This window comes from Hyperolius riggenbachi, chromosome 12 (genome assembly GCF_040937935.1).
Source record: "Hyperolius riggenbachi isolate aHypRig1 chromosome 12, aHypRig1.pri, whole genome shotgun sequence".
In the NCBI taxonomy this organism is placed as follows: domain Eukaryota; kingdom Metazoa; phylum Chordata; class Amphibia; order Anura; family Hyperoliidae; genus Hyperolius; species Hyperolius riggenbachi.
In genome coordinates, this window is record NC_090657.1 from 7,886,426 (window position 1) to 7,951,230 (window position 64,805).

At 46.2% G+C, this 64,805-nt stretch overlaps 1 protein-coding gene across 2 annotated transcripts; it reads left to right on the forward strand.

Moving 5' to 3' along the window:
* Positions 1-2,285: 2,285 nt before the first annotated feature.
* Positions 2,286-60,444, forward strand: LOC137541304 (progranulin-like). 2 transcript variants are annotated; one of them, XM_068262547.1, is made up of 17 exons: positions 2,286-2,372; positions 24,238-24,382; positions 24,464-24,589; positions 28,873-28,951; positions 29,033-29,142; positions 33,356-33,494; positions 34,118-34,236; positions 35,384-35,513; positions 36,869-36,963; positions 37,155-37,275; positions 47,261-47,355; positions 47,426-47,552; positions 48,934-49,028; positions 49,099-49,225; positions 50,779-50,876; positions 55,294-55,581; positions 60,161-60,444. In XM_068262547.1, the coding sequence occupies exons 2-17, from the start codon at positions 24,242-24,244 to the stop codon at positions 60,293-60,295; spliced, it is 2,025 nt and encodes a 674-aa protein (XP_068118648.1). In that variant the 5' UTR covers positions 2,286-2,372; positions 24,238-24,241; the 3' UTR covers positions 60,296-60,444. The 2 variants fall into 2 exon arrangements, with proteins under 2 accessions (XP_068118648.1, XP_068118649.1); XM_068262548.1 differs by having other exon boundaries at positions 2,295-2,372; positions 24,241-24,382.
* The last annotated feature ends 4,361 nt before the right edge of the window (positions 60,445-64,805 follow it).

Below are 64,805 nucleotides of genomic sequence, written 5' to 3' on the forward strand. Positions count from 1 at the left end.
GACGTTGCGTTTTAGGGGACGTTATGGTCGCATAACGTGCCCCTAACGCAACGCCTTGTGCTCTTGGATGTGGACGTCAGAGTGAGCCGCATTGTGCAGCTCACACTGGCGTCCGTGATGCCGTGATGCATACTCTTGGACGCATGCGGCATCACGTGGTCCCGCCAGCCAATCGCCGCACAGAGCGGCGCTCCAGGAAGTAAACACTGCACGTCACACCATGCAGTGAATATTAATTAGCCATGTGCCTGGCCGAGGAGGGAAGACCTCCTCCTCCAACACTACTGAGCATGTGCGCACAGTCTAACGCGGCTTAGCCGCGCATAACGCTGTAGCATGCAGCACATTCAACTGACGTCCTGCGTTACAATGTAACGCAACGTGGGCACTGTGAACAGCCCATTGATTTTTCATTACTGTGTGATGGGCTGCGTTACAGGCTGCACTAACGTGCGCCTGTAGCGTCTCACTGTGAAAGCAGCCTAAACCATCACCAAGAAAAAAAAAAGCTCAAAATAATTTTGACAGTACTTTTTGAAAGTTTTTCCATTGCAAAGTTCTAAAATGTTATTTCAAATAGCAGACGAAAATTTTTCTCGTAGGAGAAAACTTAGGTGAAAAAAGTGAATTGCATACGGCCCCTTATAGATCAGTTATCATTTAACCTTCCTGGCGGTAACCTCGAATGTAGTTCGGGGTAAGCCGCGGAGGAGGTTTTCTCAGGCCCTGCTCGGCCGATTTTCTTATTTTTTTTTTTGCTGGACGCAGCTAGCACTTTGCTAGCTGCGCCAGCACACCGATCGCCGCCGCCCGCGCCCGATCCCCGCTATCTGTCGCGGCGCGCCCCCCCCCCCCCAGACCCCGTGCGCTGCCTGGCCAATCAGTGCCAGGCAGCGCCGAGGGGTGGATCGGGACTCCCAATGATGTCACGACGTCGCTGACATCATCCCGCCCCGTCGCCATGGCGACGGGGGAAGCCCTCCAGGAAATCCCGTTCTTTGAACGGGATTTTCTGATCGAAGCGGGCGGGGGGATGCCGCTGGGTTCGCTACATGATTTAACAAAAAACAAACAAACTGCTGCGCTGCCTCCTGGCGGAATTTTTCATACCGCCAGGAGGGTTAATCCACAATTATGCAATTCCATTAAGAAAATGAAGTCTGAAATGACATTTTTTCTCTCTAATTGAATCAGTGTAAAAACCCCTCCAGTGTGTCAGATTGTATGAGGAGGAAATAACCCCTCCAGTGGTGAGACTGTCAGGGTGTAAAAGGAGGAAATACTCTCATTGCAAAACCAGTTCCAGCTCTGGAAATTCCCCCCACTGCTCAGGGTCTTTGTTTTGTAGTGTTGTCCGGATCATGAACGATTCGGATCTTTGATCCGAATCTATTTTATGAGTCGATCATCCGAATCATCAAAATGAACGATTCGGATCGGAAAAGGGGCGGGGCCAGGAGCGGCACGCCCCCTCTCAGCGGGCAGCGGGGTCCTGGAAGCAGGGATCGCTCTGTTGGATGGGAGGCAGCCTTGCAGGGAGACAGGTAGATGAGAGAGAGCAGACATCGGTGCCACTGCCAGATATGTGTAGAGCACACATACTGCCTGGCTATAACGTGCTGCTGATTATAGGCTGGCTGTTCCGTAGTTGTGCTCAGTGAACACATGGGAAGCTTTTGGCTCAGCTCAGCACAGCTCAGTAACTTTGCAGACAGTGTGATTGAAAGGCAATATAATCCTCCTGCACTCGGCACTAAACAGCTGCACTTATCTTTGGGGAATGCTTTCTGTCACTGTGAGACGTTTCCATTCAGAGTATACAGATGACCATATAGGTGAAATACATGTAAAGCATATGATTGCAGCATGTGGGTATTGTGTGCAAACATTTCTGCTCTCTGCTTGTCCCTTCTCTGTCCACTCCCTGCCCTCTGTCCAACTTCTCCCCTTCTCTGTGTGTCCACCCCCTCCCCTTCTCCTGCCCACAGACCTGTCCTGCTGTTTATTTCACCCCCGAATGCTTCGGTAGTAAAATGATCCGAGATTCGGATCAAAGATCCGGATCTCTTCAATGATCCGATTCGAATCATCCGGATCATTGAAAAGATCCGAACTTCCCATCTCTATTGTTTTGTAGTTTACTGATAACCCTGGTCACGTGTATGGTCATGTGACACAGAGCGAGTCAGGCGTCACGTGATTCCCCCCGAGCCTCGCGTCACGTGACCACGCCCTTCGTGTTGCCGTTGGATTAGAGGGAATGCGAGGGGCGGGCGCGGCAGCCAATGAGAGCCCGGGAGGGGCGGGGCTTGGCTGATATACGGCAGCGCTGCGCTGGGGGCTGGGAGAGGCTGAGGTGCGGCGGCGGACAGGTGAGCTCGGGGGGCGCGCATGGTGTGTGTCGGGGGCGCGCATGGTGTCTATTGGGGGCTCCTGCAGTCCCTTCCTAATGTGTGTGTATGAGAGGGAGGCTCTGTGTGTTTCTCTATCTCCGCAGAGAGTGGGGGAAGCCTTCCCCACCAACTTCCTCTCTGCCCTGCAAGATAAGCACCAGCATAATGACCTGTAAAGGAAAGCATTTCTTTGTTACACATCCTGCAATAAATCTGCAGTGTGTCTACTTCCTGCTTTCATGGACGCCGACATGGGGTTAATATCCTGTTTTTACAAATGAACTGCTCTGCAGAGGCAGCAGTAAGGGCCCGTTTCCTCTTGTGCTGCATACGTCTGTGAGACGCGCGGCGGCACTTCCGGGTCTGCAGGTACGCAGACTGATCCGGAATTCGCAGCCTCCCGCGCGACTTTGGAAGGAAAAGCCGTCCGACAGGAGTTTGGCCGGTGTTGCTATTACTCCCTATGGCAGAGTTTCCCCCATGCAATTTGCCTGAAGGGAAACTCTGCGTATTCAGCGCAGGAACCGCACAAGTGGAAACGGGCCCTAATTCCTGAGCTGACTCAGAGATCAAATTGTGATTAGTCGCAGATGAGGCGTTAGACCGGCTATAGTCTCTAAATCAGGGGTCTCAAACTCAATTTACCTGGGGGCCGCTGGAGGCAAAGTCAGGATGAGGCCGGGCCGCATAAAGAATTTCACAATCGCGGCGCATCGCCGCCTCTGCCCGCCCCTCTCACTCTTCCTTCACAGAGAGGGGTGGAGAGAGGCGGCGATCCGTGCGGCGATTGACGTCAGGAGGGGCAGAGCTGAAGCTGAAAGCTCTGCCCCTTCCAGGAAATGCCGGCGGTATGCCCCCCGGGCGATTTGGGGGCTCTGCAGCCCTCGTTTATCGACGGGGATGTGGCGGATTACTTGGGCGCACTGAAGCGAACTATAAGGAAGCTTTTGCCGGCGAGGGCCACAAAATATTGTATCAAGGGCCGCAAATGGGCTGCGAGTTTGAGACCCCTGCTCTAAATACACACAGCCTGCGTTTCTGTTTTCCTTTTTGTTCTGTGCAAGAGTTCAGGTTCACATTAACGGCCTTGCACTTGTTTTAGGGCCCGTTTCCACTAGCGCGAATCCGCATGCAGACAACGCATGCGGATTCGCATAAGCAATACAAGTGGATGGGACTGTTTCCACTTGTCAGTTTTCATTTGTGTTTTTATGTGCAGGATTTTTCTGCACGGTAGACCCTGCAGAATTCGCCTGCGTGTGGAATGCAGGCGAATCGCAGGCAATGTATTTAATAGGGAAATCGCATGCGGTTTTTCCCGCGATTTCGCGTGCGATTTCGCATTGAAAGTAATGTAAATTGACACAGGCAGTGACATGGTTAAAATCGCATATACCCTGCCTATGCGAAATCGCGGCAAAAAACGCATGCGGAATCGCATCCGCATGCGATTTTGTCAGCGGTGATATGCGGCGATTCCGCACCGCACTAGTGGAAACGGGCCCTTATGAATAACAGGTGCACTTGTCACAATACATATGAGTTAGGGCTGATGCACACCAAGAGCGCTTTTAAAAATGCCATCACTGTGAAAAGCACTTGGCAAATGTATTTGAATGGGACGCAGCACACCAGAGCGATGCGCTTTTTTCCCCCAAACACAAATGCAGGGTTTAGGGCCTTTTTCCACTACACAGCTAAATCTCTAGGGCTGCTACTTTATCATAGAAATCATGAGAAGTATTTTCCACTATAGTGATTCGATTTGCATAGCGCAATCGCTTTCTGGAGTTTTTTTTTTTTTTTGTGATAATGCAATGCAAATTAAAAATCGCATAACCAAATTAATGAAAAATCGCAATCGCTGGCATTTTATTACAATTGCTGGTGGAAAAGAGCTCGCTGATTTCTGAGGCAATTCAGACTAAGTGTTAAGTATAGGAAAGTGGAAAATCGCTCTGAAAAGCGCTAGACCAGAGCGTTTTTTTGTTTTTTTTTTCCAAGTGTTTTTGTTACAGAAGCTGTTCAGTTCCAGCTCTACTGTAACAAAACCTAACAAACCCTACACCAAAACACTCTGAAAACTGCTAGGCACATGCTTAGAATCAATCCACAAGAGGTTAGCACTCAGCATACAAGTACAAATGCAAGTTTGCAGACCCAAACCAGTTCGCCTCTATAGATAAAAAAACACATAAGACTTGTTTATAATCGTGCAAAAATTTATGTTTGATAAAATTAACTTTATTCCAGGACCATGTATTGTGTGTGTGTGTGTGTGTGTGTGTGTGTGTGTGTGTGTGTGTGTACACCTGTGACTGATGATCCCTCATGTGACATTGCTGGGCCAGCAATGTACGGACATAACGTCAGCTGTATAGCTGATAATGCGTTCTGTTGGTATGCAGAGGGCTGGCAGGACATTGTAGGCGTACGAGAGAGAACGGCGCCGGAGACTTGGGCGCAGGATACAGCCGGTATATAGCTGATCCTGCTGCCGCACAAGTCCGGGCCGTGTTAATTACTATTCCCCCTCCAGGCCGACATGGATAGTGGGGGAATGAAATAATTCGGCTTCCAGCAATCGCTGGAATCCGAATTATTGTTTTAAAAGCAACTTCAGGTCCGTCTTCTGACGGCGCTGAAGTTACTTCCTGTGTCTGCGATAGCCGTAGTTCCTATTACGGCCTATGGTGGCGCCGGCTGCGCCCAAGTCTCCTGCGCTGCTGCGCCCAAGTCTCCAGCGCTGGATTTACCGTGTTCGCATTGTAGGCGGGAAAGCAACTTGCACAAAGGAATCTGCCATCATTCGGCCAAACTGATCCGCATGGCGGATGGCTTGCAGAGTGCTGGTTTAAGGAGCGCCTGTTTACATGCCATGTTACCGGCTGAGGTGGTCGATATTGGCCTCGATTGACTCTATAATCAAGTATGTGTATATGTAGGGTTTCTGAGGTGAAGTAGATACAGCTTTACTTGCCTGTCCCTCGCCACAGTTCTGCTGTCTTCCAGGGTCCCGCCGTCAGCCCTGCAGTGGATTGCCGTGTTAATGGCTATGGTGCAGGTATGTGCCTCTAGTGCTCCTGCTGCTGAGTGTTCTGCGCAGGGGCAGGGTGCTCCCTGGGTTGCGCAGGGGCAGGGTGCTCCCTGGGTTGCGCAGGGGCAGGGTGCTCCCTGGGTTGCGCAGGGGCAGGGTGCTCCCTGGGTTGCGCAGGGGCAGGGTGCTCCCTGGGTTGCGCAGGGGCAGGGTGCTCCCTGGGTTGCGCAGGGGCAGAAGCTGCGAACGCACTATGGTGCTGATAGCGGAACCCTGGAGCACAGTGTTGCTGCGGTGAGGGGCACACAGCCTTCTAGGAGCTGGAGGAAGCCCCAGGTAAGTATAGCTGTATATGCTTTTTTCACCTCAGAATCACTTTGCAATTTGTCTGTAGAGTGAATTGCATTATGCATTACTTTTTACATGTTGATGACTTACAGTAGGTATTTGACAGCTGGCAGGTTTTGGGGTAGTACATCTCTTAATGGTATCCTGACACAATAAAATGCATCAAATGAGGTTTGTAAATGGTGTGGGCTATGGCGGGGGGGGGGGGGGGTAGGGGGTAGCAAGCATTTGTAATTGCCTTCATGGAGCTGTTCCAGAGCCCCTGTGTAAACACAGGCATTGGATACTTATTGGGGGGGGGGGGGGGGAGGGTTGCCCAATTTAGCGTTGGCTTTTTAAAAAAAATCTAATCTCAATATCTATATGCTGGTGCATCCATGGTGAAGGGGCATCTTCTGGATTATTCCCCTCTTGTACCTCGTGTCCTCTACATGGGCACAGTACAGGAAGTCCCGACATTGCGGCAGGTTGGAGGCTGGTATTGCTGCCATGCACTAGTCAGGAACTCCCTGCATTTGGACTATAAGACCTTGTGTTTTTTTGTTTTGTTTTTTTCTCCTCCCTATTTTTGGGAGAGCAAAAGTGAGTCTTATAGTCCAAAAATACAGCACTTCTAATCTTCTGTTGATCTGTTTGTATTGTTTAATATGGTTTGGTAGGCCCAGAATAAAACTGTATAGAAAGATATGAAATTTACAGATACAGAAAGCAAGGAGTGAATGCTCACAGATCTGGGGAAAGTCCAGAGTTCATTGTTCAGGCTGTGTAAAAAAAAAAAACCAAAAAACTGAGAATAACAACCTGGAAGAATGCAGATAGTGTGTAAGGCATGTGACTGTTTATAACACTGACGTTGAGATGTTGGGCTGGTCAGGGTGGGCGGTATAGAGGGTAGGTAGAAGCAGGCAGCCAGAATGCAGTACTGTCTAGATTTAGAATCTGAAGCTGCTCCAGTTGGGGGACTCTTGTCTTAGTAAGGCCCTAACATGTTGGGGTACAATGGATACAACTAGAATGAGGAACTGTGTAGAATTTGGAAACTTTGGTCTAAGGGCCCGTTTCCACTAGAGCAAATCTGCATGGGAATTTGCATAACCAATACAAGTGGTTGGCCCTGTTTCCACTTGTCGTTTTTTTCCTGTATTTTTCTGCACGGTAGAGCCTGCAGAATTCGCCTGCGTGTGGAATGCAATCGATTCGCAGGTTATGTATTTGATAGGGGAAAACACACATGCGTGTTTTGCTGCGATTTTGCGCGCAAATTCGCATAAAAAGTAATGTAAATTGAACCAGGCAGTGACATGGGTTAAATTCTGCCTATGCGAAATCGCGGCAAAAACCGCATGCGGAATCTCATCCGCATGCGATTTCGGCATCGGTGGAATCATGGCGATTTGCACCGCACTAGTGGAAACGAGCCCTAAGAGATTTGGTGATAAGCTGTGTGTGTAGGGGAAAGCCAGTCCAAAAACTCATAATTGGGGATTCTTAAATTTTTGTTTTTAAAAGGATTTGGGGCTGGTTCACAAGGGTGTTGAACCAGCATTCATTTTGCCACTTGGTGTTTGTTGCTCAAGCGCTGCCCAATAAAATGAATGGACAACTCTTTGGACAACTCTTCATTTACCAATAACTTAATCACTACTAATCACAAAGAAATGATCTATATCGGGTTTTTTCACCACCAATTGGGCTTTTTCTGGTTATTTGCTTTCAGTAATTACTTTATTTTCTATGCATTTTAAAGAGAAACCAGGAAAAAAGAGAAAATACACTATTTCTCCAATTTCATCCCCTATAGTTTTAATATAAACACTGCTACTGTGCATAAAACACATACATTTTATCTGCCCATCTGTCCTGGTTCTCACAAGATTTGAATTATGTCCCTAGTAAAAGTATGATGACAATATAGTATTTGGAAATGGGTTTTTTGTTTTCAATTTTCACATGCACAGGCATGCAGGAGTGTGCAGGAGCGCGCATGCGCACAGAGGCAGCAGCGCTGTCTGACTTATAAAAACGTCCTGGAGCCATTACGAGGCTCTAGCAGGACGTTTTTAGAAGTCAGCTTGTCATTAAGTGGTTAAATGCAGGCACCGGCTTTTTCCCTCCACAAATGCTGTTCTCAGTCTTGTCTCCCGTCATCTAGTTTATCCTGGATGCTTTTGGCTAAAGTGTAGCGCTTCCATGTCTCCCTGCAGGGCTGAAAATGTGACATGTTTACCGAATGCCGGGGTCTGATGCCAAACACTAATCTGCTCATATTGTAGAGACAAGTTTAGTGTTGATTAAACACAACGTGCCTGTCTGAACCGGCTGTTTCTCAGCCCAACTACCAGAATTGGGTGCAAACGCGCTAGCTAGCATTTTTCGTGGGTGACTTTACTGTGATAAGCGCAGTAATATCACAGTACACTCTTATGATTCTCAAGCTACCAGCTGATGAACCGCGGGGGCCTTATGATGATTTGCTGTAGCCTATGGATTTGTGGCAGAGTTGTTGCTCACAATAAATCAGACTGGAGCGCTGGCTACAAATTCAATCAGCAGTTAAGGGATACCTGAAGCAAAAAAGAGAAATTGAATACTTACTGCGTAGAAATCCAGAGGCTTTTAATCTCCTCCACCACCAGTTCTTTTGCTGGGACCCCATTCGAGTGACTTGTGCTACTATGCAGGCACAGGCTGTACTTGTGCCTGCGCAGTATGGCTGTGCTTGTACACAGGCGGGAGGTGAGGGTGTGGGCTGTGCTTGTGCAGTATGGCCACGCTTGTACACAGGCGGGAGGTTAGGGCATGGACTGTACTTGTGCCTGAGCAGTATGGCTGTGCTTGTACACAGGCAGGAGGCTAGGGTGTGGGCTGTGCTTGTGCCTGCGCAGTATGGCTGTGCTTGTACACAGGTGGGAGGCTAGCGTGTGGGCTGTACTTGTGCCTGCGCAGTATGGCTGTGCTTGTACAGGTGGGAGGCTAGCGTGTGGGCTGTACTTGTGCCTGCGCAGTATGGCTGTGCTTGTACAGGTGGGAGGCTAGCGTGTGGGCTGTACTTGTGCCTGCGCAGTATGGCTGTGCTTGTACAGGTGGGAGGCTAGCGTGTGGGCTGTACTTGTGCCTGCGCAGTATGGCTGTGCTTGTACACAGGTGGGAGGCTAGCGTGTGGGCTGTACTTGTGCCTGCGCAGTATGGCTGTGCTTGTACACAGGTGGGAGGTGAGGGTGTGGGCTGTGCTTGTGCAGTATGGCCACGCTTGTACACAGGCGGGAGGTTAGGGCATGGACTGTACTTGTGCCTGAGCAGTATGGCTGTGCTTGTACACAGGCAGGAGGCTAGGGTGTGGGCTGTGCTTGTGCCTGCGCAGTATGGCTGTGCTTGTACACAGGTGGGAGGCTAGCGTGTGGGCTGTACTTGTGCCTGCGCAGTATGGCTGTGCTTGTACAGGTGGGAGGCTAGCGTGTGGGCTGTACTTGTGCCTGTGCAGTATGGCTGTGCTTGTACACAGGCAGGAGGCTAGCGTGTGGGCTGTACTTGTGCTTATGGCTGTGCTTGTACACAGGCGGGAGGTTGGTGCACAGGCTGTACTTGTGCCTGCGCAGTATGGCTGTGCTTGTACACAGGCGGGAGGTTAGCGTGTGGGCTGTAGTTGTGCAGTATGGCTGTGCTTGTACACAGGCAGAAGGCTAGGGTGTGGGCTGTCCTTGTGCCTGCATGCTATGACCACACTTGTACATAGGCGGGAGGTGAGGGTGTGGGCTGTGCCTGTGCAGTATGGCTGTGCTTGTAAACCGGTGAAAGGCTAGGTTGTGAGCTGTACTTGTGCCTGCATGCTATGGCCACGCTTGTACACAGGCGGGAGGCTAGGGCATAGGCTGTGCTTGTCTGAGCAGTATGGCTGCGCTTGTACACAGGCTGGAGGTTAGGGCGTGGGCTGTGCTTGTGCAGTATGGCTGTGCTTGTACACCGTTTGCAGGCTAGGGAGTGGGCTTTGCTTGTCTGAGCAGTATGGCTGCGCTTGTACACAGGTGGGAGGCTAGGGTGTGGGCTGTACTGGTGCCTGCTCTGTATGGCTGTGCTTGTACACAGGCGGGAGACTAGGGAGTGGGCTGTGCCTGCGCAGTATGGCTGTGCTTGTACACAGGTGGGAGGCTAGGGTGTGGGCTGTACTGGTGCCTGCTCTGTATGGCTGTGCTTGTACACAGGCGGGAGACTAGGGAGTGGGCTGTGCCTGCGCAGTATGGCTGCGCTTGTACACAGGCGGGAGGCTGGGGCATGGGCTGTACTTGTGCCTGTGCAGTATGGCTGCGCTTGTACACAGGCGAGAGGTTGGGGCTGTAGTTGTCTGCGCAGTACAGCTGCACTTGTACACAGGCGGTAGGCTCCTCCCCTATAAGAACTTGGACTGTTTGAAAAACATCAACACACAAATATTGACAACTCCTATCAAAATACCTGAGATTATATTAATAGGTAGTATTTTGCTAACTCCATCTTTCATAATGGGGTATATTGAACACTGGTTTTAAGCAATTAACGATGTTCTGGGGGTTTTACCTTGCACATCAATAGTCTAGGGGTGCATAGACACACATCCAATTTTGATTGGGACATGGCTGGCCAATTTTTTTATCACCTTTATGTAGTTTGAGGGCCAAAAGATTTTAAATACCATGAACAGAATGTATAGGTGAACTCCTATGTGGTGGTGGTAAGGTTGGACAAACCTAATTAGGTGTGTACCAGGCTTCAGGCTGCTTACATCCATGCTCTAGAAAATATCTTCAGTAATCACTTGTTCACACTTGAGCGAGAATCCTGCGCTTCCCGCTCCGCAAAAACTCTAGCGTTTTTTTTAAAAACTGCTAGCCCATGTAAGCCTATGGCAGTGTACTTACTGCCGCGTTTGCGGTTAGTGTTAACCGCAAACACGTGACATGCAGCGCTTTGCCAGTGATTCGTGATTAGCATGCATAGCACCGCTAATCGCAATCTCTCCCAAAACTCTGCAGTGTCCAGTGATTGCATTTTTCTGCGTTTTTAAGGCTAGTGCAAACACCTGAAGCGATTTTACTAAGTATTCCCGGCTTTTTGCCTAGTGATTATGATTTGATGTCAAGCAATTTATGGAGCGATTGAGTTGAGCAGAAGTACTTTGAGCTGGGAGCGAACAGCTTTTAAAATGAGAAAAAATCGCTCTGTTCAGCACTTTTTAGAGCGATTCATTTCCCCCCCACTTTTCCTATACTTTACATTGTAGCGTAATGGCCTCAAATGCTGCAGGACCCATGTTTGGGGGGGGGGGGGGGGGATCCCATTGCTCTGGTGTGATCAATCTTATACAAACACATTAGCCACACGCTTTTTGAAGTGCAGGCCATTTTTTAATTTTTAGAGTCCCTCTTGGTGTGTAGCAGCCTTAAGGTGCGTACACACATGCGACTATAGTCATTTGAAACGATCGTTCCCCGATCGTTTCAAATGACTATCGTTTAAAAAAAAAAAGCAGCCAGTCTAACGATGGACGAGCTAGATCGTTAAAAACGAACTATCTAACTTGTCTGATTTTTTTTTTCCCAACGACGATCATTTGCAAAAGTAGTACATCGTTGGAAACGGTCGTTCGTACTACGCTTGACATGCGCATTTCGCTATTTCTCCATGGAACTTCTCATTTTTATGCGCAATAGTTGCTTTACGTGATGTAATGTTCAATCTAACGATCAGATCGTTACGCACCTTTTAAAACTAACTTTACTCAGGTCGTTCTTTCATCAATTAAAAGTTTGTTCGTCGTTGACAACGAGCGATCGTTGTCGCATGTGTGTATGTAGCTTAAGGCCTAGAGCCCACTACAATACTCTTATCTCTAATAGCAATAGCTAGCGGTTTGTAAGCAATTTCATGAGTTTTCGGTAGTGATTTCAAAAGTGTAATCAATTTGCCAGAACATGTGTAGCGATTAGATTTTAATTCTAATTGGTCCTTTCAATTTTAATTTTGTTAGTGTGCATTAATGTTAAAACGCTAGCAAAATCGCTCTGTGTAGGTTTTAACAAGCGATTATGCCAGTGTTTTATATACTTTACATTGCAGAAACGCTAACGCTAAAAATGCTGCATGTCCTGCATTTGTGATTTTGGCAATCGCTGCAGTGGAATTTGGCCCATCCATTTACATTAGCTGAGTGTTTAGGGAAATGTACCGCTCACAAACTTGCTCTAGTGGGTTCCAGCCCACAGATGGGAATGGAGCCATGTTTTATGTGGACAGAGGACAAGTCTGACCTGCTCTGCACTGAGCACCAGTCGTTACCGGTAATCTGGAATACTACAGGGCTGATTTCACACAGGAAAAAAACTTGTGAATGTTGTAAAATCACATCTGAGAATGGAGTAATAATTGCTGCCTTGCATTGAGTGGGTGGTGCGTTTCCTGCACAGGTTGGGCTGCTTCCCTAGTCTGACTTCCTGATTCTGCCGCAGATCAGTCATATGACCTTGGCTGACATGACATCAGGTAGTCACAAGATCTTTAGTTGCTGATGTCTGTTTTTTTGTCTGTTTGCACACTGCCACACCTGCAGTACAATATGAGGCTGTTTCCTGTACAGTATGTTTAAGGCAGGGAAAACACTTGACAGTTTTTGTACACTTTTTTTCTACACAGAAAAACTGCACTTGGGCCTCGTTCATATACACGCTGCCGTGTGCATTTGGAAGTGCGTATGATGTGCTGAAGCGCAAGAATGGCTGAAGGACATAGACAGTCCTTGTACCGTTCACTCGTTGCGCTGAGCAGCAGAACAATGTGCTGGGAAGCACTTGCTTACTGCTGCTTGCATTTTGCCTGAACTGATCCCATCACTGTCAGTGGATGGGATCAGCGGCACAGATGGCGTGCGATCGTACACGTTGTGCTCCAATCACACGGCAATCTGCGCTGCATAGATGTGAACGAGACCTTAATGTGTTTTTTTTGCGCACTGAAAAAACCTGACATTCTGCACAGTTTTCTGTATCCATTACATTAGCTGCGGTGAAAAGAACGTACGTGTTTTTCTGCATAGAAACACTGTGTGCAGAAAAATGCGCACAGAAAACTGAATAACAAGTGTGTTCCGTGCCAGAGGGGGAAAACTGAGGTGTTATGTTTTAGGCACGGGGAGCATAATGCAAACGCAAGGCTGTCACCAAACGACACTCACAACTGCCTTAAAACAAACCAGCCAGTTCAGCTACCGTTCTTTAATGCAGACATGTATGAAGCTGCCCACTATTGGTACAATACAGCAACCGATCGCTTGTTTCCAAACGCCACAGTAATCAATCAGAAACGATCGGTCGTGCTCATTAACTGTTGCATTCCTGCTACCCAGTTCTGTTAGGTTAATGGAATTGTTTTTTTGTTTGTTGTTGAGCCCATGATTGGATCACGGTCTTTAATGCCACCTTTATGCTTGGTTCCCAGTGGTGGTGCGTAACATGTATGTATGTCTGCCACTGGTAGGTTAAGTGCTCAGTGTGGGGTTTGGCTGGCTGGAGAACAGCACCTGGCTGGCAGTAGGACACTACCATCCCTCCTCCTCTGCCTCATCTGTCCTCCTGTTAGTGGTGGGATGGGTGGATAAGTCATCTTCATTCCTGGGCTGCGTCCTCCTCCCTTCTGCTGTCTGTGCACCACCCAGTCTCTGCTTCCCATGCTTGCGCTGCACTGCTGCTCTCCTGGCCGGGTGCCACTTCACAGGTAGCTGGATGGTCTCCTGTGGTGGCCCCTCATAGTTGTAGCTTCTGCTGCACGCAGCATGCTTTAAGTCTCTCAATGACCTGTCAATTTCCATCGGACCCTTGCTGTCCCCTCTGAGTAGCTGCTTTGAATTGCATGAGTAAGCCTGCTTCAATGCAGAGCCGGCCCTGACTCTATAGCATACATGTCAAACTCCAGCCATGGGCCAAGTCTGGCCCTTGGAACCATCAGATTTGGCCCTCAGATTTCCCCACTTTGCATTATATTTGGCCCACTTAGGACCACCAGGTAAGGTGTGTGTGTGTGTGTGTGTGTGTGTGTGTGTGTGTACCATATGGGGAGGGGGGGAAAAGCACTAGCTACCAGAGAATTGTGTGGAGGAGGACCACTAGACACCAGGAAACTGAATAGGGGAAGGAGGGGGGGCACGTGACACAAGGGAACTGCATAGTGGGTGGATGGGGGGGGCTATTATACACCAGGGAACTTTATAAGGGTTAGGCCCCGTTCACACTGCACGCGTTTCCAGCCGCGTTTTGGAAACGCGTGCAGGTGGCCGACACGCACGACATCAGACATTGCATGCAGTGCAATGTCTGATGTTCACACTGCATGCGTTCCGGACCTGTGCGGTCCGGGAACGCATGCTGCACGCATTTTTTGTAAAAACGCGTGGCTGTCCCATTCACTTTTCAGTGATGGGATCAGCCACGCAACGCATACGAACGCGGATGGCGTGCGTTCGTACGCGTTGCGGTCCGCGTTCTGCAGTCTGAACGGGGCCTTAGAGGTGGCCACTAGACATTGAGGTTGGCCCATGACCTGGTCCCAGAGCTCAATTTTGGCCCACTTTGTATTTGATTGACACCCCTGCCCTATAGCAAAACAAGGCTTAGTCCATTAGATTTTTTTTTTCCTGAGACAGCTGTTGCTTTTATGGCAGGCAATCAGTAAAGTGCTAGGTAAATATGTACTGTACAGTGTTGTCCCCAGGCTCTTTTTTTAGCCGGGTGCTGCACCCGGCTAATTTTGGTGAGCACCCGGCTGTCATCAGCTCGCCTCCTATGCTATAAGCAGAGTTGTGCAGAAAAGTGCTGGCCCTGCATTCTCTAATATTGCCCCACCCAGCTACTATTTCATGTCACCCAGCTGGAAGAAAAATTCTGGGAGAACACTGGTGTACTTGGCACACCAGCTGAAGACATGTGCTTTCTTAAATAAAGCAAAGGGTTTACATGACATGAAGTCAATTTGCACACAACATGGAGAGTCTGGCGGAGCAGCACTTTGTCTTCTGGAAGCTGAATTGGTCTGCAATGTGCAATATAATTATACTAAGTGTAGGTTGTCACCTTTCCTCTTGTCAATGCCGATGGCAGCCATTGTATGTATACTTCATATCCAGCTCACAGAGGGGGGGAGCCATATACTTCTTGGGAGCACTGTAGCTTTCACATAATCACACAGATGAGATTGGTTATGAAACCAAGGGACTTGTGCGAGATTACAGGAAGGCATCATTGCACAAGCCTTGGACTTATTTTTCAAGAACTTGCAATTTAAACTACAGTATGTACACGCCTTACATTTACCATCCCAAAATAGTGCTTCATTTTGAAATCTAGCATGTGTAGAAACACTTCCTGGCAGAAACCTTCTCTCCAGTGGTTTGTCAAGCTGCCAAATGCTGGGCTGATGTTGTCTTCTGCTTGCCTTCCCCTTTCCATAGAGCAGCAGGCGCACAACCTACACCCAGAACAAAGGTGTCCTTTGTCAGTACAATCTCTGATCTGCATTGTGACCACTGCTGGGACTAACCGCTTATGTGTGTTAGTAGATCTTATTAATCATTTGCACATATAAACACACACCTGCTATTGGCTGGTTTTTTATAAATTCTAGATTTAAATTGCATTCAGGTTTCTAAATTGACATCTCATTGTCAGGGCCGGATCTGTACCCTCTACCCCCCAAGGCCACTGTCAGCAGCCGCCCCTTCAGTATAGCGAGATGACCCCCCCCCCCTCCCCATCCCTCCAGTATAGGTAGCCTGAGGCCCCCCCAATATAGGCAGCGAGATGACTCCTCCCCTTCCCTCCAGTATAGGTAGCCTGATGCCCCCCCCCCCAATATAGGCAGCGAGATGACTCCTCCCTTTTCCCTCCAGTATAGGTAGCCAGATGACCCCCTTAATCCCTCCTTCCCACCCCTGCACCTTTCAGTATAGGTAGCCAGCTTGCCTTCACACCGCAGCAGCCATCAGTGTTACTCATTTCTCCGCTCGTCTCCAGTGCAGAAGCTTCCTCTTCCTTTCCGTCTCCAATGCTGCCCAAGTCCATAGCCACCGGCCACAATGCAAACGTGCACAGAGAGCAGGGCGGCCGCTGTACAGGCGGCTAGCAGCAGAGTACCGCGGTCAGGTGCTCGCCTGATCTCCCTGCATTGCAGCATTTGCAAGCTTTCTAATGCTGCACCAGTTTAGCCTGCTGCTTTGGTGCCCTTCCTCCTGTGGTGCCATGGCCTAGGGGCCTCGGCCTAAATCCGGCCCTGCACATTGTACCTATAACAGACAAGACAAATAACATTGGGGGCTTGTTCACACTATGAGCGCTTTGAAATTATTTTAAGCGCTAGTTTTTAAAAAAGTGCTTTAAAAGCGCTTGTGCAATGAAAGTCGATGTGAGTGTTCTCACATGAGTGATGAGCTTTCTTTCCAATCACAAACGTGGGTCCTGCACCATTTTCAGAACGTTCGCACTTTAGTGGAAGGTATAGGAAAATCGCTAAGCAATCGGATGAGCTTTTTTGAGTGCGCTTTTCAGCACAAAGTACATTTAAAGAGATTCAGTTCCAGGTCAAATTAACTTCCTGCTTGCAGAAAATGTGGGTATGTGGGGGGACACATACCTGCCTAATCTACACTAGGGACATAAATATCTCTTGGTTGAATCTGCCAATCACTAGATTTTGGATAGTAATTTTAAAATTTTTAGTTTTGATTTTATTTATTTTGGTTTCAAGCTTTCATTAAACTCTAGACCTTTGCTTGACACATTTTGGTAAGTAACAGGAAAAAGGTTATAAATTGCTTTTTGCACAGAAATCCTGGGAAAATTGACTGTCAGGAAGGCTACCCACGTATTCTAAACAAATATTTGGGTAGGCTACCCTGAGCGGGATCAAACTCTGCTTGAAGAAAGCTGGGCCTTGCATGAGCACAGCACTTGCCTGAAACTCTTCATAACTTTACAGCGAGATGTGATTAAAGCTAGGATTCTGCAGTTAACATTTGTTCCTACATAACTTTATCTTGGGTGTACTTTGGTAAAGTCCAAACCTATAAATACTTAGTTGTAAATATAACCGTGCCAAGTTTTGGGGAGTATGCCTATAAATGGCAAATCCATCACCAAGGTAAAGTCTGCCTGCGGACCTATAAAACGAACTGGCCAAACTGTTATCTTGGCCTACAATTGCCTGGAAAAATTCACTTAGGATGGATTCAGCTGAGCATTGGGCAAGATTTATGGCAAGATTTCCCAGTGGTGACTGGGAGGGTTTTTCATTCATCCCTTGGCATGAAAACCTTCAACCCCTGTGGCTGCTGAATCTGAGCAACAGTCATTGGATTCAGACCAGCAGATGATGATGTTGATCTGAATCATCTCTGCATATGTCTGTTATATGCAAGTTTCTTGTGTAAGGGAACTGCCTTGTATTGCTGCTAGAGCACTTTTTGAAAATGTGGTTCCCGTGAATCTTTCTACTGATCTATAGTTCTCACCCAGTCATATCGTCTCGTACATCGGTTAGTGCTGAGATTGGAGGCGCTTGGTAGAACTTGCAGATAAAAGGCAGTGATAAGCTGTGAATGTGACCTGATCTGCAGATTATGGTCTGTGGTTTTTGCAGTGTGGCTGCAGGAAGTGAAAGTGGAAGTAGCAGCTGCTGTTAACTTCCTATGCACAGCTGTACTTAACCCTAACCTGCTAGGTGTGACATCTTCACCAGGGTGCCCGCCACTCCTGCAGTTATAGTGGTCTTCCTATGCACAGCTGTACTGCACCCTAACCTGCTAGGTGTGACCTCTTTACCAGGGCGCCCGCCACTCCTGCAGTTATAGTAGTCTTCCTATGCACAGCTGTACTGAACCCTAACCTGCTAGGTGTGTCCTCTTTACCAGGGCGCCCGCCACTCCTGCAGTTATAGTGGTCTTCCTATGCACAGCTGTACTGAACCTAACCTGCAAGGTGTGACCTGTTTACCAGGGTGCCTGCCACTACTGCAGTTATAGTGGTCTTCCTGTAGAATAGCGCTGGTCTACACATCATGGAAATCCATTTTGTCTATTAAATAGCCCCCCGATTTCCCCCCCTGCATACATTACCTGATCCGGCCGGCGCGACTCCCCCTGACTCCCCCGGTCTCCGCTGTCTCTTCTCCACTCTGGGATCCAACTTTACTTCCTGCCGGGGGAAGTTTAAACAGTAGGGGGCGCTCTACTGTTTAAACTTCCTGCTGGGACAGGAAGTGAAGCCGGTCCGGAACCCAGCGGAGACCAGGGGACTCGCGCCGGCTGGAGCAGGTAATGTATTGCGTTGGGCATTCCATCGACGCACTCCCGACCTGCTGGTGATCGAGCAAAATCTTCCACACGGATTGATCGATGAACTATCTATTTAGGGTGGAAATCGCTCGTTCTGTCAGCATTTGCGCAACAATTTCACAGCAGATTCAATCAGTGATCGAATGTGCTGTATATCGGCGGGAAAATCCTTCGGTGTATGGGCCCCTATAGTGTGTACCCAGCATAATGCCTAGTATACACCATACAATTTTCTGTAAGATTTCCTGTTAGATTATTTTCTGTAGAGACTGGTCATTATCTCTGCTGCATTGTCTTCTGGTCATCTCCTGCTGAATAGAGCAATGCCTAATTGCTCGGTAGATGGTTAGATAATTTCCAACATGTTGAAAATGTATCTATCTGGCAGGTAAATCTAATGCTGGATACACACGGTGCGTTCACGCACTCTATTTCCCGCTCGATTCCGTCGATTCGTTTATTTCCAACATGTCCGACTTGGATTTCGATGGATCGTTAGGTCGATTCGGCATACTTTGCATGTGAATCGACCTAACGATCCATCGAAATCCAAATCGGACATGTTGGAAATAAACGAATCGAGCGGGAAATCGAGTGCGGGAACGCACAGTGTGGATCCAGCATAATGCTGGGCATACACGGCTCGATTCCCTGCTCAATTCTTTTATCTACCGTTTGTTTTTCTTATCTTTTACCATTGTCCTCCATGCAGAATCGAGCGCGGAAACAATTGACGTGTCGGAAATTATGTATTGAGCCATCTAAATGGATTAGAATCGAGCCATGTATTCCCAGCATAACAGAAAATCACAGAAAATGTAACAAATTGTATGGTGTACTAGCATAAAACAAAAAGTAAAAAAAAAAAAAAAAAACTTGCCTGGGAGGGATTTGACTTGTGCAGGGCAGTGAGATCTGCTATAGTTGTGTAATCGGCCTTCAGGCTCTAACACCAAAAATCGCAACGCAGTCTCATTTTGCATTTCACATTTTGCTGTTTTTGTTTTTTTTGTCTTTTTGTTTTTCTCCTATTTTGCTGTCAAAGTAGGTAGTAGAAATCTAACAGAATCAACAGGTTTTGGACTAACCTATCTCCTCATGGGGGTTCTCGGGGGTTTTCTTCATTTTCAAAAGCACTTTGTGAATGGCAGTTGCTCAGTCTAACTGCTAAAGTGAGCAGGGAGGCTGGCCAGCATCTTTGTAGAAATCCTCTTCAACGAGTGTCTTTATGAAGAATGGAGGCCATGCTGAGTATCCACATGAAGAGATGGACTAGACCAAAACCTGTCAGTAATGTCAGATTCTACTACCTACTGTAAGTGACAACGAGATGGGAGGAAAATCGTTTATGGCACGTTTTTTAATCTGGAAGAAACATACGAATGTGTTTACATTTTAAATTTTACCATTTTTGGTGATTTAGTTGTCCTTTTAAATGTTTCTTTACATGTGCCTAACAGAAATCTGTTTGCCACCCTGACTGCTTGCATTGTATACATTGCTGCATGTAAAGTCAGTGGTATAGCAATGGTGGATGCAACGTTTGACTGCTCCATGGCCTCTGGACCAGAGGGGCCCTCCCTTAACCACTGTATCGGCTTTTCGGTGGTGCTGTGCTGGCAATGATCACATCTATGCTTTGAATAGTGGTAATCCTTAAAGTGAACCGGAGACGAAGCCCCCTCATGTATTTTACCATATATATCAGTGGGAACATTAGAGAAAACACCTACCCTGCTCTCTGTTTCATCCTTCACTGCTCAGCCTGCTTGTTATCAGCCCTGATAAAATCCCCCACTGAGCATTCAGTCTGGCTTTGCTCAGGAATCATTATAGCAGAGCCAGAAGGGGGCAGGCTTGGGCTTGAAAAGACATCAGAGAAGACAGACTCAGCTAGAATTCCTGAGCAAAGCCAGACTGAATGCTCAGTCAGGGATTTTATCAGGGCTGATAACAAGCAGGCTGAGCAGTGAATCCTCTGGTTCCCTTTAAACTGTATCCCTCCTCTGCTTATACCTCTCATACTGTGGATGTCCTTGGCAGGTTTTGTTGCAACATATGATGTATAGATTTGGGTGTAGGGGGGAGTGCAGGCAAGCAATGTAAAACTTGTACTGGGGTCCAAAGCTCCTTGGCTACACCACTGACACCAAGCATGTCGGACTGCAATCAATGTAGATGGGAGTATCCTAAACTGAGCAGGGGAAGAGATTGCCTTTTAGCTGTCTGTTGATCGGTGGCATAGCAGTAGATGTGGTTTGTGTGCACTGGGGCCCACCAGGAGACTTCTTTCAACCAGCTGTATTAGCTTTTCATGCTAGTGATCGCCTCGGTTTTGAACAGTCCCCCCCCCCCCCCCCCCCAATTATAAATTAAGCACATAGGTTCTGCCCACTGGTGCACAACAGTACTTCTGTGCACTGTCCATTGTCTTATGCTCTGTTCCCAGTCCCTGTGATCCCTGGTAGAAAAGTGTCTTTTGGAGAACCATCAAACAAGAGGGTTATGGAGGCTGCCATGTTTCCTTTTTTAAAGCCGATGGGTACCGATTTAAAAATAAAAGTCAGATACTCACGGAGAGGGAAGACTCTGTCCTATAGAGACTTCCCTCTCCTCTCCCGGTGCCCGCTCAGGATCCCCGTAGCAGTATTCGACCAGTTCGGTCAAATACTGCCACGTCCACCGCCGAAGGGAGGTTTCGGGTGCTCTCGGACTACCGAAGACGGGCCGCTCCATACTGCGCGAGCGCCCTCTATGACGTGCGTAGTATGGAGCGGCCCGTCTTCGGGGGCCAGAGTGCTCCCGAAGACTTCCGAAGTCCCCCGCGGCGGGGGATTTGAACGGAGGATCCTGAGGGCACCGAGAGAGGAGAGGGAAGGCTCATTAGGACCGAGCCTTCCCTCTCCTTAGGTGAGTAAAAAAATAAGATAATCGGTACCCATTCACTTTTATACAATACCAGTTGCCTGGCTATCCTGCTGAGCCTCTGCCTCTAATACTTTTAGCTACAAACCCTGAACAAGCAGATCAGGTGTTCTTTGGGCTGGTGCACACCCGAGCGGTTCTGGAGCGTTTTTAAAAATGCCTGCAGGGGGAAAACCGCTTGGCTAATGACAGTGAATGGGCTGGTGCACACCAGAGCGGCTCGTTTTCCAAACGCAAACTGCATCATTTATTAGATTTCTGAGGCGTTTCTGCCTCAATGTTAATGTATAGGAAAGTGGAGAATCGCTCTGAAGAACGCTACATCAGAGAGCGGTTTTCCAGGCGTTTTTGTTACAATAAAGCTGTTACTGAACAGCTTCTGTAACAATATATGAAATCTGCTACCAAACGCTCCAAAACTGCTAGGTATGTTTAGAAAACCTCTATAAACATGCCTAGAATCGCTCTGAAATCTGCTTCAAAAACCTCCAGAGTTTTCCAGATCTGCTGGCGGTTTTTGGTGTGCACTGGGCCTTTCTGACATTCTCCTCAGATCTGAGAAGATTACCTGCATGGTTGTGGTTTCTGAAGATTCAGGCACTACTGCAGCCAAGTAGACCAGCAGGGCTGCCAGGAAACTGGTATTGTTTTTAAAAGGAAATAAATATGGCAGCCTCTAATCTTCTCACTTCAGATGCCTTTTAAATAGGAAGAAAAACAAGTTTGCTTTCCTAAAACAGAAAGAATTTGCGATAATTCAGGTTGGAGTGAGCTCGAGATGTCTCCCAGGCACCACTGCTGAATATATGCAAATTAACCATTGTTACCCTTAGAAGCTAAACACACCTCCAGAACCGCTGGAATGCAATGATGTGTCAGCTTGTTAATATGTACAGAGCCATAATAATCCAACATGCATACAGACTGTTTCGGATTGTTTGATCCTCATCAGTGCATGGCATGGATTAATTTGGCTCTATGGAGTAGGGCTTGTAAGCTGACACATCATTGCATTCCAGCGGTTCTGGAGGTGTGTTTAGCTTCTAAGGGTACAATGGTTAATTTGCATATATTCAGCAGTGATGCACTGGGAGACATCTCAAGCTCACTCCAACCTGAATCATCGCAAATTCTTTGTTTTAGGAAAGCAAACTTTTGTTGTTCTTAACATCTTAGTAAGGGGGCTTTTAGGACCATTGTAGTCCCTTACACACCCAAATGAGTTCTGGGTCACCATGAGCTGGCTGGTTAGTCTGTGCCTAAATAGGAAGAGACAGGCTTTTGGTGTCTGCCCCACTCATGCCCCTTTCCTTCCCTGTTCAAATCTCGATCTGCCCCACTAAGCTCACTCCCAAGTGTTACAAGCAGGCATTTTGCTACTGAAGCGCTGACTCTAGAAGCTCTTCTGGGGTCAGCACCATTTTTGATATGGAGATGCTGTGTTTTGAAAAGTAGCAGCAGCCTATCGGCACAATCGAAGGACATCAAAAGTTGGTAGTCTGCAGGGGGTGAGTATTGTGTAAATGGCTTTATTTTACATGTAATGTTTGGTTTCCTTTAAAGGGGAGCTTCAGCCTAAACAAACATACTGTCATTAAGTTACATTAGTTATGTTAATTAAAATGGGTAATATAATCTCTCACCCACCCTGTTTTTAAAAGAACAGGCAAATGGTGGTGGTTTCATGGGGGCAGCCATCTTTTTTTTTGGTTGAAAGGAGGTGACAGTAAGCATGAGACACAGTTCCAACTATCCTGTGTCCTAATCACTCCTCCCAGCTACACACACTAGGCTTCACATCTCCAATTCAAAATTTGAAAATTTGCACCAAAACAGAGTGAGAACATCAGAAATCCCATCATGCTTTGCACAGCCTCAGAGAAAAAATGCCTGGGCAGATTTCTTTGATGGGGTGGAGCTTGGCTTCTGTGCAGCTAAAAATGAGGCTTGGGTGAGAAAAAAAAGTTCTGATGCTGTGAAACTGATAAAGACTCACCAAGCTTTCTCAGTGCTGCTGAGTAGATTTTTAGTCTGGATAATTGAAGGTAAAGAGGTGCCCTGGTTGAAATAAAAGCATCTAAAAACAGCTTAAAATCGAGGAAATAATGAGGTGGCTTACCTCAATAACGAAATCCTTGTATATGACAAAAGATTTTTATTTAGCACAGGCAACGCGTTTCGCGGGTCCAAGCCCACTTCATCAGGCCAATAAAAGTGCCAAATGAACAAGTAGATATGGCAAAGGGAGCCTCTCTATTTTTTTTTTTTTCCTGCCAGGTGCTGAGACACCCCCACTACACTATATATATTTAAGTCTGGATGTTCACTTAAGCCTGATTCTGCACATTTGTTGTAAAGCAGCGATCACTGCTGAGATACTAATTACAGAGCTACTCAACTCTGGTTCTGCGAATAATTGGATAGAAGCCGTTACATTTTTGGAAAGAATCGAATTTCCAGTCTTAAGTTGCGTTTTAATTGTAACAGCTGAGGCAGCTGCTATGTTTTATTTGCAATGCAATCAGAAAAAGGAGTCATTGAATATGTTGAAACTTGTGGCACTGACTAGAATGCTGGCCATGCATGTGGGATCCCTTATCAGACGCTTGTAACAGCGGGGAGGATGTCACAACTTGTACGTCTAAAGTGTCTGGAAATAAACTTTTACTTATTAGAGATGAATAACTTGGAAGCTGTAAAAGGGAAAAAAACGCAGGAGTACTTAGAGGAAAAAAAGAACCAACAAAGCTGTGATTTGTGACAAAGGAAGCAGACAAGTGCCTCCCAGCACCAAGATTTTCCACCTTTGCTGCAAATCACGGCTTTTGCAATGGCTGCGATAAGCAAGGAAGCTAAACCAAGGCGCCTGATTAGTGGCGGTGACCGCATCGCAGGTGCCAGGCCTTTCAGAAATGCTAACTGCAGCGGAATCCTGCAGTAGAATATCACTAACTGTAGCGGCAGTCCCCTGTGCCTTCTATGTATGCAAATAACTTTATCTTGGACTAAAACCTCTTAGTATACTATACAGGGGAGCAGTGTGTATGTACTGTCTACTACTTTCACTGGGGCGGTGGTGTTGGTCATTGTGTGTGTGTGTGTGTGTGTGTGTGTGTGTGTGTGTGTGTGTCTGTCCCTGCTATTGAATGTTCTGGATTAATAAGTGTTGATGTCATGGTATCTTTCAGCAGGATGGCTCCCCCCTGGTATCTTATGCTCTTGGTGACCCTCGTCGGGGCATGGGAATGTCCTGATGGGACGGTTTGTGGTGAGCATACGGTCTGTTGCATGCTGCCAAATGGTGAGGTCTATGGCTGCTGTCCCCAGGATGAGGTAAGAATGTTACATAGCTATGTATGGTGTTGTAGTAACAGCTTTACAATAGCATTCATGTCATTCTCCTGTCCCTTCCAGGTTCTGTCTCGCCCTCTTCCCATGATTACCTTAGACCTCCCATGCACTGTGCATGCCGGCTGTCCAGACGAGTATTCCTGTGTGAGCACTCCGGAGGGGACGTCTGCATGCTGCCCTCTGGACCAGGTACAGCACAGCTTGGCAACTCTGACGGGACTGGGATGAGAAATACTGGGCTGTATTCTGTAACCAATAGATATTCAGCATGCCTCAGTAGTACTCAGAGAGCTCAAACATGCAAATAGGCCCAGTGCACACCAAAACCGCTAGTAGATCCCCAAATGCTAGCGGTTTTTGAAGCAGATTCAGAGCGATTCTAGGCATTTATAGAGGTTTTCTAAACATGCTTAGCGTTTTTGGAGCATTTTTGTGTAGTAGATTTCATATATTGTTACAGTAAAGCTGTTACTGAGCAGCTTCTGTAACAAACGCCTGGAAAACCGCTCTGATCTAGCGTTTTCCAGTGCAGTTCACGTTTTTCCAATACTTAGAGGCAGAAACGCTTCTGCAAACCTCAAACCGCTGGTGTGCACCATCCCATTGAAATACATTAGACAAGTGTTTTCACAGGCGGATGCGGTTGGCGGATCGCTGCTAAAACCGCTCGGTGTGCACTGCGCCATACAGATGGTCCAACAGCTGCAAATAATTGAATTGATGCAAATATAAAGTTATATAAAACTATCAACTCTGACTTATCGAATTGACCTCCATAAATGGTTAATTTAGAAATCGTTACTAATCGGACAGTAATAAAGCGTTGACCGTGTTACAAGTTTCTTATAAGTTGTATTACAGGCAGAATTCCCTCTTCTCAAGCAGATTGTCCACACTGTTAAAAGTTCTAAGAACAAACTTATTTTTTTCTTTTTTTTGGGGGGGGGGAGGGGGTGTTAAAGGGACCCACAGGTGAGATGGATATGCTGTCATATTTAAATTGCCTGGCAGTCCTGTTGATCGTTTGGCATAAGTAGTGTCTGAGGTTTTACTGGATTAACCATATGCTTGTTCCAGGGTTTAGACGGGAGTCAGACCAAATGTTCTGCTCAATGCTTGTTCAGGGTCTGTGGCTAATGGTATTAGAGACACAGGATCAGGGCGTCTACCAGGCAACTGGAATTGTTTAAAAGGAAATATGGCAGCCTCCATATCTGTCACCTTGGCTTCCCTCTAATGGATGTAGCATGTCCTCTCATGCAGCTGTCAGCCCCTGTGCAGTTAATGCTACTGAAACTATTTCTGAATGTAGAGGACTGTGCAGCGAAAGCTTGAACTGGACATTACATTGCTATGCAAGATGCCTCCTCCAAATACCCCATACCGATGGCGTAATGTTGGGCCAGTAGGCGACTATACTGTCAAATCAGGACTTGGGAGGCGGGGTTTTTGTGTGCTAGTGTAGCTACTTGTATACAGGTGATTAGCCATATAACTCATGCCAGACTCTAGTTCCACTTACTAAAAACTACTTTTTCAGGCTTGCATAAATCCTGTAATTAGAGCGGACCTGAACTCAGAACTTCCTCACTGCTCTAAAAATGCACAACAGCATAACTTTTAAAAGGAAAACCTTTTTGTTACAACTTATACAAATCCTAAAATCTGCACTTTCTACTTCCTGCTTTCACGGAAGCAGACATATTAAAGGGAACCAGAGAGGAACCTTCATTAAAAATACAAAAAGCTTTTATACATACCTGGGGCTTCTTCCAGCCCCAGAAGCCTGGATCGCTCCCACGCCGCCATCTTCCGCCTCCTCTATTGCCGGTACCGGGTCCTGTCACTTCCGGCAGATGCGGCCAATTGTCCGCATCACAGGGGGCTCCCTCCATACCCGTACGCATGAGGCTGCGCAGTATGCAGCCTCACGCGTACCTATATAGAGGGAGCCCCCTGTGATGCGGACAATTGGCCGCATCTGCCGGCCGACTGGCGGTAATGACGGGACCCGGAAGCGGCGGATCCAGGCAGCGGAGGATGGCGACGTGGGAGCGATCCGTGCACAGGAGGAAGCCTCAGGTATGTATAACAGCTTTCCCCCAACGTCTCTGGTTCCCTTTAACATCCTGTGCTTTCAAATGAGCTTATCTGCCGTGGCAGTCAGGTGACACGGAGAGATCAAATTACAGTTTGATTAGACACAAATGAGGAGGAATTAGACAGGCTAAACTCTTTAAATGCATACAGGGTGCTTTTATTTGTCTTCCATCAGTCCTGTGCAAGAGTTCGGGTCCACTTCAGACCTGAATTGTAAACTCACCAGCTCTTGAAGTAAATGAGACAAGTCCTGTAGTGGAACAAAGTAGGTCAGAGCCACTTCACTTACTGACACGCTACTGGCAGCAGCACCTACTCATTCTAGACAGAATAACCGGATTAACCACTTGTGCCTATCTTTCCTCTGTGCCAACAGTTCTGGCAAAAGGACATAGACCTGCCGGCACTACAAGTGAGCACAACTCAGCCAGTGGATTAGCACAAAACCTCAACAAATCAGTTTGTTTCCACATATTCGCAGGCATGTGGGTAAGCCCCTCTGCCAGTGGCAAGCCTACTCTCACTGGTCTCCATTCATAAAACTTTTTTTTTTTTATTCATGGACGTTAAAAATAATGCTTTTGATATTTTAGACTCCATGTTCAAACGGGAACCTAGAGGGGGTGGGGGAGGGGTGGGGAGGGGGGTTTAGTTGAACAGCTGCAGGGGAAGCCTTTTTTTTTTTTTTTTTTTTTTTGTCTCACAGCCTGGGGGGTTAGAAAAGCTGGCACCTCCCAAGAAGCCTGTTCAACCTATCAAAACCTGATAATCAGGACTTTCAGGAGGCAATGTTTTATTGGCTCTGCTCCTGCCAGTCATAGCTCATCCCTCTGCTTGTTTGAGTCACCGCTGGCCTCCCACAGTCTCCGCTCTGATTTCACCACACCAGAGCTGCCGGTAATGTTTCTGGGCATTACTGCATGTTGTAGTCTTCATGAATTGACATTTACTGACGTGTGAGGTAGTTGCCCCACAAGTCAGTAATTTACCTCACTGTTTGGGAATTTCAGCTTTTCATGCAGTAGCGGTCTTCATGAATTGACATTTTCCTAAGTGGTTGGTAAAGTCAGCTGTTGTCTGCATTTCCGTATGCGGTAATGCTTTATAAATCGAGGCCATAGTGGGTAATATATGAATAGTTCCTCCAGTTGCAGTGAATGGGGAAAACATCAAGTTAGTCTCAACCAGACTCTGCAAAGGCATCTGACAACCAGAGCCTTTATTTTAAAATTAGACTTTTGCCAAATGCAGAATGTCTGTGCACAATGTTGCTTGTATGTTGAGGGAATGCTTGTGCATACCTATGAAGTTGCAGCTGGGAGACTTGGGCGCAGGATACAGCCAATATACGGCTTATCCTGCTCCTGCATAAGTCCTGGCGGAGTTATTTACTATTCCCCCTCCAGGTTCATGTGGATAGTGCAGTGGTCTCCCCAGAATTTTTTTTCCAGCTGGGTGGCATGAAATAGTAGCCGGGTGATATGAGAGAATGCAGGGCCTGTGCTCCTGTGTGCAACTCTGTTTAGAACAGAGTAGGAGATGAGCTGATGACAGCCGGGTGCTCACCAAAACTAGCTGGGTGGAGCACCCGGCTAAAAGAGCCTGGGGGAGAACACTGTAGTGGGGAATGATGTAATTCAGCTTCCAGCTATTGCTGGCGGCCAAATTAGTGTTTTCAAAGTAACTTAAAGAGGAACTCCACTTAATAATTGTAAAAATGAAGCACTTATTACATTTTATGTATAAATGATTTAGTCAGTGTTTGCCCATTGTAAAATCTTTTAAATCCCTGATTTACATTCTGACATTTATCACGTGGTGACATTTTTACTGCTGGCAGGTGATGTAGCTGCTGCTTGCTTTTTTGGCATTTGGAGACAGCTGTAAACAGCTATTTCCCACAATGCAACAAGGTTCACAGACAGGAAACTGCCAGGAGTACTGCGGTCCTCAGTTTCTTGTGGGAGGGGTTTCACCACAATACCAGGCATACAGCGCCCCCTGATGGTCTGTTTGTGAAAAGTAATAGATTTCTCATGTAAAAGGGGGTATCAGCTACTGGTTGGGATAAAGTTCAATTCTTGGTCGGAGTTTTCTCTTTAAGCTTCATCTTCTGACACCAAAGTTACTCCCTGTGTGCCGCTGAAGCCGTAATTCCTATTAGTCTATGGTGGTGCCGGCTGCGCCCAAATCTCCTGCGCTGTTACAGCGCCCAATGCATGTGTGTAATGGGAAGAAAGCTTTTTACTAACCTTCCTTGGTGTGTAAGTGTTGTCCATAGGAGCCCTTCCAGTGACTACCACAGAAGTATGCTTGTTGGCATTGTCGGCCTGAAGCCGCAGATTCTGACTCTTGTCTCTAACACCCCTTAGGGAATATCCTGCCAAGATGGCCATCACTGCTGCCCCACCGGCTCTCAGTGTTCTGAGGACGGCCACTCCTGCCTCCCAGGTGAGATGTCCTACTTGTGTGCTGGCAGGTGAGTGTTTTATCTCCCCATGCAATATTCATTCATGCAAATCTGTCTTACAGCCATCAATCAGTCAGCAGTAATCTGCCCGGATGGATCCTCAGAATGCCCAAATGATGCCACCTGCTGCCAAATGTCTGATCAGAGCTGGGGATGCTGCCCACTCCAGCAGGTAAGGCCCTCTGGAATGTTACCTCCAATTCCAACATTATTCATTCTAAAATGGAACATTTTATGTTCAGACATTTTTAGGTTTCCTTTTGGGTTCTCTCAACTCTGATTTTACTTGTAAGAAAACCAACTGAATGGCAAGGTGTGATAATGAAACTGTTCACTTGACCAAAGAAAACTAAACTACTGCATATGATTCCAATGGGTTCAGTCTGTAATTGTACATGAAAGCCACTCTTCTGTACCTTCTTGGAATGGCTCAGAACATGAGTAATTCATTACTACCCCTTCCCCTCACCTGTATCTCCAGATAGGTTAATTTTTGTTTTTTAATATTCCGTTGCCTCGCCAACAGTGATCAGTGAGAATATCTAAACCAACCCAATGCCAAGCATGTGATTTTATAGCCCTAGTATGGATTTTGCATTGCACACCTGCTCTGCTTGCTAAAATAAAAATACCTGGCTGGCCCCTCCAAGCTTATTAGAGAAACAGCCACCCAACCTGCTTTACAGTTCCCATCACCAACTTTAAGTGACCATAAAGAGGCAGCAGAAGAATCTCCTCTGAGACAATCTCCTCTTTGTGACCAGCACTGCAGCTAAGGCCTCTTCCGCAGGAGCTGAAGGTGGTGAATCCAGCCTGTCAGCTGCTCCTGTCTATGGGCCGGGCACTTGCTCATGCTTGGCATTGGTGGGTGAGGCACCAACCCCATGTAGTTGCATCTGAGTATGGTGGTTGCTGTACTCAACACACAAGTGTTTGCATTACACTTGTGTGGACCTTATTTGTTGACTTTCATTTGATGTGCGGCAAATACATTTTCAGACATTTAGGCCTCGTTCACATCATGTGTGCATTTCGGCAGCTCGTATAGTATGTGACATGTAAGAGCGGTGGATATGCATAGACTGCACTTCTGTCGTTGCATGATGCGCTATCACACTGCTGCAGGCTCTTTTTCCCCCTTCTGTTGGCCATGCACAGCGCTGACCCCTTTACTCTAGTGAATGGCATCAGCGGTGTGCAATGTTCTCATCGCATGGCCACTTTACTTTAATGTGAATAAGCCCTAAGACGACTTGCACACGATTGTAAACCCTGCCTTTATGGGAAATGGCTTATTTCAGGGTGAGGAGGGATACGCGTAACTGAACGCACTAGAAAGGGTTTCTGCATGGAGTGGCGCTGCTTTTCGCACGTAAATACATGCAGCAGTGATTTGTTACACATTATGCAGCAGTACGTTCTATCTATATCCATCAGTCGGAGCTCTCTGTAATGGTGTATCGCACACTGCCCTGCAATGCTGTAATCCTTTCAGCACCGCCAGTGTGCGCAAGCTCTTAACCTGCATATTTACAAGGATTAGATGGAGTTCTTGAAATAACTGGCTGAAGGGAGGTGTTAGAATGGTGGCCTGCTGCAGTGTCTGTGTGCTCACCCTGAGCAAGGGCCATTTCTTGTATGATCTATTGTTTGTACAATACCAAAAATCAGTAACCCTTCGCACACTCGCATGCAAATGTGCAAACAAATGCATTCACAGATTCACTCATCTAGGCACCACTGTTATCCCTGCAGCTAAATTAAGGCCTGGTGCACACCAAAAACCGCTAGCAGATCCGCAAAATGCTAGCAGATTTTGAAACGCTTTCTTTCATTTTTCTATGGCGTTTTGCGGATTGCTGCTGCGGTTTTCAGTATAGTAGATTTCATATATTGTTACAGTAAAGCTGTTACTGAACAGCTTCTGTAACAAAACCGCTCTGAACAGCCGTTTTTCAGAGCGGTTTGCGTTTTTCCTATACTTTGAGGCAGAAACGCATCCGAAATCCCAAAAATGCCTCACCCAGGCATTTTTCGTTTCTGCAAAACGCCTCCCGCTCTGCTGTGCACCACCCCATTGAGATCCATTGACCAAGCGTATCCACAGCCGCAAGCGGCTGCAGAAACGCTGAAAAAGCCGCTCGGTGTGCACCAGCCCTAAAAGCTGGGGTCTTAGTTCACAAAGGAATGCATTCTTTTGCTTGGTCACCTACACTGTGCAGATGTACCCAGGTAAATGTAGGTTTTTTTTGTTACTGACCCCTGTGGCTAGGGTTTTAATTCGGTGCACTCCCCCCTTCCCCTGTATGTGTTTGTCAGCAAGCAGACAGCTTATGCTGGTGTATGTGCATGGTGCACATGGACACATAACGTTAGCTCCCTTGTGCGATTGGTAAGATGCACTATCTGTCCCAGGAGAGGACGTCAGGATGTGTGCTCCTAATTCATTGATAGGTTTGATGCAATGAATGTGTTTGCATGTTTGCACTATGCATGTTACAGAGCTAGAGTTAGGACACCTATGTTTACCTGGGTACTTCTGCGCAGTATAGGTGACTAAGCATAAGAATGCATTCTTCTGTGAACTAAAACCCCGGCTTGTAACTTAGCTGTAGGGATAACAGTTGTGCCTGGATGAGTGAATCTGTGAATGCATTTGTTTGAACATTTGCATGTGAGCAAAGGGTTACTTTTTTTTTTGCTATTCTGGCCACACCCCCTTTAGCACCTCCCTTTCCTTAACCCTCCTGGCGGTTTGTCAAAATCCGCCAGGGGGCAGCAAATGCGTGTTTTTGTTTTTTTTTAATTTTTTTTCTTCATGTAGCGAGACGAGGTCTCGCTACATGATAGCCGCTTCTCAGCGGCTTCCCCCCAGCCCCTCCGATCGCCGCCGGCGATCGGAGATCAAGTGATCCCGTTCAAAGAACGTGATCTCCTGGAGGGCTTCCCCCGTCGCCATGGCGGGATGACGTCACCGACATCGTGACGTCAAAGGGGACTCCGATCCACCCCACAGCGCTGCCTGGCACTGATTGGCCAGGCAGCGCACGGGGTCTGGGGGGGTTTGCGGCGACGCGTGTAGCAGCAGCGATCGGGCACTGCACGCAGCTAGCAAAAAAAAAATTATGCAAATCGGCCCAGCGGGGCCTGAGCGGTGCCTCCCGGCAGCATAGCCCATGCTCAGCACGGGCTTACCGCCAGGGAGGTTAAAGGGGTTCTTTCGCGAAAAGTAGGCAGTTAAAAAATGTGACAGATGACAGGTTTTGGGCCAGTCCATCTTTTTAAGGGGGATTCTCAGGGCTTTCTTTTAAACAGCATTTCCTGAACAGTTGCAAAATCTAACTGACCTAATAGTGTGCAAGTGATTAGGGAGGCCGGCTGGTATCTTGCTATTTTGGCAGTTAAACTGCTGTTCAGGAAATGCTGTTAAAAACAAAAGGCCCGAGAATCCCCCTTAAAAAGATGGGACTGGCCCAAAACCTGTCATCTGTCACATTTTTTTTTTTTTTAACTGCCTACTTTTTTCGCGAAATAACCCCTTTAAATGACTTCAAGGGAACCTTAACTGAACGGGGGGTAAAGAGTTTTACTTACCTGGGGCTATTACCAGCCCCCTGCAGCAGTCCTGTGCCCTCGGCACCGCTCTGGAATCCTCTGGTCCCCCGCTGTCACTTAGTTTCGTTTTTGACGACTCACCAGTCGCCGGCCGCCATGCGTATTATTGGACGCATTCACCAATGCAATTAGCGCTATTGCGGACCGCCAACGCGTACAAAAATACGCATTGCCGCATTCCGCACGCGTAGATATGCGGCAACGCGTATTTTTGGACGCGTTGCGGTCCGCAATAGCGCTAATTGCATTGGTGAATGCGTCCAATAATACGCATGGCGGCTGGCGACTGGTGAGTCGTCAAAAACTAAACTAAGTGACAGCGGGGGACCAGAGGATTCCAGAGCGGTGCCGAGGGCACAGGACTGCTGCAGGGGGCTGGTAATAGCCCCAGGTAAGTAAAACTTGTTACCCCCCGTTCAGTTAAGGTTCCCTTTAAGGCCTCCTTTCTACAGACCGCTGATGGGCAGTGAAATGCCTCTCAAACTCTCTACTGCTCACTGCTGCCTAGTGACTGCTTGTTACTGCATGATAACTGCTTACTTCTGCCTGGTAACTGCTTGCTGAGCACACAGCTCAACAGTTCATGGAAAGGAGGCCTAAATGTCCTAACTAGAGGCCATGTGCCTGGATTTTTTTTTCTTTGTACAATAGTCACATTTCATTATAACCCCCACTTGAAGGATAGTCACTGAAGTCTGTTAATTGCTGCTGCATAAAAATGGAAGAATCCGATGTAGCTGTTGTATGTTGACTTGTTGCTGTGGTTTTAGGCTATATGCTGTAGTGATCACGCTCACTGCTGCCCACATGACACAAAGTGTGACTTGGAACATGGAAGCTGCGTCTCTGGTAACAGCAGAGTTCCTATGTCCAAGAAGTTTCCTGCCAAAACCAAGCTGCTTGTTTCTGGTAAGTGCTGTGCCGCCTTAAGTCTATTAATATCTGCCTTAAAGTGGACCCAAATTAAAAATACAAGATTTCAGAAATAAAATCTATTTTCTAACTTATAATAATAATAATAAATAGCAGCCTTTTTTCAGCTGCATGATGAGAAATATAAAATATTTTACATTTATTGGAGGAACCCCTCCCTTCCATTCATATTGCTGGGACAGAATCCGGCAGACTGGTGGAGGAGATAAAAAACAAAACACAGGCTGCTACTGATGTCACAGGGGAGGTGATCTCAGCTTGTGTGAGATTTCACAAAGACCACGCCCCTGTGAGGGAGGGTAGCTGATGACAGACACACCCATGATCTAAAACCTTCTACTAAGCTCAGAAGTAATGGCTGCCACCTGTATAACCCTAGTTATGGAAAGGGAAGGGTGAAAAGCATGCACTGAAATGCTCATAGGCATGAAGGAGTGTTTATTTATCTTTGTATGTGTCAGAGCGGTGCAACTAAATATTTTCAATTAAAGTTTGGTTTGGGTCCCGCTTTAAATTGTATTGTGAGCATTCTTTGCCTGAAGTGGATGCATTGCCATGAAACGCACAACAAGTAATTTCTGTAACTCTCAATCCCACAGTTCTCCTGACTGCAGAGAAGCTCCACCGAACAAACTGCAGTGATGGCTCCACCTGTCCTGATGGCAGCACCTGCTGTGACCTGGGTGATCGCACGTTCGGATGCTGCCCAATGATAGCTGTAAGTAGCCTCTCAACTTCAAAGCCTGCAAATGTAATGACCTGAAAAGTCATTCTGTGTAATATTTGGGGCCTGAGCCCACTAACGCAGTTGTGTTCACTTTTCAGCATCTGTAACATTGATATGTGTTTCTGAAAAGCAGATACCACTGCGTTCGTGGGCTCAGGCCCTCATAAATCTGTTGGTGCACACAAGGGACTTGCAGCTTCTCCATAGCCCTGAGCTATGGGCTGAGGTGTGCCTGTGCACCCTATTAATCAGTCTGTATTCCCCATAGTGGTAACGAGCTCGTATGGGAAAACTGTCAGGTTTCACAGGATTATGCAAGGCACCGCGTCTGTTGGACAAGGGGACAAGTACTTTCTAAGTGGGCATGTTTAGCAACCAGACTGCTAGTTAATCTGCTCCAGTTTACATCTTGTATTAAATTAGAACTTTTTTTACATGGGTTTTGTAGAGGACCTTTTGGTCTGTTCATGCATTTGCTTTCAATAGAAAACTTTTTTTTTTTTTTTTTTTTATAGATTTGGAGTCTAGAAATTGGACAATACCAGGGCTGTGGAGTCGGGGCAATTTTGGGTGCCTGGAGTCAGTGAAAAAAATACTCAGACTCCTAATTTAAACTGTAATTAAAATAGAAAATGTGATGTATTTCTCAGAATAGTCATCATAAAAAATGTATACATACAGTAATAGCTGTGCTTAGTCCACAAAAATAAACCAATCAAAATTAGTTACTTGTGCTGCTTCAATTAAGCATTTTTCCCCTGATGCTGTGCAAAGCATGATGGGATTGCTGATCTCCTGTTTTGGGTTTTTTTTTTGGGGGGGGGGGTTGTTTTTTTATACTTGAGATTTGAAGCCTAGGGCATGCAGCTGGGAGGGATGATCAGGACACAGGCCAGTTGGAACTGTCTCATGCTCCTCGTCACCACCTTTCAACCAAAAAGATGGCTGCCCCATGAAATCACAAAGGCAAATGCCTGTTCTTTTAAAACTGAGGGATAAGAATTAAAATGGATAGATAATAATCTAACATAACTTAATGAGTATGTTTAGGCTGAAGTTCCCCTTTAAACAAAGTTACTTGCAATCCACGTTTTTACTGTACTAGCCCTCTAGAAAAATAACTTTTTCTGTACTGTAGGCTGTCTGCTGTGGAGACCACATCCACTGCTGCCCTGCTGGGACCAATTGTGATCTTACTGAACAGAAGTGTGTTTCCGGGGATTCCAAGATCAACATGTTCACAAAGACTCCAGCTTTACGAGAGGAAGGTAACAGATGGGCCTGGACCATTCCTGCTTCTGTGTATGAGCAGATGTTTCCCACTAATGGCTTTCAGGAGAACCTATGTCTGTGGCAGGTGCTATAGTACCATGACCTGGCAATGGGTTGCTTGGACATGGAATGGCAGGAGCATACCATCTTGCACATAGCATGTGACCTGATTGCAGTAGATTCCTGGGCTGCCAGCTGCTGCTTAGGGAATGTTTTCTTATCTGAGCAGTCGGTCACCAGTCCTAGCCATAGGGGCCAGGAGTATACCAGTCTGCTGCAGCCAAGCTGGAAATGTTTGCACATGCTTGGTGGTGTGTGAGACTTTGCACTTAGGTTTATGTACAGCGCTGCATACTTATGGATAGTTTATAAGGGGTTTCTGGGGCGTACCTGAGAAAGGGCACCTGGAAAAGAGCGCAGGGGATTGCCGCTAGTAGAATATTGCTAAAATTTGCTACTGTATTCCAATAGTCAAATATCAGTTAAGATTACCAATATTTTGCTATGGCTAAACATAACACTCCACTACTGATAACCTACCTTCACTACCAATGAATCCTGGGGACATCTTGCTGTACAGAGGGCAATAAATTCTGATGGAGTTTTTAGGGACCAGATCAAGTTCTTTAAACAGCATTATATTTAAGGCGTGTGCACATGCAGTACTTTAGCAAATGACAGTTCCGTCAGACCCTCCCGCTGGGCGGACGTTCTGCCAACAGTAGCACAGGTGTACAGTCTGTCGGCAGACTAATAAGACTGAGCAGATCTATCAACAGTCTTATCAGTCTGCCGACAGCTTGTACACCTGTGCTACTGTCAGCAGATCGTCCGCACAGCAGGAGGGTCTGACGGACCCGTCGTTTACTAAAGTACAGCGTGTGTATGCGCCTTTACAGGGATTCACTGTTCAGCAGGGGCATGGAAGTCTCCAGTTCGGGGGGGCAGGTTTTGGTGGGCAGAAAATGGCCTTTTTTTTTTTTTTTTTTTTTTTTTTTTTTTCTGCAGCTGCCTAATGCCTGACAAAATGGTTAATTGGTTTGGTTACCTTGTGGCCTTTAACCAATCTTGTGTACTCTCCCTGTCATTAGTACTGTAAAGTGCTCTATATGAAAGGTTCTTCTTATATTGAGATCTATGTATGCAATTGCTTTCATGCTATTGTGTATGCTTAGTCACAAGATAACACTATTCCTTGTTATGTATTGTTACTATTCTATGGATTTTTCCTGGTTTTGTTCTCTAGCCATGTAAAATGTGGTGATGCACAACTAAAGCCCTTCTTATGGTTTGCTGACCAGTGCAGTGTAGCTCACATCTGCCTACAATATTGTCATAATTTCCTCTCCAGCCACAGTGCAATGTGATGCGACTTCAGAATGTCCTGGATCAGAAACCTGCTGCCGCTTGGCCTCTGGAGAGTGGGGATGCTGTCCATTTGCAAGTGTACGTGAGTTTTTTACGAGATGTGGATCTGTCCCTAGTGCATGGGAGCTGTACGAGATGTGGATCTGTCCCTAGTGCATGGGAGCTGTACGAGATGTGGGTCTGTCCCTAGTGCATGGGAGTTGTACGAGATGTGGGTCTGTCCCTATTGTATAGGTGTGATCTGGCTAACCTGTAGTTTGCCCTTGCAGGCCATGTGCTGCGCTGATAAGGAACACTGCTGTCCTTCTGGAACTACTTGTACAGCAAGTGGAAGCTGCCATACTGGCTCTGCCTCTATTCCTTGGCTTCAGAAAACACCAGCTCTGAAGGGTAAGCTGCCGTCTACATTTCCACATACAGTATTTACCCTTTACCTTCTGTGTGAGAGTACATAATCTTTACTGCTGCAGTCCTGATGTCTGCCTGGAAGCCGTGTACCTTGTACTCTAGGGTCCTTTCACAGCACAACCGTCCTAGAATACCGCATGCCAACTCACTAGCCATACAATTCTTTTGGCCTGTTCACACTCATGTTGTAATGGATCATGTCATTCTAACTCTGCATGCAGGCTTTGACTAAAGGTGCATACACACATCAGACTATAGTCTTTGGAAAATGAAAGATCACAGATCAATGTAGTATGAGAGCCATACCTACAGTCTATTCTATGGAGCTGAACTCCACATCAGACAGAAATCTTTGCAAGATGCTGCACACACAGATGCTGTACAGACACAAAAGATCAGTATCTGCAAAAGATCTGTTCCTGCCAAAAATCTGTTCCTGCAAATTGCATTCATAGTCTATAAGATCTGCAGATCCTCATACACACCTTGTTTAACTGACATTCATCTGCAGATCTGAAAATCCATCCTGGTGGATCTGATCTGCAGATGAATGTCAGTTAAATCTTGTGTGTACGATGATCTGCAGATCTCAGACTCATTGCAATTTGCAGGAACGGATCTTTTGCAGGAACAGATCTTTTGCAATGAGTCTGAGATCTGCAGATCATCGTACACACAAGATTTAACTGACATTCATCTGCAGATCAGATCCACCAGGATGGATTTTCAGATCTGCAGATGAATGTCAGTTAAACAAGGTGTGTATGAGGATCTGCAGATCTCATAGACTATGAATGCAATTTGCAGGAACGGATTTTTGGCAGGAACAGATCTTTTGCAGATACTGATCTTTTGTGTCTGTACAGCATCTGTGTGTGCAGCATCTTGCAAAGATTTCTGTCTGATGGGGAGTTCAGCTCCATAGAATAGACTGTGTAGGTGTGGCTCTCATACTACATGGAGGGGGTAAGATTTCTGTCTGATGGGGAGCTCAGCTCCATAGAATAGACTGTGTAGGTGTGGCTCTCATACTACATGGAAGGGGGTAAGATTTCTGTCTGATGGGGAGTGCAGCTCCATAGAATAGACTGTGTAGGTATGACTCTCATACTACATGGAAGGGGGTAAGATTTCTGTCTGATGGGGAGTGCAGCTCCATAGAATAGACTGTGTAGGTATGGCTCTTATACTACATGGAAGGGGGTAAGATTTCTGTCTGATGGGGAGTTCAGCTCCATAGAATAGACTGTGTAGGTGTGGCTCTCATACTACATGGAAGGGGGTAAGATTTCTGTCTGATGGGGAGTGCAGCTCCATAGAATAGACTGTGTAGGTGTGGCTCTCATACTACATGGAAGGGGGTAAGATTTCTGTCTGATGGGGAGTGCAGCTCCATAGAATAGACTGTGTAGGTATGGCTCTCATACTACATGGAAGGGGGTAAGATCTCTGTCTGATGGGGAGTGTAGCTCCATAGAATAGACTGTGTAGGTATGGCTCTCATACTACATGGAAGGGGGTAACATTGGTCTGTGATCATAGTCTTTGGAAAATGAAAGGTCTGATGTGTGTATGAGCCTTTAGTCTCTGTCCAGTCTCCACTGCAGTTCACTCTCATAACTTGTGCATTAGGATTATGCCAATGCGGTGCTGGAATCTGCTAGAATTAGCTTTGTCTGTATATAACTTGTTCGGTAACTGCAGAGCAGTGTGGAGAATTCTGACGAGCCTGAAATCAAAGTAACGAGTGCAAATTCTGCGAGGAGCTACAGGTGCCCATTCATCTCTTTGCTGACATACATATGCTAACAGATTTCCTATGCAGCTTAGTAGAAATCTCACATCTGTAAAGTCTCGGTGTGTGCAGAGCCAGATTTACCATTAGGCACTGTAGGCATGTGCCTACAGACTCCGCCTGATGGAGGCTCACTTCCTTCCTAGAGTGTCTCCCTCCCTCCTTCACTTTGCAGAGTCCTGATGAGTGTAAATGTGAGGTTACTCACCCTGCTCTCTGCATTCCACTGACTTCAGTTTGGCACCACTAGCTACTTAATACTGAGGGTGCTTCTGGCTACCTAATGGTAAGGGACACCTGTAACTACCTGTAAGAGAGAAGTGACAGCTAGGCCAGCACACTTGCGGTGGGGCTTTGTAGGTTGATGAAGGGTACCATTTCATCTGTGCTTATGGGCTCCTGTGAGGTAAATTTGGGCCTGATGTATTTAGACAAATGAGGGGGAATTAGACAGGCTAAACTCTAATCACAAGTTGTAATTTGATCTCTCAACTGACTGCCAAGGCAGATGAGTCAGGTAAGCTCATTTGAAAGCAAAGCACTGGATAACTGTCTTTTTCTTTTAAAAGCAGGAAGTAGAAGTGCTGCAGACTTATTGCAGTATTTGTATGGCCTTTAACAAAAAAAAAAAAATTCTTAAAATCTGTACTGTAAATTTTTTACAATAAAAAGCATACCATTCTCTTCATTATGTTCTCCTGGGCCCCTCTGTGCTGTTTCTGCCACTCCCTGCTGCAATCCCGGCTTGTAATTGCCAGTTTTATGCAGTGTTTACAAACAAAAGACATAGCAAGTGATACACTCAGTGTGTGACTCGTACAGAGCCTGCAGGGGGCCTGGAGAGGGTGTGTATAGCTTCTATCCAATCACAGCAGAGCAGCACAGCACATTCCTGACTGCCTCAGCCCAACAGACCCGACAGAGAAGAGAAGATTAGATCATATAACAGCAACTGTGCAACTAGTTAAGGCTGCAGTAAAACAGACCACATTAGAACAGGTATAGGAACTTATAGGATAGAAGAAATAAGGCTGAAGATTTTTAGTCTCTTTAACCTTTTCCCTGAAAGCCAATTTACACACATCCACTGCCAAGCAGTTAGACATTTTGCACTCATTAGGTTTACTTAGGCTTTTTGACAAGAAAACCTTGGACTATATTTCCTGTAATGTGTTGGGCTTGAACACATACATAATTTTGTTTTTGGTTTTATCTAGATTTTTTTGAGTGAAATATGTAAAAGTGACGAATTTTTTTTTTTTTTTTTTTTTTTTTTTTTTTTCCCCCTCTAAGAACTAAGTTTACTGACAAATGTAACTGTTTGATTCAGCAGAATCAGGGCTTTTACAGATACCACATTATCCCACTTTTCCTGTCCTGGAATAGGTGTAGCCAGGAATAGATGCCTGCAATATGGTTGCGATGCTATGAATTTCCACAGTATGGCCTGGTGCACACCAAAAACCGCTAGCAGATCCGCAAAATGCTAGCAGATTTTGAAACGCTTTTTCTTATTTTTCTGTAGCGTTTCAGCTAGCATTTTGCGGTTTTGTAAAGCGTTTTTGGTGTAGTAGATTTCATGTATTGTTACAGTAAAGCTGTTACTGAACAGCTTCTGTAACCAAAACGCCTGCAAAACCGCTCTGAAGTGCAGTTTTTCAGAGCGGTTTGCGTTTTTCCTATACTTTACATTGGAGGCAGAAACGCTTCCGCAATCCAAAATCTGCAGCAGCCCGGGAGTATGCGTTTCTGCAAAACGCCTCCCGCTCTGGTGTGCACCAGCCCATTGAGATACATTACCCAAGCGTTTCCACATCCGCAAGCGGATCGCAAAACGCTGCCGAACCGCTCTGGTGTGCACTAGGCCTATGAGAACTTCTTAAAAAAAACAAACAGTATATGGTGGTATTTTGTCTAGAAGATTATAAAAGTAACAGATTTCATTAATCATTCCCCTCAGATTCACTCCTGATGTGACAAAACATAATAATTGAGCATGAAGGATAGTTACTACTTTATGTTTGTGTCTTTGTAGATTGACAAGTGTATGTGTAGTAAATATAAGGAAAGGATAAAACGGTCTATTGAGAAATCTGTAACAGTGCTGATTTGTGAGGTTGATGGACCCCCCCCCCATGAACAGCACCCCGGTTTTCAGGGTATCCCTCTAAGGCCCCGTTCACACTTGCGTTTTTGGAAAGACCGGACCCGTACGGTTCCGATCCGGTACGCTTGCATACGTTTTTCATCCGGTATGAATATGGCTGCGATCCGGATCCGTTTTTTTCCGCTGTGTAGGGCCTCACCTCCATGTCTGACATACTCCCAAACCGCTCCAGCACAAACTCACTGCTACTCCACTCCAGAAATGCTGGGCCCATGTGTCCCCATCTAAAATGGCCACCATAGAAAACGCATAGGAAGTGGGGTAGAACGTCCGGTTTTTATAGCCAGTGTGTTCTGTGCTTTCCGTTTCCCATTGGTTTCTATTGCCGGATGGTGCAGTCAGGCTCCGGTCCGGGTGCGTCAGCCGGATGATCCGGACCAAATAGAGCATGTTGGAAAAGTGTCCGGCTCCGGTCTGTACGGAACGGACGCGTGTGAACGTCTGCATAGACTTTGCATTGCTATGCCAAACGTCCGTTCCGTTTGTACAGTATACGGTCCGGATCCGACCCAGCGAATCCGGACAGCGAACGCTAATGTGACCGGGCCTTAATCAGGGTTGGTTGTTGGGTGGGCTGTCCTACTCGTCGCCTGTCTCTTTGAGGATTCTTGATGTGGGGCCTTTCACACATTTATATGTAAAGAGAGAACAGAGCCAAATATAGTGTAGTAAGTACTGGTAATGGATATTATGAATATAGTACAACGATATACTCACAAACCAGGGTTACCTCCAGGCAACCACTGTAAAGGCAGGTGAGGAGATTTAACCTGTGCTCACTCAGGGTTAAGAAGTCGCTCTCTGTAGATGGGGGAAAAACAAGGGGTATCCCCCTCCAGCATGGGTGGATATTTAGGTATAGCGTAAACTAGGACAGGGACACCAAAAGAATAAAAGCGATTTATTAAAATGTTTAAAAGTGCTTAGGAGGCAGTGGTGGACTTGCCTACTACAAGCAAACAGGAAGTAAGTCCACTATTGCCTCCTAAGCACTTTTTTAAACATTTTAATAATGGCTTTTATTCTTTTGGCGCCTCTTTCACACATTTGACTGAGGTGGAGTGGATGCAGGTGGCCAGGGGACTGTTCAGCGTTGGCGTGCCAAGAAGCTGACGCATTAGCCGCCACATTCCATCACGTCTGGGACCTTGCGTTACCAACTCGATGAATGCAATTTGCACACTAATGGTGATGAACGCTGTGACCTCAATGCCTATGGATGCTTAAAGGGGAACTTCAGCCTAATCAAACATACTGTCATTAAGTTACATTAGTTATGTTAATCAGAATAGATAGGTAATATAATCTCTTACCCACACTGTTTTAAAAGAACAGGCAAATGTTTGTGATTCATGGGGGCTGCCATCTTTGTCATGGGAGCAGCCATCTTTTTGGTTGAAAGGAGGTGACAAGGAGCAGGAGACACAGTTCCAACTGTCCTGTGTCCTGATGACCCCTCCCAGCTGCATGCGCTAGGCTTCAAATGTCAAATTCAAAATGTAAAAAAAAATTGCACCAAAACAGCAGAACGAGATCAGAAATCCCATCATGCTTTGCACAGCATCAGGGGAAAAATGCCCGGGCAGTTCTTCTGTGCAGCTAAAAATGAGGCTTGTATAAGGGCTCATTTCCACTATCGCAAATTCGCATAGCAATACAAGTGAATGGGACTGTTTCCACTTGTCAGGATTCCTTTGCGTTTTCTGTGCAGAAAAAATTCGCACGGCAGAGCCATCAGAATTCGCATACCGCATACCGCTATGCGAATCGCATGCAATGTATTTAATAGGAAATTCGCATGCGAATTCGCATAGAAACAATGGAAAAGCACACCAGCACTGCCAGGTTAATTTCGCATGCATCGTCATCCATGCGAATTCGCATGAAAATTTGCATAGACCCGCATGCGAAATTCGCATCTGCATGAGAATTTTTACTGCGGCGATTCGCACCGCACAAGTGGAAATGCAGCCTTAGAGAAAACAAAGTTCTGATGCTGAGGAAACTGTTAAAGAAACACCAAGCCTTTTCAGTGCTGCTGAGTCTATTTTTAGTCCGGAGGTTCTCTTTAAAATGACTATTGTCTCCACTTAGCTTTGCACAATCTGTTAACTCGCTGTAGAAGGGTGAATCCCTGTCAGTGTATTCACAGATATTTATACAGCACTATGGGGGACAATACTGACTAATGATATCCTGGTGGATGTTTCCTTTTTGTCCTATGAAGGTATAAATTTAGAAGGAATAGGCTATATAAAATCACAAGTAGTTACTATCATATACTGATTCCACTGTGGCAGTGTGAACCCATACCAGGGTGTGATTAGATTTAATTGTGCACAAGGAACAGATCCTGGTGGACTCCTTTCCTTTATGCCTTGGCTTTCAGTGTACACTGTGCATAACTGTTTATACCGCCACAGGAAAAGGGGAACTCTACCAACACATTTGAGACAGAGCTGTATGGACAAATCCGCATAAGGATTGTATCCTGGTGGACTTCTTGTGATCTGTCCTAAATTCAGCTCTGATGCATACATCTGTGGCATATATTCCCATGTGGCTTGAACTGATTGAGGTTCCCTTATAGGCTATTGAAGATATAACGTTTATTTATTTATTTTTTTTTTAAAAATGTGCTATCTATTGGAGAGACTCTAATGCATAATCAAACTGGCCAGTTCTACTTGGCTAGTTACTTAGTCCACTCAGCCAAAACCAGTTGTATCCAGGGCTGTGGAGTCAGGCAATTTTGGGTGCCTGGAGTCGGAGTCGAGGAAAAAATGCTCCGACTCCGAATGAATTTAACTGTAATTAAAATAGAAAATATGATAAAATGTTCTATTTCTCAGATAATAGTCATTAAAAATAATGTGTATATATACAGTAATAGCTGTGCTCAGTCCACAAAAATGAAATAAACCAATCAAAATTAGTTAGTTGTGCTGCTTCAATAAAGCAGTCCCCGTATTTTAAGGTCAGATATACATATCTGATTGTGACTGTATATATGATGTGTACACAGGAATCTCTTATATATACTAAATAACATCTATGCTGTAAGTATAAAGCCTGATGTGTAGCTGTGTCACTAATAGAGATGGTCAACGAGATGGAAATAATTTTGCATTGATGCTGATTTATGCAAATGTATGCACTCCCTTTGCTGATGAAATCAAATAATTTGATATGTTAAAATTTGGTTTGGTGACTGCAAATTAAAGGGTACCTGAGAAGGATGAAAAGTTTTATACATACCTGGGGCTTCCTCCAGCCCCCTTCAGGCTAATCAGTCCCTCGCTGTCCTCCACCACCCGGATCTTCTGCTAGGAGTCCTGGTAATTCAGCCAGTCAGCGCTGTCCGGCCGCATGCCGCTCCCACAGCCAGGAACATTCTGCACCTGCGCAATAGTGCTGCACAGGTGTAGTATGCTCCTGGCGGCGGAGTGTGTGCATGCGCACTACGCCCGACTGGCTCAAGTACCTGGACTCATAGCAGAAGATCCAGGTGGTGGAGGAGGACATACAGGGACTGATTATCCTGAAGGCGGCTGGAGGAAGCCCCAGGTATGTATAAAACTTTAATTTCATCTGTCTCAGGTTTACTTTGTTACACAGTAGTACTATACTCTACATATGCACTCCCCACAGAGCTGCAGGGAATCCACTGAGAATGCTGTGCACATTGACCACAGAGGTGTTGTCTGTTTACAATCTCCTCATTCCCCTGCAGAGTACCTGCACATCATTCTTACATGTACCCACACTTACAGTGCCTAGGGCCTGATAGATGTTCTTTGTTCCGGTTTGTACCTTTTACAAGTACTCTTACCAAGGACTAGTTTTAGTCTAAAAGGAATAAATATAGTAGTCTACATATCCTTCTCACTTCAGTTGTCTTGTAAAATTCCTAAGCGTTGGCAGTTAAGAGACAAATTTCATGTTACATACTTTTAATCAACAAAATTGTAATATGCAAATTAGAGGAGTCTGAGTCGGTGGAATCCTAAACTGAGGAGTCGGAGTCGGTGGATTTTTGGACCGACTCCACAGCCCTTGTTGTATCCACATTAATTAATACCCTTATGTGCCTGTGCTGGCTCCTTTTTAATGATTTATGTGAGGAATGATAAAATGTGTATTATTATTTTCCCTTTATTACCCTTGTGCATAAATTGTCAGTATAAGGTGTTAGACCTAGGGAAGAACATTGAAAAAAAAATAGTAGACCTAGTTGTGATTGGGTATATGGTATTACACAACTTAGACCCAGGCCGGCCCCTTACATGGAAGTGGATCCAAGATAAACTTTCACTCATTGAAGCCAAATCCCCCCCCCTTTTTTTTTTTTTTTTATGCTTTGATACTCTAATCCCCTATAAACTAAACAAGCCTCGCCCACAGCTCCTTTGTGCCTTGGCACTGCAGCAAGGGCTTATGGGAGCTTTGTCTGGGCAGGAGGAGGTTACTAGCCATTGATTTCAGAGGCAGAGGGGTGGAGGGAGGAGAGACTGAATTTACACACAGGCAAGCAGATAGCATCTCCAGCCCTCAGCCTGTGACAATGTGACAAACAGAACATGGCTGCCCTCATTGTATCACGGGAATAAATGATCATAAACAGTTCAAGCAGTTTGCAGCCAGATTTGCTGTGTAGACTATCTAAACTTTAGAGGAGATAGACAAGTTACTTGTTGTAGTTTTCATCTTGGATCCGCTATAATGTACCATCATACAATATACTGTGGCAACCCTAGCATGCAGTATAGGTGCCACTGCAGGGGGGGGGGGGGGGGGGTGATCTCCTCCTCCTCCTTCCCTCCACATGAGGCCTCCTGCAGGTGTATGAGGAATTGCCGCCAGGAGACTTGGGCACAGGACACAGCCGGTATATGACTGATCCTGCTGCTGCACAAGTCCCGGCCGTGTTAAATACTATTCCCCCTCCAGGCTGCCATGGATAGTGGGGAATGAAATAATTCAGCTTCCGGTTGCGCCCAAGTCTCCTGCACTGGAGTCAGTGTTTGCCCTGCAGAGCTAGAGCAGTGCGGCATGTAACTGCTCTCCCGATCGCTTACTGCATCTGGTGTCCCCTCCGTCAGCAGGCACCTTTCTTGTTGCCCAACCTCTGACTCGCGTGTAATCACGCGTCATACAGGAAACGAAGGAGAGGTGACGACTGCCGGTGGGTACACATGGTATGGAGCGAGCGGTCAGGTGAGTAATTACACTCCAACCGCTACTCCAGCTCTATAGGGAAGCAGGAGGGGGCCACATGGTGGGAGGGAGGAATAATGCTGGCCTCTCTCCCCACTGCTTCCCATAGCACAAACCGTGAACCTAGCCTTAGGGTCCATTCACACTTGTGCAAAGTGCAGAGTTTTGCGGGAGTTTTTTTTTTTTTTTTATCCACGATTACACGTGGAAAAAATCACTGGACACTGCAGAGATTTTCCCGCGATCGCGTTTAGCGCTTCTATAGCACTGAAACGCGATCTCCGGGAAATCGTCTGAAAGTGGTGCAGTCTACGCATTTGCGTCTGGCGATTTGCGTTAATCGACGACTATTAGCGCAAGTTGCCAAAGCAAGAACGGGCCCATAGGGTTTTATTACACTAGCGCTTTCAAAAGCACTAGCGTTTGAGCGGTTTGCCGGCAGGACTCTCTAGTGTGAATGGGGTTTTAGACCTGCAGTTTTTAGAGATGAGTAGATGGAAGTGAGCTGAATGCTGGTTGGGCAGTGAAGCAATCTATCAGCTTTCAGGCTCAGTAGGGAGGCTAGACGGGCCCAAAGCGCAGGTGCTTCCTCCTGACACCCATGTTTGTGATACTTCTCCACTCTAGAACAAGGCATTGTCCCCCAGTTCTTGCTGTAGGAAACCTTGTGTGTCAGATGTGTTCAGTTTCAGATCTCCTCTCTGGCACCCAATATTAACGTGGAAGTGATGAGAAGCCTTTGGTAGAGCACACTTTCACCGATCTTTCTTTCTCTCCATTTTCTCCAGCCACAGTGAAATGCGATGACACTTCAGAATGTCCTGGAACGGATACCTGCTGCCGTCTGGCCTCTGGAGAGTGGGGATGCTGTCCAATTCCAAATGTGAGTAAATTCATTGGTTGTGGGTCTGGATCTGGTGCCTGGCTATGGTCTAATGTCCTCTTTGTTGTAGGCTGTATGCTGCCCTGATAAGGAACACTGTTGTCCTTCTGGAACTACATGTACAGGAAGTGGAAGTTGCCAAGGGGACACCATCTCCATCCCTTGGCTTCAGAAAATGCCAGCTCTGAAGCAGGAGAGTAAGTGCTGTCTCAATTCCGAGTGGTTATGCGTGCCTTACTGTATTGAATGCAAACCCAACCATTTACAGCAAACCTCTCCAACTTAGTAAAAATCCAAGAAATGTAAAGTCCCCCCCCCCCCCCCCCCCAACCCCAACATCCACAAAGCATGTAAAGGCAGCTATCCTAGCAAATTAAATGCATCTTAGTTTTGGTGTACTAATGCCATGTGGAGATTAAATGTTTTTTCTTAATATAAAGCTCTGATTAATGTTCTACTTGTATTTGGAATTTTTAGTCATTTTAAAATGTTGTCGTGAGTTGCTCACAATCTATTAAACCATATAGTCAGTCGTGTGTGTGTGTGTGTATATGTATGTATATGTATATATATATATGTATATGTATATGTATATGTGTATGTATGTATATATGTATATATGTATATGTATATGTATATGTGTATATATATATATATATATATATATATATATATATATATATATATATATATATATATATATATATATATATATATATATATATATATATATATATATATATATATATATATATATCTGGTTTGTCGATCTGCCCACTAAAGAAAATTGGTCCATATACACTGTGGGTTGCAAAAGTATTCGGCCCCTTGAAGTTTTCCACATTTTGTCATATTACTGTCACAAACATGAATAAATTTTATTAGAATTCCACATGAAAGACCAACACAAAGTGGTGTACATGTGAGAAGTGGAATGAAAATCATACATCATTCCAAACCTTTTTACAAATACAGTAACTGCAAAGTGGGGTCTGTGTAATTATTCAGCCCCCTTTGGTCTGAGTGCAGTCAGTTGCCCATAGACATTGCCTGATGAGTGCTAATGACTAGAGTGCACCTGTGTGTAATCTAATGTCAGACAACCTCTGAGGCCCTCACAGAGCAGCTGTATTTGTACTAAGAGAATATTGGGAGCAACACCGTGAAGTCCAAAGAACACACCAGACAGGTCAGAGATAGTTATTGAGAAATTTAAAGCAGGCTTACGCTACAAAAATTTCCAAAGCCTTGAACATCCCCCGGAGCAGTGTTCAAGCAATCATTCAGAAATGGAAGGAGTATGGCACAACTGTAAACCTACCAAGACAAGGCCGTCCACCTAAACTAACAGGCCGGAGGCTAGACAGGCCCAAAGCACAGGAGCTTCCTCCTGACACCCAAGTTTGTGGTACTTCTCCACTCTAGAACAAGGCATTGTCCCCCAGTTCTTGCTGTAGGAAACCTTTGTGTGTCAGATGTGTTCAGTTTCAGATCTTCTCTCTGGCACCCAATATTAACGTGGAAGTGATGAGAAGCCTTTGGTAGAGCACACTTTCACCGATCTTTCTTTCTCTCCAGCCACAGTGAAATGCGATGACACTTCAGAATGTCCTGGAACGGATACCTGCTGCCGTCTGGCCTCTGGAGAGTGGGGATGCTGTCCAATTCCAAATGTGAGTAAATTCATTGGTTGTGGGTCTGGATCTAGTGCCTGGCTATGGTCTAATGTCGTCTTTGTTGTAGGCTGTATGCTGCCCTGATAAGGAACACTGTTGTCCTTCTGGAACTACATGTACAGGAAGTGGAAGTTGCCAAGGGGACACCATCTCCATCCCTTGGCTTCATAAAATGCCAGCTCTGAAGCAGAAGAGTAAGTGACGTGTCTTTTTTGCTCTAGATTTACTGGTTTGGCTAATCAGGATAATTTTTATTTGCCAAGCAAGACTGTATTGTGCCCAGAATTGGATTTAAAGCTGTAGGATCAGCCATACTATGCAAGGGGAAAAAACACATATGTAAGTAGATCAAGTATTTGTCTACTTCTATAACACATGTATTGTACTGTCCACATTTTGATTTCAGTGAATGTTATATAGTAAATGAAGAGAATTCTGTTCCTGGTGGGGCCATGTCTTTTGCCCACAGTTTGAGGCTAAATCCTGATGTCATTTCTGCCCTTTACTTTTTTTCTCCTCCAATCGCTGAGTCACCTCAGCCTTGCTTGTAAACACAAGTGAGCAGGGGATCGTGTTTCAGATAGGCAGCTAGGCAGGGAAATAGAGTAATATATTATAGATAAAAAGAACCCCCAGCATGCAACTGTTTGGTACTGACTACTGAAGGGCCAGTGCTCCTTAAGTATGTGATAACTCCAAAATATAACAGCAGAAAAAGTTGTGACAGTTTTTTTTTGAATGCAGGATTAGCATCTTTATCACGTAATACACTCAGACCAGTTGCTGCTGGAATTTTTTATTTTTTTTTGACAATCCCACTTTAACACATGATTCAAGTAGGGTATAGGACACACAATGAACAGCAACAGCTGTATTGAGTACCAGCCTGTCTTTATGCCAGTGGCATATTCTATCAACCTTCTGGCGATAGGCTTGCTTAGTAACCGGGCCAATGATGGTGTCATCAGCAAATTGAATGACCTTGACCTAGTTTGCCGTGAGTCTGCAGTTATTTGTGTATATATTGGTTTTCTTTTTACGCTGGGCAATGGATCGAGCTTCCCATACTGTGCTCCAGTTCACCAGAGTCTCCACTCTTCTTGGGTATTTGACTTTTGACCTGGAGACTTGCTTTGGGTACACTTTAAAGGGAAGGTCCGAGCATCATTAAAAATAAAAAAAATCCACTTACCTGGGGCTTCCTCCAGCCCCCTGCATCCGTCCGGTGGCTCCCGGTCCCCTCCGGTGCAGATGTTGACCTCGCCAGGTTGGCATCCGGGTCCGCTTCTCCTGAGCTCCAGCATGCGGCTCATGTGGTCGCGCCGATGTCATCCGGACTGTATCGCGCTGCCGCAGAACTACTGCATCTGCGCAGTACAGTCTTGATGTCAGTGAGACTCTGAAGGCCTTGCGTAGGGCTGTGAGCATATAACGCCAGAGGAAACCCTGGGCCACCGGTGGTGAGCAGAGCTGCGGCGAGGGCACAGGACAGCTGGCAGGGCCGGGAGGAAGTGGATATTTTTTTTTGTTTTTTTTGTTTTTTGTTTTGTTACTCTGGTCGTGGAATTTGTCAAATGTCAGCTCCAAAGGTTGAATTGGAAAGATGTGAAGACATTCAGGACAAACGTTCACCTGCAGGCCTTTATCCACATTCGAGGGATTACAATAAGGTGTTTGGTTTGAAGATCTGAAGTGACAAATCTTTACTGTAGTTCACCCTGCTAATTGTGCTGTTCTGAATTTCCAGGCCTGAACGTGACATGTGATGTAACCTCCGCTTGTCCTGATGATACCACCTGCTGTCGCCTTGCCTCTGGGAAATGGGGATGCTGCCCTATTAAACAGGTAACTGCCTAGAACTGCCTGTCACTTCCTGCTCCCTAAGTGCTCTGCTTCTCTCCCTTTCTATTCTCTCTCTCCTGACCATGCAGGCCATGTGCTGCCCTGATCAGCGTCACTGCTGCCCCAGCAGGTGGAGGTGTGGTGGGCAGGCTACCTGTCTCTTAAGCCAGCTCTCTATCCTGCGGCTGAGCAAGACTGTTAACAATGCACAGGTCAAGTGTGACAAGTCTCACAGCTGTGCCCAGGGCACAACCTGCTGCCGTACTCTGAGCGGCGGATGGGCATGCTGCCCACTGGAAGAGGTGAGATGCTTTTTCCTTCAAGTACTTCAGAGTAGCGATTTAGTATTTGAATGCAGTTTTCAAGTTGCATACCATTTGTAGCAAACGCCGTAGCTGCTGAGTTTGGCTCAGTTTCAAATTGCATCTTTGCAACAAACCCCTGAAAACTGGCATCTGAGCAGAAGGTAGTCTATGCTGAATTCAGCTTACTTCTAAGCAGCATCACCTCTGTATAAACTTGGAGCTATTGGCATAGACCATTCCTAGTCCTCACCAGTACAGTGGCAAGCTCGAAGTAACGTAGATTGGGGATTGAGTCCAGTTGTGAAGGTTTCTCTAAAGTGGAGATGTCTTTACACATTTTTGCACAGCCCAAATTGATGGGACTGAATCTGAGCAATGTGTTTTACTTGATAAACCAATGCAGTCACAGGTTGGATTGTGCCGATGGTAAATCTGGAAGAGTACTGGCTTATTGGACATGTGGAGTACCTGGCTGCAGGTATATTACAATACTGCTACAAGGAGGCTCTTGTCTAGTGTAGAATAGACAGCAAAGAACAGGACTGTACATCCCGTACAAAATTCTTGCCTTTCCTGCAGAGGCGCAATCCTATATTTCTATACTTTCATTATCTTGTTCTTCTGTGCTTAGTGCTATTCTTCAGTAACTTGTGGGACAGGTTTTGTTAGCCTAATCGCAACTAATTACAACTTTCTTTTTTCTGCGTTTGGCATCCAGTGAAAATCGGAATTGCAACTTGAAGTGTAAAAAGCCTGGAGGTAGTAGCAAAGGTGGAGCATGGCAATAGTTTGTACATTTTATTTCTGTAGCTCACCAGATACATCCTCAACCTTAAGTTCTATGCACAAGGTGGGGTCTGTGGCAGCAGCAAGGCTGGCAGTGAACTTGTAGGCCTGCAGTGAACAGAAGTAGGATTTCACAAGCTGCGCTGACTGGCTTTCTCTTCAGAGGGGGAAGAGTCTGCAGCTGTACAACTATTCGTAAATATACAAGAGTAGTTAGGTTTTAGTATTTATATAGCACCAACATCTTCTGCAGTGCTGTACAGAGAAAATGGTCATGTCACTGTCCCCTCAGAGGGGCTCACAATCTAATCCCTACCATAGTCATACAGTGGAGGAAATAATTATTTGACCCCTCACTGAATTTGTAAGTTTGTCCAATGACAAAGAAATGAAGTCTCAGAACAGTATCATTTTAATGGTAGGTTTATTTTAACAGTGGCAGATAGCACATCAAAAGGAAAATCGAAAAAATAACCTTAAATAAAAGATAGCAACTGATTTGCATTTCATTGAGTGAAATAAGTTTTTGAACCCCTACCAACCATGAAGAGTTCTGGCTCCCACAGAGTGGTTAGACACTTCTACTCAATTAGTCACCCTCATTAAGGACACCTGTCTTAACTAGTCACCTGTATAAAAGACACCTGTCCACAGAATCAATCAATCAAGCAGACTCCAAACTCTCCAACATGGGAAAGACCAAAGAGCTGTCCAAGGATGTCAGAGACAAAATTGTAGACCTGCACAAGGCTGGAATGGGCTACAAAACCATTAGCAAGAAGCTGGGAGAGAAGGTGACAACTGTTGGTGCGATTGTTCAAAAATGGAAGGAGCACAAAATGACCATCAATCGACCTCGCTCTGGGGGTGTCAATGGTTCTGAGAAAGGTGAAAAAGCATCCTAGAACTACACGGGAGGAGTTAGTGAATGACCTCAAATTAGCAGGGACCACAGTCACCAAGAAAACCATTGGAAACACATTACACTGCAATGGATTAAAATCCTGCAGGGCTCGCAAGGTCCCCCTGCTCAAGAAGGCACATGTGCAGGCCTGTCTGAAATTTGCCAATGAACATCTGAATGATTCTGTGAGTGACTGGGAGAAGGTGCTGTGGTCTGAGACCAAAATAGAGCTCTTTGGCATTAACTCAACTCGCTGTGTTTGGAGGAAGAAAAATGCTGCCTATGACCCCCAAAACACCGTCCCCACCGTCAAGCATGGGGGTGGAAACATTTTGCTTTGGTGGTGTTTTTCTGCTAAGGGCACAGGACAACTTAATTGCATTAACTGGAAAATGGACGGAGCCATGTATCGTGAACTCCTGAACGACAACCTCCTTCCCTCTGCCAGGAAACTGAAAATGGGTCGTGGATGGGTGTTCCAGCATGACAATGACCCAAAACATACAGCAAAGGCAACAAAGGAGTGGCTCAAGAAGAAGCACATTAAGGTCATGGAGTGGCCTAGTCAGTCTCCGGACCTTAATCCAATAGAAAACCTATGGAGGGAGCTCAAGCTCAGAGTTGCACAGAGACAGCCTCGAAACCTTAGGGATTTAGAGATGATCTGCAAAGAGTGGACCAACATTCCTCCTAAAATGTGTGCAAACTTGGTCATCAATTACAAGAAACGTTTGACCTCTGTGCTTGCAAACAAGGGTTTTTCCACTAAGTATTAAGTCTTTTATTGTTAGAGGGTTCAAAAACTTATTTCACTCAAATGCAAATCAGTTGCTATCTTTTATTTAAGGTTATTTTTTCGATTTTTCCTTTTGATGTGCTATCTGCCACTGTTAAAGAAATGAAGTCTCAGAACAGTATTATTTCAATGGTAGGTTTATTTTGTCATTGGACAAACTTACAAAATCAGTGAGGGGCAAATAATTATTTCCTCCACTGTATAGGGGCATACACACATCAGACTATATAGTCTTTGGAAAATGAAAGATCACAGACCAATCTTACCATCCTTCATGTAGTATGAGAGCCATACTCTACAGTCTTTTCTATGGAGCTGAGCTCCCCATCAGAAAAAAATCTTTGCAGGATGCTGCACACACAGATGCTGTACAGACACAAAAGATCAGTATCTGCAAAAGATCTGTTCCTGCCAAAAATCCATCCTGGTGGATCTGATCTGCAGATGAATGTCAGTTAAATCATGTGTATGATGATCTGCAGATCTCATAGACTATGAATGCAAGTTGCAGGAACGGATCTTTGGCAGGGACAGATCTTTTGCAGATACTGATCTTTTGTGTCTGTACAGCATCTGTGTGTGCAGCATCTTGCAAAGATTTCTATCTGATGGAGTTCAGCTCCATAGAATAGACTGTAGGTATGGCTCTCATACTACATGAAGGGTGGTAAGATTGGTCTGTGATCTTTCATTTTCCAAATACTATAGTCTGATGTGTGTATGAGCCTTAAGTCTATAGATCATGTAGCAGACTGGTGGAAACCAATTAACTTATCTGCTTGTTTTGGGGATGTGGGAGGAAACCAGAGTGCCTGGAGGAAACCAGCGCAGACCTAGGGAGAACATACAAACCCCATGCAGATATCGTTCTGGCTGGGATTCAAACCTAGTCCACTATACCATGCGGCATTAAATTCCAGCAGGAAGGCATAGGAATCTAACACATGACCATGATTGGCAAGAGGGGAAAACAGAACCCGAGGCGGGGTTCTTACATTGCAATCCCCATAGAGGCTGGGTCTTCCTATAGAGCCCCGCCTCTGTTGCTATATAGCTTCCCCAAAGCCCACCCTCCCTGTGCGCTGTGAGACCCCATGCGGGCTGTGTTTACCTCTGTCAGTCTCCGCTCTCCCCGCCTCCTGCATCGCTCCGGTCCCCGCCCGCATACTTTCCCTCCAATCAGCGGGAAGGGAAGTGGGCAGGGATCGGAGTGATCCAGGAGGCGGAGACTGACATTAGAGATGAACACAGCCCGCACAGTGCGGCTGTGACTTATGGGGTCTCACAGTGTGCAGGAGGGGCTTTGGTAGAGGCTAAATAGCAACATAGGCTGGGCTCTATAGGCAGACCCAGCCTCTGTGTGCAGATTGAGTTGTAAGAACCCCGCCTCGGGTTCTCTTTAAAGCAAGATGTGATAATGTGATAATGAGATGCAATCAATCAGCTGATGAAATAAATCGCATGCTTCTCCATAGTTCTAGACATGACCCTCACAAGGTAGGAAGCAGTGTCTCCATTCCATGGGTTAATCCATACAGAATGCTGTATGAAGTGCAGACTGTAGTGCAGAATGTATGAAGTGCAGACTCTACGGGAAATGTAACGTGACTTTATATTTGTATTTTTCAGGCTGTTTGCTGCTCAGACCACCAGCACTGCTGCCCAAGTGGCTACACTTGTGATGTGTCTGCTGGAACCTGCAACAAGCCTCTAGAAGCAGGAGCTTCCTTGGGAAAACCAATAAAAAAATCACTTATCCTGGGAAAACCAACAGAAAAGGCAACTAAACCTCCGAAGCCAGCGGGAGAGGCCCTTGTCCGCATGGATGTTGTGTGGTGTAACAGTACACATGCGTGTTACGATGGGCAGACGTGCTGTGCAGGGTACAGTGGATGGACCTGCTGCCCTTATCCATCAGTGAGTATCTGAAGTGGTGACAGGGCAATGTCTGCCTCTTTTGTGAGCTAGCGAGGGGTCAAATGTTCTGTTAAAAATGTGTGCCAAGCTTGGGCCTACGCCTGAATGTACATTACAACGGATTTCATATATAGCCTGTATTGGGCACATCAAAGTGGATCTCCGGACTACATTAAAAATCTCACAGCATCCCTGCAGTGTTTTCCCCAGAATTTTTTCCCAGCCGGGTGGCATGAAATAGTAGCCAGGTGGGGCGAGAGGAGAGAATGCAGGGCCGGTGCTTCTCTGCACAACTCTGCTTATAGCATAGGAGGAGGTGAGCTGATGACAGCCGGGTGCTGACCAAAACTAGCCGGGTGGAACACCCAGCTAAAAGAGCCTGGGGAGAACACTGCCCTGTAAAGTTTACCTGTCTTGTCCAGCGAAGCGGTCCTGAACACCCCGGCTTCCAGCTTGTGGTCCCGCCTTCCCTCTCTCCAGAGAAAAAGCCACTTTATTGCAGTGAATATCGTGTTTTTTTTTGTTTTTTTTTTCCCCACCGGGAGGGGAGGCGGAGCCACACACGAAGTCAGGTGATGCGTCTTCATGAGACAAGACGGTGCAGATAATTTTCTTTTTATAGGGATGCTGCAGGATTTTTATCTTAGTCAGGCAGTCGCAATGTGTTGAAGTGGATTTCCAAACGCCAATTGGCAGCTGCAAGGTGACTCCCCCAGGACCGCCCGAATGGCATGAAGTTCTGGGGGAGGCTATTAGCGGGGATCTCCGCTGACTTACAGAATGGAGCTCCGTAAACAGCCTGCTAGCCATGATCACGGCTGGCAGGCTAAGAAAAAGGTGGAAGTGGTTAAACAGCGTTGTGATCTAGTGCAGCGCTGTGCAGGGACGGCTCTGTCTGAGCTGTCCCCAGGAGAGTATCGCAAACTATTGTTTCTCATAGGCTGATGCCGATGAGAGGAGATTGAAAAATAATTCTCATTTTATTCTTCCCCCCCCCCATTCATTTTATTTTTTTTATAATAAATCACAGCAGCAATCAGATGCCACCAACAGAAAGTGGCAAGGTTCATGTGTGCTAAGTTGTATGGCTGTGCAGCCCACTGTTAAAGCTGCAGTGTGCTGAATTGTAAAAAAAATGGCCTGGTCACTAGGCGGGTATAAGCCTGTGGTCCTTAAAGGGAACCTAAACCGAGGACATGTAATTTTTCCTTTTTTAAATACCAGTTCCCTGACTCTCCTGCTGATCCTGTGCCTCTAATACTTTTAGCCACAGCCCCTGAACAAGCATGCAGCAGATCAGGTGCTCTGACTGAAGTCAGACTGGATTAGCTGCATGCTTGTTTCAGGTGTGTGATTCAGTCACTACTGCAGCCAAAGATCAGCAGGACTGCCAGGCAACTGGTATGGTTTAATAGGAAACCTCCATATCACTCAGTTTAGGTTCCCTTTAAGTGGTTAACCATTCTGCGACCACCTAACTCCCATTGGCCGTAATGGAGCTGTGAATGGGCTCACCTGTCAGGTTGATTGCTTGCCAAGTGACACTGCCTAGTTCACAAAGGCCTCAATTCACTAAGCTTATCTCCTGTCTTTAATAACGTTTCTATAGTTATCACCATGGTGACGGGGCATGTCGTATTCAGGAAACATTTTACCTCAGGCAAACCTAAAGTTACCTCTTCTGTCTTTAAAATTCTGTAAGTTTTAAGGATTGAAGAGTTAACTTTAGAGATTTAACTTTAACTTAAAGGGAACCTGAACTGAGTAAAATTATTTAAAATAAACACCTGATGTAGCTGCAAATATTACATACTTACCTCACCGTCAGGTCCTCTCAGAAGCTCATCATTTTCATCTTAGTGATCCTTTCCAGTTCTGACAATGTTTTGTCAGAACTGAAAAATTCCAGTTGCTGTCAGTTACAACTGAATGTGTGCAAGGTAATGTCCATGTTTCCCTATGGCTCAAGTGGGTGATATTATAGTTTTAAGTGTGCTGACAGGAAGCGGTTATGGGGTAATGGCCATTTTTAAAATGGAGGGCGGAGAATTCCATTGATCACAGTGGACAAATGGGACGCAGGAGAGGAGAAAGAGATATGACCTGTGTATGGTTGTTTTTTTTCAGTTCAGGTTTTCTTTAACCACTTCCGGATTCTCGGTACGTATATACACGCCCCTGAATCCTGAAGTGTATTCCATGGAAACGGCCGCTCGTACGAGCGGCCGTTCCATGTCAGTTCCCGGAGGGAGTCTCCGTGAACACCCTGCGAGCCGATCGGCGGCTCGCAGGGTAAATGTAAACACACGAGGAAGACCTTCCCCGGTGTTTACATGTATACGGCGCTGCTGCGCAGCAGCGCCGTAGAGGAGATCGGTGATCCCCGGCCTCTGATTGGCCGGGGATCACCGTCATCTGATAGGCTAAAGCCTATCCCATCAGGCGCAGGACGGAAATCCATCCTGCGCCGCTCACAGGGGGAGGGAGAGGGAGGGAAGGGGAAGGAGGCCAGGAAGCGCTGCGGAGGGGGGCTTTGAAGAGCCCCCCCCGCAAGCGCAAGCAGCCGGCGGCGATCAGACCCCCCCAGCAGGACATCCCCTTAGTGGGGAAAAAAGGGGGGAAGTCTGATCGGCCTGGCTGCTAGCTGATCGGTGCTGCGGGCTGGAGAGCCCACGCAGCACAGATCAGCACAAAATAGCATGGTATAGAAGTGGTTAAAGTTAGATGCTGTTTATTAACTGCATATGAAAATCTGTACAGAGGTAACTTGAGGTGTAGAGTTCAATTTTGCCTTGTTAAGAAATGGAAATAAGTGTGGTGGTACGTTTTTGTTCTCTTGCCTTATCTCCAGCATGATCCTTGATAATGGCCTCAATTCACTAAAGGGACCCATACACTCAGCCAATTAGCGGCCAATCGAGCGAAATCGGCCGCAAATCAATTTGCAATCTATTTCAATTGATGTGAGATGCTGGAAAATGTAGGTCGATCTGTTGATTGCTTATCAACTTGCATTGGACCTAAAGGAAATCTGATGGCAAAAAAATGCCATCAGATTTCCAATAGATTGCAGTATGAAATCTATTGAAAATCTATCGGCTATTTTCACATATCTCCGTGCAGAGAGCAGATACTGCGCTGGAGTGGTAAATATTTACATTGCCGCCGTGGGACACAGGACGGGGGAAGCCTCAATAGGATCCGGAGGCTTCCCCCACCCGAGGTGAGTACCCTCCAGGGGAGGTTTTTTCATTCGATTTTCTTTATAGAACAGGCTATTTTTGCTAATTAGGCCACTGAAGCTTTAAAGGGATACTGTAGGGGGGGGTCAGGGGAAAATGAGCTGAACTTACCCGGGGCCTCTAATGGCCCCCCACAGACATCCTGTGCCCACGCAGCCACTCACTAATGCTCCGGCCCCGCCTCCGGTTCACTTCTGGAATTTCTGACTTTAAAGTCAGAAAACCACTACGCCTGCGTTGCCCGTGTCCTCGCTTCCCCTGATGTCACTAGGAGCGTACTGCGCAGGCACAGACCATACTGGGCCTGCGCTGTGCGCTCTTGGTGACATCAGTGGGAGCGAGGACACTGGCAACGCAGGCGTAGTGGTTTTCTGACTTTAAAGTCAGAAATTCCAGAAGTGAACCGGAGGCGGGGCCGGAGCATTGGGGAGTGGCTGCGTGGGCACAGGATGTCTGCGGGGGACCATTAGAAGCCCCAGGTAAGTTCAGCTCATTTTCCCCCGCCCCCCCCCCTACAGTATCCCTTTAAGGGGGGTTTAAGCCTGTGGTCCTTAGTGCAGTTGTCTTGTTTCCTTTTAACCACTTGAGACTGTATAGATTGCTACTTCATCATGTCTTCACTACAGTGATCCGTAATGTCTGGCCAAACCCTGAAATATGGCAGAGGCAGTAATGGCGATAAAAGGTTAAACCTATTTTTAGGGTATTTAAATGGGTTGTGCTGTCAGTCCAATAAAAAATGCTAGCTATGCGATTGCTAATTTTGGGCTGAGACCCACTATGGACCCGTTGCAGCAACTTGGAAAAACAAAGTGCAGCAATCGCAATGCTACTAGTGGTACCACCCCCATAGGGATAGACTGGAGTAGTGCCTTGCTGTGCAGCAAGAACAGCAAAATCACTCCTAGTGCAAGGCTTTTCAACCCTGTCCTCAAGTACCACCAACAGGGCATGTTTTGTATAAAGCCACAGAGGTAGGTAATCTGCTCTGCTGAGACACTAATTACCCCACATGTGCATGTTTGTGGTTTCCTGCAGAACATGTACTGTTGGTGGTACTTGAGGACAGGGTTGGGAAGCCTTGTGGGTCCCAGCCCTTCCTAGTCATGGGAGGGATGATTGACACAGGATTTGCCTGCAACCTATAGCATCTAATGGATAAGATGAGCCTCCTAGAGATGCCATATTCCTGGCTACTATGGATATCCAGGAATATGGCATCTCTAGGAGGCTCATCTTATCCAAGATTCTGTCAGGTGTCCTTTCTTCAGATTGGAGCGTTGGCGATGTCTAGCCAGCTTTCATCATGTATTAAGCACCAATTCTTTCTTTTGCAGGGTGTTTGCTGTCCAGATAGAGTGCACTGCTGTCCTTATGGCCATGTCTGCCTGAACTATGGAGCATTCTGTAGCCGATCTGAGAGCTTACCATGGGACCAGCGAAGGAGTAAGGAGGCAGAGCCTGTTCTGTGAGGCCACAGCTACTAACTGCACTAATGTCCCCCTGGAGAACTACTGTCCCAGTCAAATGTCCCCCGGAGAACTACTGTCCCATTCAAATATTGCCAATCATGAAGTGTGAACACTGAATAAAAATTTTTTTTTTTATATATAAATTTTAAGCTGGTTTTATAGAGCTTCCTTATTCTTTGTCATTCCGCTTGGGTTGTGTACCGCTTGGGTTGATAGCTGTTTACATTTGCCTGACATTTAGAATTATGCACCGTAATGCAAACGGTCAGTAAGATGCTAACTAGTCCATGTCCAGCTGCAGTATGGATTTGCACCAACTAAACTAAGGGTACGTACAGACATACGATAACGATCGTTCGTTATGAACGATGTTAAAGGAGGTATCGGCCGATGATCGTTTGAAGAAAGGCTACTTTGAACATCGTTCGTGTACGAACGATCTTGGAACGAGCGTTGCGTGTGCAACATGATGTATAAACTGATTTCAAACACAAGTGTCAAAAAGAACTGTTTGAGCATGTGCAAAGCTTTGAGAACGAACGATCAACGACCGATCGTTGTACAGACATTACTTTTTGAACGATGGTCGTTGGAAAAGATCTGGCAGAATGGATCGTTCTTTACCAACGACCTATCTCGTTGGTCGGTCGTTTTAATGATCGTTTGTGCACTTTTTACAAACGATCGTCGGGCAATGCCGTCTGTAACGATCGTTTCAAACGACTATAGTCTGATGTCTGTACGCACCCTAAGGCCGAAATCTGCTTCAAAAACTGCTAGTGTTTTGCAGATCTGCTAGAGCGATTCTAGGCATGTTTAGAGAGGTTTCCATAACATGCCAAGTGTTTTTGTGTAGCAGACTTCATATATTGTTACAATAAGGGCCCGTTTCCACTGCGACTATTTCGCCGCCGATTCTGCAGAGTTTCCCCGCACATGATTCGCACGGGGAAACTCTGCCATAGGGGATGACGGGGCCGCTGCGGAATCGCTCGCGGGAGCGATTCGCCCGGAATACCCCGCAGAATTCGCAGCGGAGACTGCGAATCCCATAGCCGTGCATGGCACGGCTCATGGGATTCGCCTGCGATCCCGCCCACCCGCTCGGTGCGGCGTGCGTCTGCGAGACGCACGCCGCACAAGTGGAAATGAGCCCTTAAGCTTACTGAGCAGCTACTGTAATAAAAACGCCTGGAAAACAGCTCTGATCTAGCGGTTTCCAGAGCGGTTTGAGCTTTTTGTATTGAGGGAGAAACTTCTGCAAACCGCAAACGAGGCTCCTGCAGCACTTTTGCGGTTTGCTAAAAACCTCAAACCGCTGTTGTGCACCATCCCATTGCGACGCATTAGCCAAGCGTTTTCACAGGCGGCAGCGGTTTCAAAAACTCTACCAAAATCACTTGGTGTGCACCAGCCCTAAGAGCGTCTCATTGACTCTCCTTTGTCTCAACATGCTGTTCTAAAGAGAACCGGTTATTTTGCATTGCTGTAAATTTTAAAATGAACTTGTGAAAGCTGATGTCATGGATTGGGTGGTCTGGTTGGTCTAGCCAGCCATCCACATTCCAGTCTGATGTGCTGTCTTGCCCCATTTATCCCAACGCTGTTAGTGCAGTACGCAGGGGTGCAAAAGACTTGCACCCCTGCGTACTGCACAGTCTTTTGCACCCCTGCGTACTGCACAAAGACCGTGCAGTAGTATTCATCACATACAAATGCAAGCATACATACATACATACATACATACATACATACATACATACATACATATTGTGAGTGCTGATTTATCTACATACAGCACCAGGCTGTATTAGGAATCTTCCTGTTCTGGACTTCAATCTTATCCTTAAAGCGAAACAAGGTTCCACTTACTTGGGGCTTCTGCCAGTCACCTGCAGCTATCCTGTAGCTTGCTGGTCCTCAACGATCCTCCATTCTCCTGCTGCGATCCAGTTTTGTTACCGACTTTTAAGTCGACAGCAACTGCCATGTGTATACTTTGCGTTTCCATCCACAACAACGTCCTGCAGGATGGGAACACGAAGGATACACGTAACTTTGAACGCACGGTACTGTCTGCAGTGGTCCCACTTTGAGAGGAGGTAATGTGTATCTTCTGGTTGACCTGTCATGGAGGCAAGTGGAAGCCAATTACTCTTACTGGTAATTAGCTTTCCACAACAGGTAGACATATACCCACCCAAACAAATGGTAAGTTTCCTATTGATACAAGGTAATATTTCATACACTGAAGGTAGTAGGTAGGATGTGGTATCTAAATTGCATCGGCACATGGTATATTTGACCGGCCCCACATCTTCATGGGGCCAAAGAATGTGACCCCCTCACCCCAGTCAACAGACCCATGGCTGCCCATTCACTATCTGTCCCTACTGAACACCATCCCCTCCTAATAAAACTGCCGGCAAGGCAGCCATTTTAGTCTTCATTTGGCTGCTGCGCTAGGCAGATTAGGGAGAGAATCACAAAACCAAAAGCCATTGCCTCTTCATGCTGTGATTTTCGTAGTGCTTACACAAAAATTCCTTTGTTGGCATTGTCTAACATCACCCAGCCCTATAAAACCATTAAACTCACTGGCTCAAAACATGGAGCACTCGCATCAAATAATGCCTACTGTCAAGGTGATGTTATAATCCAACTGTGATTGCCCAGCTCCCGCCTACGCAAATCATGTTGGTCCACCAATCATCATCTGACCTCTGTGGGCCTACCACCGGCGCACACCATGAGGCCTCCACTCACACTCTAGCAAATGGCAATATGATGAACTGACAAGTTCATAGAAACTGGTGTACTATGTGGCTGGATCATTTGATTAAATCTTTTGTCACTTGCAATTGTTATCCTTATTGTCTCCTTATCCTCATACAAATGAGAGTTGTAGGCACCTTATGACTTTGCCATTGCTTGCATATTACAGAATCTGTGCAGTCAGTCCAATCCTCTACTTCCTCCCAGTTCTACTGCGGCATTGATGACAGCCACCCTTCAATCTTTTCATGCAGGTAAAGCAGTGTACCCCACCGCACTTGCAGTACCTGTCTTCACTGCAAACATCCACAGGGGCGCTTCCGCTCATGCATCCACGCTTGCCCGACATACTGTCACCCCGCTGCTTGAATCCCGGCCCACGCTGATACTCTTCCGGGGGAATCAAAGTGGACGCAGGTGGTTCCGACTTCGTGAGCGCTCACATACTACGAACCAGGGCGCTGGCGTGTTTCGCCCTGCCCATGGGGCTTTCTCAAAGCGTAATGTGTAGGTGGTGGGCCCACAGATGGTGGTTGGTGGATCAACGTGATTTGTGTAGGTGTGAGCTGGGCAATCACAGTTGGATTATAACATCACCTTGACAGTGGGAATTATTTGATGCGAGTGGTCCACATTTTGAACCAGTGAGTTTTTATAGGGGTGGGTGATGTTAGACATGCTGTGATTTTCGTATACCAACAAAGGAATTTTTGTGTAAGCACATGAAGAGGCAATGGTTTTTGGTTTTGTACGGTACTGTGGATACTGTTACCTGAGCCTCTCCTTTAAATTGAGTGGTGCTAATTAATAAGTGTTGGGCACCCGAAAGGGTTTTGTTGTGCAGGATGGATCTGCAGGTGAATGTCTGTTAAACAAGGTGTGTATGATGATCTGCAGATCTCATAGACTATGAATGCATTTTGCAGGAACGGATCTTTGGCAGGAACAGATCTTTTGCAGATACTGATCTGTTGCATGTGTGCAGCATCTTGCAAAGATTTCTGTCTGATGGGGAGTTCAGCTCCATAGAATAGACTGTGTGGGTATGGCTCTCATTCTACATGGAAGGGGGTAAAATTGGTCTGTGATCTTTCATTTTCCAAAGACTTATCTCAAGTGTGTATGTAGCATTAGCCCACCAGCTTTTACCATACCAGCTGGTGGACTCTAAGACCTTTAAAAAAAAAAAAAAAAAAAAAAAGTTTGTAGATATTGGGGCACCACAGTGGAAGGTACCTGGCAGAAATATTTTCTCCAAATAGGCCAGTGATGGCTAACATTGGCACTCTGGCTTTGGTGGAACTAAGCTCGAAGCATAGCTCAGGGAGGCAGAGGGATCATGGCATTTGTAGTTTTGTCATAGCTGGAGTGCCAAGGTTAGCCATCACTGAAATGGGCAATACCAAGCCTGTACCATTATGTGCAGAGTAAAGTCACCACATCTCTGGCACAGTGTTGGGGCAAGGGTCTATGACCACTAATGCCTGGTCTTCAAAGCATGGTCAGGGCTGGTATATCACCTACACTGCCTGCCCACTGGATAAACCTGAATGGTGGCTGGGAAGCATGGAATTGTGTGGCTCTAGAGGAGTTGGTGTTAATGCCACAAATTGCATGCAGGCCTGCCACCTCCTCTCCTCCATCTTCTGCAGCAGAGGAGGACTTATCCAAGGATGATCGTGAAGTGCTCTCCTACAACTGCACATCCCCAGCTCCCCAGAGCCTATGCCATATC

Bases quoted from the DNA above. Each gene is read 5' to 3' on its own strand.
- LOC137541304 (XM_068262547.1), top strand. From the start codon at position 24,242: ATGGCTCCCCCCTGGTATCTTATGCTCTTGGTGACCCTCGTCGGGGCA. The intron at 36,964-37,154 runs GTACGTGAGTTT...TTGCCCTTGCAG, and splicing joins GATGCTGTCCATTTGCAAGT to GCCATGTGCTGCGCTGATAA. The intron at 47,553-48,933 runs GTAAGTGCTGTC...CTTTCTCTCCAG, and splicing joins GCCAGCTCTGAAGCAGGAGA to CCACAGTGAAATGCGATGAC.